This window comes from Neovison vison, chromosome 10 (assembly GCF_020171115.1).
Source record: "Neovison vison isolate M4711 chromosome 10, ASM_NN_V1, whole genome shotgun sequence".
Lineage (NCBI taxonomy): Eukaryota > Metazoa > Chordata > Mammalia > Carnivora > Mustelidae > Neogale > Neogale vison.
The window spans coordinates 2,687,688-2,757,949 of NC_058100.1; the positions used below are offsets into that span (position 1 = coordinate 2,687,688).

General features: G+C 51.9%; 2 protein-coding genes across 3 annotated transcripts in view; one reads left to right on the forward strand and one right to left on the reverse strand.

The window, feature by feature from the left end:
- The first annotated feature begins 4,270 nt into the window (after positions 1–4,270).
- On the forward strand, positions 4,271–37,014 carry LOC122918839. The gene is made up of 11 exons (XM_044267737.1): positions 4,271–4,448; positions 6,325–6,467; positions 7,112–7,175; positions 8,207–8,599; positions 10,145–10,441; positions 25,608–25,967; positions 30,836–31,135; positions 32,687–32,794; positions 33,088–33,233; positions 35,411–35,539; positions 36,447–37,014. Exons 1-10 carry the CDS (start codon positions 4,271–4,273, stop codon positions 35,519–35,521), a joined length of 2,100 nt encoding a protein of 699 aa, XP_044123672.1. The 3' UTR covers positions 35,522–35,539; positions 36,447–37,014.
- A 27,493-nt stretch (positions 37,015–64,507) lies between these two features.
- Positions 64,508–70,262, reverse strand: part of LOC122918321 (SLAM family member 5-like) — a 9,641-nt gene continuing 3,886 nt past the window's right edge. The window contains exons 2-6 of one of the 2 annotated variants that reach the window (XM_044266634.1): positions 68,681–69,073; positions 66,853–67,149; positions 65,353–65,487; positions 65,065–65,156; positions 64,508–64,827 (exon numbers count right to left, since the gene is read on the reverse strand). In XM_044266634.1, the coding sequence (XP_044122569.1) occupies positions 64,735–64,827; positions 65,065–65,156; positions 65,353–65,487; positions 66,853–67,149; positions 68,681–69,073 (1,010 nt within the window). In that variant the 3' untranslated portion in view covers positions 64,508–64,734. The remainder of the gene's footprint in view (positions 64,828–65,064; positions 65,157–65,352; positions 65,488–66,852; positions 67,150–68,680; positions 69,074–70,262) is intronic. The other variant, XM_044266635.1, reaches the window with a different exon arrangement.

Below are 70,262 nucleotides of genomic sequence, written 5' to 3' on the forward strand. Positions count from 1 at the left end.
GCCCAGCACCCAAACTTTGAGGCCCCCGCCGGCCTTCAGCGGGTCCTGGGTCTGGGCCTGCTGGGGCAGGGGTGAGGCAGGTGCTCACTGGGGTAGCCGGTGGGGGTGGGAGCAGCAGCCTTTTCTAGAAGGACCTCTGGGAAGCAGGCGGTGGGAGGCCGAGGAGCAGAGCTCAAGCAGGCGCGGCTCTGGGCCGGGACTGGGTCTAGATCACCTTCCCGGGATGAGACCAGACAGGCCTGAGGCCCTTCGTCTGCGGTGATGCCGTGGGAGGAATCCTAGGTTGCTTCGGGTGCGGTCAGTTACCCACATCGGGGCTTAGTGTCCAGAGGAGAGTTGCCCCAGGTCCACCCCAAAGCTTCTGGAAGCAAAATCATCCTTCCATCCAGCAAACGTCCTTCTGTACCCACTCCCTGAAGGGCCCGTGTGACGCCTGAGGACACAAGAGGGAATGTGTGTGCTTGGTCTCAGGGGCCTGGATTTCCTACGGAGACCCCAGAATGCCCCCCAGCAGGACTGGGACAGACAGTCAGGGAGGAGGAGGTGTTGGTCCTGTGAGTGCTGTCCACGTTCATGATGCCCACGGGTCTGGGACACGTGCTCCGTGAAGACATGAGCCTCAGCGCCCTGCACACAGCAGGTGCTCAATAAATGTGCATGGCCTGAAAGATGCCGGGAGCACCTGCTCGGGGAATCATGGAGACCAGATGTCCCAGGTCCACAGGGTGTGTTCAGACCCACAGAGAGAATTGTTACAACAGCAGAGTGTGGCCTCTGCTTTAGGATACGGGTCCAACTGCTTCAAGGTCCAAATTCAGCAACACCCGGTACAGCCGTCATTATAGATTCTCCCCCAGGTCGGGGTGGGGGCCCTGCTCTGTGGCTCAGACCCTGGGAAGCAGGTCCCCTGAGATCTGTCCACCTTGCAGAGTGGGGACCGGGACCTGCCTCCCCTCCTCACTCCATCCACAGCCAGGGCGCCCAGGAAGAGAAAGGGGGGGCGAGCTGTGGGATCCTTCCCGTGCTGGGGTGGGCCGAGGCCAGCTCTCACGGGGTCCGGAGAATCAGGGGCAGATTCTGACCCCAGGACAGCATCTCAGGGCGGGAGGAGTTCTTCCATCCCTGTGTTGGAGTCTTGGCGACATCTGGTGTGGGGTCCCATGGCTCTCAGTGTCACGGCGGGGGAGGATCCCAGGCCTGAGCCAGGACAGAGCCACTGTGCCAAATGGTGATGGTGGCAAGGGCAGGGTTCTGCTTCCACACCAGCCCCAGGTGGGACGCCTCCTCCCTCTCTGGTTTTTCTCGGCTCGCTGTGTTTGACACCAGGCCAGGGGGATCCCGCGGGAGCTCAGACCCCCAGCTCCGGCTGCAAGGTCGGGACACACATCCCTCAGTCATCCCATATTTGGTCCAGCGCCCACGGAAGTAGTGCATTTCTTGTTCCTCACCTGTCCCTTCCCACCCGATGGCCACAAGGAGATCGCTCATTCCCTAGGGTTCATGGGTTGGTCTCCGGGGGGGTGGGGGGAGAATCCAGTGTCCACGTCGGCAATGACGTGATTCACTCTGACGTGTCCTCCCTGGACGTGGGCTTCAGGCTCCTGTGTGGAAAGCCTGACTGCGCCTGGGTGAGGGAGGGCATTTCTCCCTCAGGGGCTGCCTGTCCCCAAGATCACTTCTGCTTCTCTGAGAGCAAATGAGGGGAAGGGAGAGGCAGGAGGGGTGCCCCTGGGAACTTGCTCTAGTAGGAAATCGAGCACATTTCTGATGCACGACATCTCTCCCCCAGGGGCGTTCTGGAGTCTCCAGGAGCACGGGTGAGCTCACCGGCCCCACTCAGGCCCAGAGACTTGCCCAGTGACTCCTTCAAGTTCCCCGTCCCCACTGTGCTGAGAGCTGAGGGCTTGGGGCCATCCAGCCCTGTGTCCTGGGACAGGCAGGAAGGCGTGAGGAAGAGAGATCAAGCCTCACCGTGTCTGGTCCGAGAGCCCGAGTTCCCTCGGGCACAGACGGAGCCCCTGTATCTCCAGGAGGCTGTCCAGCCTGAAGCCCAAGGTCAGCACAGAAGCCGCACTGCCCAGCACGTGTCCTCGGGCTCAAGGTCACCAGTGCTCTGCCCACCAGGGAGCTGTGTCCAGGCAGGTTGGGAGTTTCCAGAACAGTTCGAGTATGGGAGAACAACCTCCCCCTCCCTGCACAGGGCTGGAGGTCTGTCCTCTGTGTGACTCAGCCAGTGCAGGGGGTGGATGTGGTCAGCAAATAGCCGCCGTGGACCCCAGGGGCTACAGAGTTATAACCATAGGCCGCGTGTCCTCTGCCTGCGGGTGTGAGACAGGAGAGAGGCTGCCCTGGGTCAGGCTGGCCTCCCTCCCCCTCAGTGTGGCTTCTCAAGGTCCGGGAGGGACTCGGGGCTAGAAAGACCAGAGGCCTAGGAGGCCTGAGACCTGGGCCTGGCTCTGCCCTGTCCTGGGGTCCAGACCGGGGGCTCATCAAATCACCTAAGGGTCCTGACTTTGCCCATCTGTGACATGGACGGTAACCCTGAGCCCCGCTGTCCCCCAAAGAGAACGAGCTTGGGAACCACAGAGACCTGGACACACAGAGGACTGGTGACCTGGGCTGTCTTGCTGCACCGGGCAGCAGGAGGGGACAGAGATCAGTGCCTTCAGGTATAGAAAGTCCGGGGGCTGCCCCAGCACGGAGTGTGTCCAGGCTGACCCTCCGGGGTCCCGGCCTGCAGCTGCTGGGGTCTCCCTCCTAGGCCCTGGGCCCCACCCGAAGGTGGGGTTTGCACAAGCAAAGAGTTCTCCCCCTGAGAGGGCTCACCCAGGCCTGGAGCGATGGGACAGGGGCACAGCTGACTTGGTCCCCGTCACCCTGAAGGGATGAGCTGTCTAGATCTGGACTCTATCTGAGGAGTCTCTGCCCACAAGGCTCAGGGACGGCCCGGGGAAGGGATCTCCCAGCACTGGGTGGGAGCGGGGGAACAAGGCAGTGCCGAGGGCTCTGGGCTGAGGGGCGCAGAGCAGCTCCGGGGGAGCCCAGACTGGATGCGGTGATCGCTGGAGGCCACACACTGGGATGGGACAGCGGTGGTGACACGGGATTTCTCAGAGTTCCTTGTTGGGAGTCAAGACCTTGACTCTTGCTCTGCTGGGTGACCTCTGCAGCGAGGACCAAACCCTTAGGACTCGGGTCTCACATCCGTAAAATGGGTTCAACAGCCAACAGGCTGACCACCTAGAGTGTGGGGCCCCGGGCCAGTCCTGGGGATCCAGCCGGAGGATCTGAGGGTCTGAGAAGCTAAGGGAGAGCCCAACGGGCGGGGAGAGGGGCACCGGCCTGGGGTTAGTGATGGAGCTGCTCCCCTAGGGCCCACAGGAGACCAGGGTCTTGACTTTATGGGAACCCATCCGGGAAGAGGAGGCCTGGCCTGACCCTCCGTACGTGGCTGTGAGTCTGAGGCCGCTGAGCCTGTGGCCAGAGGCGCGTGTCCCTCTCTAGCCCTGCCTGTGTGTGAGCCCGGCCCGGGCCTGGCAGAGCCTCACAGGGAAGGGGAGCTGTGGGGCCTCTCCTGTGGGGGTAGGCATGGTCCTGTGGGGGGCAGGGCCTGCCCTAGGCTGCAGACAGAGCCCTGGGGACCAGCAGTGGGACATGCCCTGTGTGCCCTGGGGTGTGGGGGTGACACTTCCCAGGAGGCTTTGTTCTCGGGCTCCTAGCTTCTCACTGCGACACCTGACAGGGAGGTTCCCAGAAAATCAGAAAGGAGATGTGACTCATGAGATGGTGTAAAGACAGAGGACAGGCCCAACAGGAGAGGCCCCGTGTCCTTGGCTCTAGGAGGGGACTCTGTGCCTGGCCGTGGCTGACATTGGCCAGCAGGGAGCTCCAGGCTGAGTGGGAGCCCAGGGACAGAGGTCAGGGGATCTAGGGGTGCAGGCTGGGGACGGGAGACCACCAGGCTGGTTGTGAGCACAGGGACGAAGCCTCTCCGGCACCGGACCTCCTAGAGGGGGGCTGTTCCCACATTTACTCTACAGTTATCCCCTGAAGCCCCTGCAGGTGCTGAGCTAACATGAGAGACGGGGTGGGTTACTCTAGGCTGGACCGTGAGGTCCCAGAACTGACAGTCAGCCCCGCCCCTGGGGTGCGGAGAAGACTAAGGGCTCTTGTGAGTGAAGAAGCTTTCTTCCTCATCTTACATTTGTATTCTGGATGTTTCCTTGAAGCAGAATCGATCCACGCTGAGTCAGCAGGGAGGCAGCTGGCCATGGGCACCTGCTCAGAAGACCCCCACGTGTGCGGGGCCTCCTGGCTCCTGCGATTCACCAGCCTCCTCCTCAGTGAGTGGCCCGGGCCCCCTGGGAGGGAGGCCGCTGGGCGGGCAGGGAGGCAGGAGCTCCTGGGCTGGCTGGGGTCTGGGCTGAAGAACCAGACGGAGCAGCTCCGTGAGGACGGAGCACACGCGGTGCGCTGGGTCAGAGCCCCGGGGTGGACAGAGGGAACAAAGGGAGCTTTGGGCTGAGGCCAGGCTGGGAACCCCGACCCGGCTGCCTGGCAGCATGAAGGGAATCCGTTCCCCCGAACCCAGGGCGATGAGACTGGGAGACCCCGGAGCCTCGTGGGGAGAAGATGGAGGAGACACAAGAGCAGCTCTGGGGGACCCAGGGTGGGGATGGGCACCCCCCTGCCGTGCACAGGGGACCGGTAGCCTTGGCAGCTGCCGTGTGCAGGAGGCGCCAACCCAGAGCCCCTGTCTGAGCCGGAGGGGCCGCGCTAGTCTGGTTCCTTGGGCAAGATGAGGCCCCGAATCCTGTGACATTCTGTTTGCAAGGGAAGGAAAGAGCCCCCAGAATTGAAGGGTCTGCGCCCACTGCCGTGTGTAGGGGTGAGCCTGGAACAGGAGACTCCTGACCTGGGCTCTGGGTGGGGGTGACTCGAGGCGGGGGTGGGGGCAGGAGAGAAACAGCGAAGGCTCCGGAAAGGCTCCTCTATCCCTGTGTTAGCCAGGCTCCACTTTCTCGTTCTTACTTCATCGGAGACCAGGTGCTTCTGTGGAACAGGTTAAGTAAGAACGAAGGAGAAAACACGGAGATCCTCGGAACTGAATTCTGAGGAGGGTAGGGGAGGCTGTTCCTGCCTGCAATGTTTGCTTCGAGTGAAACACCCCTCCCTGGGCCGCAGGGATTCTAGGTCGTTTCTGGAATCAGAGGACATTTGCAAACAGGGTCTTTCCTCATCGGACAATGAGGCGGGCGCGGCGCGGGGACCACGTTAACAAGGTCCCGTCCCGTGTGCGTGCGGCTGTCTCCACTTTCCCCGTTTTGCTGAGCTGGAGACCCACGGGGAGTTCCGTATGTCGTCCGCACACATCGGGGTCGGAAGACTGAGAAAGAAAGCAAAGAAGGAAGGGAGGGACGTAGGGAACGAAGGAAGGAAAACAGAGCAATTGACAAAATTTTACGTTGAAGGTGGCAAGTTAAGTTTCACCTAATTTAAATAAACTCCGACTCTCTTGCTCACAGCCACCCGCCCCTGACCTTCTGCCCCTCCTTGGGGTCAGCAGCTTCTGCAGATCTGAGCACTGTCGTGTCTTCCTCCCGTCCTGAGTGGGCTTCCAGCTTCTGGGCCGCTCCTTCCCCGCAGCCTGAGGGCTGGGCCTCCTCTGTCCCGGGTTCCCCCCTTCCCAGCAGGGGCCGGTTAACCCTCAGGTAGCCCCACGTCCCCGCCCTGCCAAAGCCTGCCGAGTACTTGAGTCCCCTCTCCTGGGACAGTAGCTGGGGGGTGAGACTCCAGATCTGCTCAGATACCACAGACCAGCCCACAGTGCTGGGAGGGAGGAGCCCTGGGCAGGGTAAGGGAGGCCAGGGGTGGGGCTGCAGAGGATGGGGCGGGCAGGATGGGTGGTGTAGCTTCCCACTGGGGAGGTAATGGGCGGGAGGAGAGGGAGGCGGGCTCCAGGTCTGGCTCTGCCTTGTGTGACCTAGACCAGTCCCCCTCCTGCCCTTGAGAGAGCAACTCCTCTGTGAAAGGTCCCCTTGAAGCCCCTTCAGCTGTGACATCCTGGATTGGGGGGGTCTCCCCCTTGACAGGTCTGTCCTGTGGCTTCTCCGAGGCCTCTCCCCCATGTCTCCCTCCTGTCTTGCCCTCATCCTGTGTCCTGACGGGGGCGGGCAGCCGGGGAGTCTGCTTGGGCCCCGTCAGAACCCAGAGACCAGGACCACCCGTGGTCACCTCCTCCGCCCTCCAAGGGGGGAGGGATGCATCTTCGAGGCTCCCTGCAGTCCTCAGGCCTCCGCTGTCTCTGTCTCTGCTCCTGAGCAGGTGTGGACCCCGGTGTGCCCGGCCCGCTCTGGACAGTGAGCTGCCTCGGCCGAGGTTGTGGGGGTGGGGGGACGGAGCAGCCGCTCAGGAAGAGCCTGACCGGAGCCACGCGGCAGCTGCCCGTGATCGGCAGAAACACCAGCGTCCGTGTCCCTGTCCCCTTGGGTGGACTCCTCTGACCCACGCTGGAGGCACTGAGAGGGACAGTGTGGGCTCAGAATTCCTGGGGAGCAGCCCGTGGGCAGGTGCCGCCCTGGGGATGGATCTGCTGTCCCTCAGGGAGCCCCAGGCACCATCCCCCTGTTGGACAAGGGCGGCTTCTCTGACTCGGGGTTGGCGTCCTGTGTGCACCACACTCTGCGTATTTGCACACGAGATGGGCCGTGGCCGTGGACTGGGTGGGGACGCGGGTGTGACGGGTCACCGTCGTCCTGTGCATTAATTCATGAGGAGCCGCCAGGCTCATTCACAGGAGGAATGTTCCTTAGATATAATGGGACATAATGTTCTCATCAGTCTGGCGAAGGGCAGAAAGCTTGATCACCGTGTGCCGGTGGAACCTCAGCATTATTGGGGGGAGAGCCGCCGGGGTCGCTCTCAGGGGGCGATGAGCAGGGTCTGTCCAAGGCTGAGATGGAGCTGCCTTTGGCCAATTAGACCCCCCATGTGTCGTCCCAGTGTCTGCACAGCCATGTGTGCGGTCCACACAGGAGCCCTGTCTTGCTGACCGGTGCAGCGAGCTCTCCAGACGATCATCGTCTCCCCCACATTTTCTCGTCCCTGGCAGTGGGCCAGGCCGGGTGGCGAGTGCGGCCAACAAGCACGAGCAGAGATCCCGCTATTTCTAGACGGTGAGAGACACCTCCAGGGGCGATTCCACGGTCTGTGTCCCTGCTGTGGCCCCTGTGGCAGGTATCAGGGCAGGGAGCCTTGCCCACAGACCCTCCCTCAGTTCGGGGAGCTCCCCTGTCCTCAGACCCAGGGCTCCTGGACGTGTGAGGGACAGCGGCCCCCTGACTGCGGGCCTGCTCTGGAAGGGGACAGGGCGCCACCTCCGTCAGCACCGTGGTCACCTGTGGGGGGTCACCTGCCGCCCCTCGGTGCCTGGACACACACCAGGTGTGGCTCGCAGCTCGTGCAGGTCAGGACCCAGGGGACTACGGCTGGATCCTCAGGCCCACTGGGCTGGACATTAGGTCTGGGCTGGGGCTGCAGGGAGCTCAAGGGTCACCCAGGAGGCTGGGCGTCCAGGCGCCCGCAGGCGTACTTCCTGTGGATGCGGGACAGAGGCCTCACCCGCCCTGGGTGTTGGCCAGAGGCTGTCCTCCTTCCCTCCCTGTGGGGGTCTCTCCACGGGGCTGCCCACAATACGGTGGCGGGCTTCGGCACAGCGAGCAGGAGACAGGGTCACAGTAAGATGGGGTCACACTCCTGTCGGACCCGCTGTCCCTGAGGGCCGTCCATCACGTTACTGGCACTCTGATCCTTAGAGGCGAGTCCCCGTAAGTGGCCCCCTCCAGGGACAGCTTGCACGGCCTGTGGGCACGAGGGGTCTCTGCAGCCCCTTGAGAACCTGCCTCCTGCGGAAATGCACTCACTGTGGCCCCCGAAATGTGTTCGTGCTTCAGAATCTAGATCTCCTGACATTCGTCCTCTTGCTGTCAGGGGTCAGGACACTGCAGGTGAGGAAGTCCCATGACCTGTTCAAGGGGACACTCCCGTGGGACAAGAAAGGATTCCAACCTCGCCCCAAATTCATGGCATCTCCTGCCTTCCCAGACTCAAGTGCGCACATGGGATGAATTTCAGGAAGATGGGTTCTAGGGTTTCCTCCTTTATTCCTAATGAAAACCACCCATGTTTTCTGTGTCCTATGCCCTAGGTGTCTGCAGCGCTGTGACCCAGCGTCCTGGAGCCCGTGGGTCTGCCATGGACGATTCTGGAAACCCTGTTACTCTGAAGGGGACTCAAGGAGCTTCTGTGCTGTTTCTAGTGATCAGAAATCCAGAATTACCTCCAGAATTTGAGTTGGAGAAGATGTCTTGGGGCGTCGCATCCAGATCCAATTACATAGTCATGCTGTATGTGTTTCCTGGGAGAGATGTTCCACAATGGGTCAACTTCCAGGACAAGTTCGAGAAGAGGGTCCACGTGCTCAACGCAACGACGCTGAGGATTGACAACCTGACCCTTGAGGACAGTGGGCGGTACCGGGCTCAAGCGTCCTATACGAGAGGAAGACAGTATGACCAGGATTTCTACCTGATGGTCTACGGTACGTGGCGGCCCCTCCCCCAGTCCCAGAGTTGACCCTCTTCCTCCGTCCCTCACAGTGTCCGTGCGCCCCGCTTGCAGGATTCCTTCCAGACCGCAGCCTTCGGACTCGATTTTCTCCCCAGAAATCCGATGCTGTGAGGTCAGCACAAGTGCAGGCAGAGCTGAGACTCACACCAGGGACGAATCACCTCTGTGCTTCAGGAGGGAACACGGAATGGGGGGAAACGGGGATTTTGCCGTAACACTCATTGTCCCCGTAGGACTCAGGGTCCTTGGTGGGACTCTTACTGTCTTGTGCTGCTGTAACAGGTGACAGCACCTCAGTGGCTGACCACACCACCCCCTGGGGGTCCTCCTGGGCTGTAGGGCGGGAGTCAGACCCCAGGGCCTCTGCCATGAGGTCCAGGAGTCCGCAGGGAGGCTCCAGGGAGAATCCACTTCTGTTCCTGTCCCCCCTTCTAGGGGCATCTGCACCCCCTGGATCGTGGTCCCTTCTTCCCCCTTCACAGGTGGCACTGGTGGGTGAGTCCCTCTGACATCGCGTTCCCCCCACCTCCTCTCCTGCCTCCTCCCACTTGTGAGGACCCGGTGATCACATGGGTCTTGTCTGGGGAATCCAGACCAATTCTAGTTTAGGATCAGCTGGTTTTCAGCCTCAGTTCCCCTTTGCCCTGGAACCTATGACATCTGCGGGCTCTGAGGGTCAGCACATGGTCATGGTTGGGGGACACTCATCACCTAGCAGGAATCCTGTGTGTGGTTTTCCCCACCCTGTCCCCTCATCCTTCTCAGCCCACCCTGAGTCACCTCACTCACAGACTGCAGAGTCTAGCTCTGAACCTCCACGATGGAGGAGAATTCACAGGGTAACCCTTCCTCAGACCCTCAGGGAGCAGCTGTCTCTGTGTGCACCCCTCCCCCCCCGCACAGGGAGACGTCCTGCCCCAGAGAGATTGGCCTTCGCAGACTCAGGTCCCTGAGATCCCCAAGACTGACTGTCAGTCTGTCCATTGTCTTCCCGTGTGGACTCCAAGTTCAGGGCATCTTGCAACCACACTTAGGAAGGCCATTCCTAGTGACTCCCACCACAGTCTCTCCTGGTGAGAGCCCGGGCTGATCTCTGGGCTCCCAGAGCTGGCCAAGAGCCGTCTGTACCATGGGCTCTGCCGTCCCGGGAACCATCTGAACAGGAGAAGTAGGGCTGGGTTCTGGACCTGGAAAATCCTTTTCCAACTTCTCTTCCTTCTACGTGACACCTCAATCTCTTAGAATTGATTGGCTATGGGTAGGCGACTACAGTATCTTTTTGTCCTGGGAGAATTTTAAGACTTGCTCAGTCTAGTGAAATCACATAGAGCTGAGCTCAGTGGCTCCTTCCTTAATGATCCTGCTGTATATTTCCGTCAATTTCCTGTGATCTGTAAAATGCAATCAGTGTCCTAATGGGAGGAAGCCAGAGCATCAGGGAGAATCCACAGGAGAAAGCAGGAGCTGCGATGTTCTACACTCACCTCAGACTGTCCTCTTGTCCCTCCCGCCCCAGAGCCTGTGCCCCGTCCCCAGATCCAGGCCATGGATCTGTCCCTCACACCAGGCGGGTGCAACGTCACAGTGGAGTGTAACACCACGGAAACCAGGGAGGACCTGACCGTGTCCTGGGAGAGCGAGGGCCTCCCCAGGGAGCTGGAGCAGAGACCGGCCCCAGGACCAGCCCCCAACCCCTGGACACTGACTGTGAACCTGCCCCTGAGCCGGCCCAGCCCCAGCCTCATCTGTGTGGTCAGCAACCAGGCGGACCAGAAAACTGCCACCCTGGACCTTGGGGACGTCTGTGGCCGCGGTGAGTGCACCTGCTGGAGGGGAGGGACTCTCCCGCAGCTCAGGGAACCCAGGGTGAGGGTTCTCAACTTCTGTCTCCCATGTTTCTGTCACCCCCTGCCACATGGTCGCCCCATCCAGGACTCTGGCAGGAACATCCAACCTGCTTCTGTCCTTCGGTGTCGCTCCCGTGCTGCTTTCCAGCCCTCACCCCTGCTGGTCCAGGCGGCGGCCAGCAGGTACCTCTCCCCGCCCTCATCCATCATCCTGAGTGTGTCTAGGGCGGCTTTCAGGAAAAGCGAGTTGGGGGTGTCTGTGGTCTGTGCCATCTGAGGGGTCTGGGCCAGTGACTCCCTGTAGAATTCAGGGCTTGCAGATCCTCTGCCCATTTCTGGTCATGTCACACCCACCTGCTTGCCTGCATGCCTGATGTGTCCCGCTCTCCTCGGCTGCCAGCCTCCGCTCAGGCCCCTCCCTCTGCCCTCAGCCCTTCCAAGTCAGGAGTCCTCCACTCCCCACTTATCCCCATCCAGGGACCCCCTCCCTGCAGCGGCTCTGGGCGCCTGTGACCCGGGCAGTCCCACAGGGCCACGTGCTGGGGGCAGCCCCAGCATGAACAGAGTTTGCACAGGGCTCCGCAGACTCGATGGCTCAGGGCCCTGGAGGAGCTGCTGATGTTCTGCCCTCACACCTCATCTCCTCTAAGGAGCAGTTAATGGCCCCACCGTGGAAGCTGATGCTCTGGCCTATGATTAGTGTCCTGTGCAGGCTGAATCCCTGGAGGGCAGGGGCCATGTCTGCTGCTCCTTTGAATGCCTGTCCCAGCCTCGGCCTCAGGCCCTTTGCTCACAGTTAGTGGGTCCCTGAATGAATGAATGACTCAGTTCCTCTCGAGCCACCTCTCTCTCCACCCCCTCCTCCACCAGCTGGTGGACCTGCTGCCTCAGTATCCCTCATCCCAGAGGAAGCTCATGGCTCAGGGACCCACTGTACCCTCTGGAATCAGGCTCCTGCCTCCCTCTCATCCTCCCACCCAGGTCCTCCTGCCTGGTCCCTCGCTGGCCGGCCCCAGTGGGTGCCAGTAGCTCCCAGGGCTGGGCAGTTGTCACAGCTATACTTGGTCATGGCTCTCCGTTCTGGGATGCCTCACCCACCCTGAATATCCAGCAATCTCCTACTCCTCCCTCAAAACCAGGTTTGCCCATCACCTCCTCCAGGAGGCCCTCCCTGATGACCTGGGTACAAGCTGTAGCTCTAGTGCCCTGGGATGGCTCTGGCTGGCTGCCTCTGGCATGTGTCAGCCCTCCCCCCGCTGAGGGGCTCCTCAAGGGCAGGCACCATGTCCTGCTCCTCTCAGCACCCCGACCCCAAGCAGGAGCTCAGGAACGGCTGAGTGAGAGCCCCTGCCATGCTCCTCCCTCTTGAGCTCCTGACCAGGTCCCTTAAGAGTCTCCATGTGTCTGACAATGGGCATCCTCAGTTCTTTGTTGCCTTAACCTTCTTCACTCTCTGTGCGATGGAAACAGATCTACATGGACCATCTCTTGTTGTTCTCCTGCGTGACATCCTGGGGACTATTGTGGTCATACTGATGATCCTTGAAGGTGGACTATACCTTTGGATGAGACGTGGGAAGAAGAAGCTGGAGTCTGGGAGAGGCAGGTTGCACTTTCCTCCCTGTACCCAGACACCACCTTCCCCTGCTGGACTCTGGGCTTCTTTCTTTCTTTGTCAGAGAGAGAGAGAGAAAGCACAAGCAGGCAGAGTGGGAGGCAGGCTCGCTGCTGAGCAAGGAGCCTAATGTGGGACTCGATCTCAGGACTCTGGAATCATGACCTGAGCCGGAGGCAGAGGATTAACCGACTGAGTCACCCAGGCATCCCTGGGCTTCTTTTCTCCTGCATTTTGCTCCTCAGGGAATGTCCCTGCAGGCGGCTGGCTGGTGTGGCCGTGGCCATGGGGTCATGGAGGGGGAAGGTACAGGCTTCCAGGCTGAGACTCAACCTCCATCTGTGTGTGACTCAGGGGCAGGATCGCAGGAGGAGCCCAGGGGCCCGGATGGCAGCATCCACTATGCAGATCAGACCTATCAGGAGTCTGGAGACCGCAGGGACAAGGTGAGGCCGGGGGAGGAGGCAGCCCTCCCAAGTCCCTCTGTGCCTGTCGACCCCAGTCACCTGCAGGTTCTGTCCTCGATTGCTCTGTGCGCTTTCCCATAATGCAGGGTCAACTAAGAAAACTCTTCTGGGATCCCGTGAAGCGCTGGGCACTGGGGGAGGCCGTGTCAGCAGCTCTGGGTCTGTGTGAGTCTCTTTGGGTTCTCTGCGCCCCTTATGCTACCCTCCGTGTGCACTGCAGGGTAGGGGAGAACCTCATCTAGAAGAGGAGAACTCTCTCACTGCGGTCTACGGTGAGGTCCGCAGGCCAGGCCACGCCATGACTGCGTTTTAATGGGAAGAAGCAGGAGAATCCCACCCCAGGTACACCTGTCTTGTGAGCATGACGCCCGCAGCTCTGGCCCTGCCTCTTTCCCCCTCCGACGGCTCTGAGCAGGGACTGGATGGATCCGGCACTTATTTCTGTGCTAAATCCTTGTGCACAAGCTCCCTGTGAGACACACACAGTGGTAGATCAGGGAAACTGAGTAAATAAATAAAACTGAGTAAATAAACTCTCCAAGACTGTAGAGTTCCTGCTTTCCTGATTTCTTTTGCCAAAGGGAGCAGATAGAGTCTGTGTGAGGACCGGCCTCTCCTCTCCCTCTTCCTTTTCTCAGCTGCTCCCTGTGCTGCTCACAAATGCAGCTCATGCTCATGGGGGTCCTTCGTTTCAGTGTAATTTCTCCCTCAGGAGACTGTAGGCAGTTTGGGGGCAGAATCGTCCCCTTGTTCTCTGTCCCATCACCTGTGACGTGGACAGAGCCGCTTCCTGGTACCTGTTCAATACTTGTTGGTGGGTAATGAGAAACATTTGCCCCCAAATCATTTGTCCCTTATCTGGACTGCTAGGGGAGCCCACCCAAGCCTCCACGTCAACCATGTGAAGTTGAATGTCATTGTCCCTGCAGATGACCTACCCTGAGCTGCCCACGTGGTTCTGCCAAGACAAGCTCCAGGGTCTCCGATGATCGGACCCGCTCAGTGTGCATCCAGCCACGGGAGCTCAGCTGTGCTGGGATCATAGCTGTTAGTGATGTTAGGGAAAAAAGGCAGAAGAAAAAATATTAAAATTCCTTATTTCCTACAACCCAGTGACAAGTCCTTGAAACAAGCAGAGTGACATTCCATTAGGGATCCAACTGCCTTGATGTTAATACTTTTCTAAGGGCAAGAGGCAATCCTAGCCTGAGCCCCCCACATCCCCTCCCCAGGATCCTGTAAGTCTACTTTAACATATAAAATTTCCTTTATCTTTATTTCCCCGAGATATGTGTTGGCAGTCATCCCCCAAGCATACGGGCCACCAAGGTACAGCTGAAGGGTCTCATGACTCAGGTTTTATTTTACGGTAATAAATGACCTTTTTGAATAATATCTCGCCCCCTCAAGGCCCTGGAAACCGTGCTTCCAAACTCCTTAGAAACTTACACTCTCCCTAATCCCCTCCCAACTTGAAAGGATCTCATGGGAAATGACCCCAGTGTAGCTCGTTCTGCCCACGGGTCCTGTCCCTGCGCTTTCACAAAACATTTTGCACCAAAGAGGTCTTAGGAATTCCTTCTTGGCCATCGGCTTCGAACCCGACCATCTCTCCTACGTGACTAGGATCGTGTCTCAGCCCATCTGCCCTCACGCTGACCTCCCATGGGGTTCCATCATGTTGATGTGGCCAATGAGAAGAAAGTAGCAAATACCCTAGATGTCCCTGCACACAGAGAAGCACCAGAAAATGGACTATAAATCCCATGGAAATCAAGGTACTGACATCATAGTAAAGTTTCTAGGGGGTCCAATCATTTGGGGAAACATCAGCATATCCCTTCAAGATTATTTCAAGTTCTAATGATCTTTATTCTTCTGTATCATTGTCCATGTTTTCCAAATTTTATATAATCAGCATGGATTATTTTCATCAGAAAAAGCCCTTATTTTTCAAATCTTCATCCTATTGCTCATCAGGCAGCCTCAGTCCGAGCTGGTGAATCATTAAAAGGGAGGAGGGGCCTGAGTGTTAGGCGGGCAGGGGGGGTTTGCGGAAGGAGGGCAGGAACAGGAAAGAAAAGGGAGGAGCTGATGTGTTCTGGGTCCCACAGTTATGAAGTCCCTGTGGGGCAGCCAGTCCCCCTCCCAGACCCTGATGCTCCAGGTCGGCCTCCTCCTGGGTAAGTGGCAGATCAGTGAGGGGGGTGGGGTGTCTCCGGGATGGGTGTGGCTGGGGGAACAGGGCGGGAGCAGGAAACAACTGGGAGGGAGGCAGGTAAGCAGTGGGGGCTTGCTGGTTCCACACCCTGATTTCTCCAGACTCTTGAGGGTTGAGGGAGGGAAGGGGGTACTAGGGCCTGTCTGGGATGCCCTCACATCCCCAGGACGGGGAAACCACCCTCAAACCTCTCTTAGGGACGGCAGGTCTTTGCCCTGCTCTGGGGGCCGAGGCTGAGATCACCAGTAGCTCAGAGTCTCACTTTCCAGAGTCCTGCTTTGTCGGCGGAGCTCTGACTACAGTCTCAGGCCCTTGTGTGCACCCCTCCCCACCCCCCAGGCTGCTTGTGTCCCAGCTCCCAGCTGAGGAGGGGGTGTGTGCGAGTGACGGCCCCAGACAGCCTCCCAAGGCCCCTGCATTAGGGACAGCTGGGCTGTGACACTGTCTGCAGGGGGTTGGGGGTAGGGTAAGGGAACTTTCCTTTCTTATCTGTCTGTGGCCGCTCCATGTGGTTACAGCTGTTTCCAGGCTCTTGTGGGGGAGGGGGTCCCTTGTGAACCAGGCTCTGACGTGGGGGCCTGGACCGGCCCTTGTCCCCACCGCTCCTCACGGTGCAGAGACGGACTGAGCTCCGCAGTCAGACCTGCTGGGTCGCTCATTCTGCCTCTGCCGCGTACTGGCAGGAAGATTTTGGACAAACTGTGCGGATGCTGGAGAACTGGCTTTACCTTTCTTGCTTTTAATTTTTTTTAAGTTTTTATTTATTTATTTGATAGACAGAGATCACAAGTAGGCTAGAGGCAGGCAAAGAGAGGGGGAAGCAGGCTCCCTACTGAGCAGAGAGCCTGATGCGGGGCTCGATCCCAGGACCCTGAGATCATGACCTGAGCCAAAGGCAGAGGCTTAACCCACTGAGTCACCCAGGCACCCCTGGCTTTACCTTTCTGAGCTCTGTTGCCCCCTCCCGTCGACTAGAAAAATCCCTAAGGCGAGGTGTTCCTTGGAGAGGGAATGGAACAGCGCCCCTTCCAGCCAGAGCCTGACACGGGACACAGGTCACTCCTGTGTGCGGTGCTACGCGTTTCTCACTTGAGCAGAAACTGGCCAATAGTCCCAGGAAAAGAGGAAAAAGGTCATTGTGTCCTTGTTCCCTAATGGCCAGTTTTCCCTGATGCAACGGTTGAAATCTAGAACAGGGTTCCCTTTGGGGCGGGCGGGGGTCGCGTCAGCATAGGGCTCGCTCACTCTCCTGCGCTCCCACCCCGCGCCCTCCACACAGACACGGACCCTGAGGGAACCTTTATAAAAGCCCAGGTCCCCTTTGCGCATCAGTGAGAGAAATCACACCACCGCGGTCGCTACCCAAGCCAAGGGCGGGAGCACAGGGCGCGCAGAGACGAGACGGATCGGGGGCAGGAGCCCGGGAGATGGTCGTCCTCACAGGTCAACGCACAAATGCAAATCGAACATTCTGGCCACCGTTTGCCAGTCAAATGAGTGCCTTTGTGTCTGTGGTGTTGAGTCCAGAGTGCAGTGACAGGGCGGGGACAGGCTCTCTCCTGTCTCCCTGGCAGCTGTTTAAGGAGGAAAAGCTCCTGGCGGTCCCTGTGATGTGTCAGAGACCCTGAACCATTTCATGCATCGTCCCCCTGAGTTCTGCCGAATCTGCATCTCTTTCCTCTTCTGCCCACAAATGCTGGGGCTTCCTGATTCGGTCCTGCAGCCTGTGGGGTGGCTGAGCCGGCAGGGAGCCCTGCGGGGGTTCTTGGAGACGGGGGGTTCCAGGCTGCTCCTCTGCGTCCCCAGAGCTCTGCCACTGTTGAACCCACACACCGTCTGTCCCTGATCTCAGAGAGCTGTGAGTGTGGCAGCGTGAGGACGGCTCTGTGAGTTAGACCCGTGTGTGTGCTCTGGGCTGCCCAGCAACCACAAGGGCCGGACGTGCCCCAGAGAAGGGGGGCAGGTGTTCCTGCCTTGGCCACGTGGGGGTCACCTTACCTGCTGCCATCGCTGGGAGAGGATGGGGAGCAGCTTGGCCAGATGGCTCTCCCAGGGATGTCCTTTCTGTCCTTCAACACTGACTAAACAAGACTCTTTCCTGGAAACACAACTTGGAGTCAAGCAGATGGTGGCAGGGATGGCTTCATGATGAACTCACTCTTTTTTTGGTCCAAGCTAAATGAACAAATTTGCTACTGTATGTTATCTCAAAGGATAACTTTTAGGGCTTCTGGTGGAACATCTGACCCTTTATATCAGATGTTGGTCTCAGGGTTGTGAGTTCAAGGCCTTCGTGAGTGTGTAGCCTATTTAAAAAAATATAAAAGGATAGGGGCATGTGGGTTTCTCAACTGGCTAAGTGTCTAACTTTGGTTCAGGTCATGGTCTCGGGATCCTGGGATTAACCCCCACCATGGGCTCCACACTCATTGGGGACTTTGCTTCTCCTTCTCCCTCTGTACCTCCACCTCCTTTAGCACTATCTCTCAAATAAATTAATAAAATATTTAAAAAACCCAAAGGATACTTTTTAAATCAAAGAATACCATCACGTTTAAGTGTAGGTCTCTAAGTCTGGGAGGCAAATTGTGGACGGATGTCTGCACGTGTCCTCGAGGCAGGACACAGGACCGTGGGCAGAAGCCACCAGAGTGCAGAGCTCTTCCCAGACTCGCATGGGATTGGATTCGGGCATTTTCCTGTGTGTTTTGTGTCTTCCAGAAGGGCATTGGGCGCATGAACGCCGGGAACCTGGAGCCTATAAGGACTGTGGCACCAGCGTCTTTCTAGTGGTTTTTCCCAGGCTTCCCGTAATCGGAACTCCATCTCCTTGTTCCTAGTAAAGAGTCTGTCCTGCAGTCTGGGAGAAATCCCTCCGCAACTTGCTTCAATATGAGTCAGAAAGACAGACAGACAGACAGTCAGGAGTGGGGCGGCTCGCAGACCCTCAGGTGCACAGGTCACCTGTCCTGCTGGGTCAGCTCCTGCCTCCGTCTTCGCTGCACAGTTGGTCTCTGGAAACTCCCTCAGTCCCAGCTTTTCCAGAGGCCTGGCCACTTGCCGTCTCTTTGATCATGTGGTTCCTGTTCACAACCCAACACAGCTGCCTCATGTTGACACTTTGCTACGGGCAAAAGGCAACCTTAACCCACCCCCCAGGGTCCTGTGAGTCTGTTTTGACACATAAAAATTCCTTTGGTAACTTCCTTTATCTCTCCCCTCAAGATACATGTGGGCAATCATCCCCCAAGCATATGACCCACCAATACACATCTAAGGGTCTCATGTCTAAGGTTTTATGAAATAGTGATAAATGACCCTTTCCCAACAACAGCTCGCCCCCTCAAGACCCTGGGAAACTTGCTTCCAAATTCCTTAGAGACTTAGGCTCTCCCTTACCCCCTCCTGACTTGAAAGTATATAATGGGCCCCTCCTCAGGAGCCCAGTGCCGCTCTTCCCGCCCACGGGTCCTGTCCCTGTGCTTGGATAAAACCACCTTTTTGCACCAAAGACATCTTAGGAATTCTTTCTTGGCCATTGGCTTTGAACCCTAATGACTTTCCTAGGTCATGACCATATACAACGGCACTGAAACAGAAACTGACTCTGCTGAACGTTATACAAATACACCGAACCCTCAGGTGAGAGGGCGATTCTCTGGGAAGCTCATCTGTCACGAGGACCCCAGAGGGGAGAGAGCATCCGAGCAGGAAAGTGTCTGGGAGCAACTCCTGCAGTATGCCTTTCTCAGCCCAGCACCCCCCCCACCTCAACTGACCCTGGATGGGGGATCATTCCCCACACCAGGCACCTTTGTGGTTCTTGCATCCCTACTTGGTGTCCTAGAGTCTCAGGCAGTCCTGATGCTGTGTCCCTGCTGCTCAGGTGAGACCCCACGGGTCAGGGTTCAAGGTCACCGCACCTGTGCCTCCGCTCAGATGCCAGACAAGCTGTGGTCTGTGCCTCTGAGCACCTGCAGTGACTTGCAGGTTCCCACTGGAATGTCGGTGAGGTTGGAGTCAATGGCCAAGAAAGAATTCTTGAGAGATCTTTGGTGCAAAAAGGTTGTTTTCTTAAAGCATGGGGACAGGGCCCAGGACCAGGAAGAGCTGCTGCCGTGGGATTTTCAGGAGCAACTATTTATTTACTTCGGGGGTTGGAGGAAGTAAAGATGGGGAGGTTCGAAAAAGACTTCACCTGCTAAACGAGACTCACAGGGTCCAAGCAGTCTTGCTGTTGTCAAACCCGGTGTTTTCCCCCTAGCAAGGCATTGATATTAAAGTGGTTGGGAGCTTCCTGCCTCTAGCACTGTCGGTGGGCAGCAGGTTATAAGGACACTTGCTTTTAGCTCCATTTCCTTCTGCCTTCATTCTCCACATCATCCCCTGCCTGACCAGTTTTGACCCTTACATCTTTTAAGGTTGCTGAGGGAGGGAGATGGGATCTTCCGTGACTTTGTCCTGTTGATTGGGGGCATAGAGATGCCTCTACCTGTGGGTCCACAGTGGTCAGCTGGGGGCATTTATATATGAGTCACCAAAGGCAGAGGCAGCCAGTGCATGTACGTGGACCTCCCTGAGTAGAAAGGCTGGTCTGTGGGCTGGAAGCTGTGGTAGTGAAGGAGTCTGGGCACCGGGCAAGGAGAAACCGGAAAAGACAAAAATAAGGTTAATGCTATAATGAGAGCGAGAACCCTGACTAAAAAGACCTTTGATACTTAACTAAAATTTTCCTCCAGTCCTTTATTGTCATTTGAAGAGAAATTTGAGGGCGTCCACAGGTTCATGGCAATAATAAATTGGCATGTTAGTTTGCTCGTTGGTTTTCCATGAAGGAGATCCAGGTTTTATTCTGACGTGTGGGCCCACAAGGAGCCTCTGTCTACATTTACTGCTGCAGGAGTACGTAATACAGCCCCTTCGTTTTGGAGCTAAATCCCCCGTTGTTTCAGACGTCCGCTCCTTTCCATACACCAGCTGTCTGGGGTTCGCATGGGGCAGGTTGCTGGTAACTGCCAGCTTGGGTTTAGGGAGGATACGGTTTGCCTGTTCATTCAGAGATTTATGAGTCAACCTGGTCTCGAGTGAATAATTTAACAGGGTGTTATAGTCTCCATCTTTTGATCGGTCTACAGTGAGGAAAGCTTTCTCAGATAGTCACACAAAGAGACGTAACTCTATTGTTGTTCTGGGGACAGTCCTCATTCGGAGAAGCCCAGCTGTACAACAGTCTTCCGGTTTTCCGGAGTCTCTAGTCTTAAAATCTAGTAACTACAACGATGTTACTGAAACATTTTATCTCTATAATAGCCCCCATTTTCATTTTATTTTTAAAAGATTTACTTATTAGAGAGAGAGAGAGAGAGAGAGCACAAGTAGGGGGAAGGGGCAGAGGGAGAGGGAAAAGCAGGTGCCCCACTGAGCAGAGTGCCCAGCGTGGGGACTCGACCTCAGGACCCTGAGCTGAAGGGAGCTGCTCAAATGACAGAGACGCCCAGGTGCTCCAACAACCCTCATTTTAAATCAGAGATCACCAAATCTGGACTAATTCATTTGTGAAACAAGTCCAATTTGAACAAACTTGGCCAAACTATTTATATACGCTCAGCAAGAATAGTGATTGATCATATAGGTCTTCTGGAGGCTGCTTTGCTGGAACTTTTTATAAGAAATCACTAGGTTGAATTTCTAGCAGCCTCTCCAGGCCAAAAGCTAAACCAGGTCTTTGCAGTCAGACATGCCTACAATACCTGTGGATGTGCACAGATTCCTCTTCAAGAGGTCCCCAGCATATCTGGCAGGTGAGGGTCCTGCCACAGTGACATTCTTTACTCACCTGGCGAGGATGCTGGTAGCTCTGTAAGCAAGGTATTGATGGGGGAAACAAAGGGAAAGGAAATGTAACTTAAATCACAATCCCCTTAGAGCTTGCAGCTCACTGATAGATCCCTGAAATATACAAAGTGCGACCTTCCTCGAGGACCTCGTGGCTGCCTCGTGTCTTCATGTTTAAAGGAACCTTGTCTTGGAAGCAGCTGGCCCCTTCAAGGTTCTGAAAACCTTGCTTCCAGATTCCCTGGAGACTTGTGCTATCCCTAACCTCCACTAATTAAAAAGCATGCAGTCAGTCACTGCTCAGAATCCCAGTACAGCTCTTTCTGCCCAGAGGTCCTGTCCCGGGAGCAGGGAAGTGGTGAAGGTACGGACAGGAGAGATAAGAGACCCCTGGTTCCCCCACTGAGGCTCACATAGCGGACGACATGGCCAGGCTCACAGAAATCCCAGATGTGAAGAAATGCGGAGGCGTGTAAAACCAGAGCTAAGGGAACATAACGAGACCACCTTGTTATGTCTTAAATGTCAGAGACGTGGTGTCCCTAGGACAGTTACAGCTGGACCACGGGAAATGACCACACTTCAAAGAACAAGTAAACACGGTTTCATCTGTGCCAGAGACATCAAGATTTCAGTTTCCCGGTCAGTGCTCAACAAAAGGCTGCCGTTGACAGGCCACAGTGAAACCCATCTGGGACCCTCTCACTCTAGAGAGCTCCTTCTTTCCTTTCTTCTCTCACCTTCTTGACCAACTCCCACTTCACTCACCCTTTTGTGTCCACAAGGTTCATTCTTTGACCTCGTGAGACAGGAACCCTGCCATCCTGCGACAGTGTCAAGCCGGCATTTCCAAGGGGCTCTGTTGGCTTCATGCTTCCTAACATCGACCTTAGTTCCTTCAAGCTGTTTGGTCATATCTGAGTCTGTGAATGTCTCTCTCAAACACAAGATTGAAGTCAAAGCCTTGGTAAAATAACTAATATTATAACTAATATTTCCAAGGGTGGACAGATTCTTATTGAATTTATGCAAATGACCATAATTGCCATGGAAGAAAGAACACTTACTGAGACCTTTTGAATGTCAGAGAGTTCAGGTAGAGAGAAAGGTTAAAGGCATTCATTTGTTCACAGAGAATACTTCAGAATTATTGCTGTATATCACTGATGACTAAGAGAAAGCTTCCTTAATCTAGAAGAGCAAATATTAGAGAACCAGCAATGTTTTAAACAAGAGTCACACATTGTAATCTTCCCCAGTTTACTTAGTCCCATGTCACTAATTTTTGTTCTGTTGGAATGCAACTTTTTAAAGTTAATTCCAGAAATTCTTACTCATTTTAAATTTATGATTTTGAAGATATCAAAACCCCATATTTGTCAAAAGCCTTTTCTGTTAATTTTAGCTATTCTGACTAGTGTAAGGTGGGGTCTTATTGTGGTTTTGATTTGTATTTTCTCGATGCTGAGTGATGTTGAACACTTTTTTTGTGTCTGTTGGCCATTTGTATGTCTTCTTTGGAGAAATGTCTGTTCATGTCCTTATCTACTCCTTGACTGGACTGCTTGTTTTTTGGTGTTGAGTTTTATAATTTCTTTACAGATTTTGGATACTAGCCCTTTATCTGATAAGACATTTGCAAATATCTTCTCCCATTCTGTAGGTTGTATTTTGGTTTTGTTGACTGTTTCCTTTGCTGTGCAGAAGCTGTTTATCTTGATGAAGTCCCAATAGTTCATTTTCACTTCTGTTTCCTTTGCCTTTGAAGACGAGTCCAGCAGGAAATTGCTGCAGCCAGAGTCGAAGAGGTTGCTGCCTATGTTCTCCTCTAGGATTTTGAAGGACTCCTGTCTCACATTTGAATCTATCATCCATTTTGAATTTATCTTTGTATATGGTGTAAGAAGATGGTCCGGTTTCTACATGTGGTTCCAACAATTCACCATTTGTTGAAGAGACTGTCACCCCCTCCCCCCACCCGCCCCCAACTGGATATTCCTTCTCGCTTTGTCAAAGATTAGTTGGCCATACAGTTGAAGGTCAATTTCTGGGCTCTCCATTCTATCCCATTGATCCATGTGACTCTGTTCCAGTACCATACTGTCTAGATGATCACAGCTTTGTACTATAGCTTGAAGTCTGGCATTCTGATGCCACCAGTTTTGGTTTTCTTTTTCAATATTCCTCTGGCTATTGGGGGTCTTTTCCACCCATACAAATTTTAGGATTATATTTTCCAGTTCTCTGAAAAATGTTGATGATGTTTTGATAGGGATCGCCTTCAATGTGTAGATTGCTCTAGGTAACACAGACATTTTAATAATATTTATTCTTCCAATCCCTGAGAATGGAATGTTTTTCCATTTCTTTGTGTCTTCCTCAATTTCTTTCATAAGTGTTCTGTAGTTTTTGGAGTATAGATCCTTTACCTCTTTGGTTAGGTTTATTCCTATGTACCCTTTGATTTTTGGTACAATTATGAACAGGATCAATTCCTTAGTTTCCCTTTCTTCTATCTCACTGTTGGTGTATAGAAATGCAACTGATTTCTGTGTATTGGTTTTATATCCTCCCACTTTGCTGACTTCCTGTATGAGAACTGGCAATTTTGGGGTTGAGTCTTTTGGGTTTTCCACATAGAGTATCATGTCATCTGCAGAGTGGGAGTGTGACTTCTTCTCTGCCAATTTGGGTGCCTTTTATTTCTTTCTGTTGTCTGATTGCTGAGGCTAGGGCTTCCAGTACTATGTTGAACAACAGTGGTAGGAGTGGGTATCCCTGTCAGGTTCCTGACTTTAGGGGAAAAGCTCTTAGTTTTTCCTCATTAAGAATGATATTCACTGTGGGCTTTTCATATATGGCTTTTATGATACTGAGGTATGTTCCCTCTATCCCTATATTGTGAAGACTTTCAATCAAGAAAGGATACCGTATTTTGTCAAATGCTTTTTCTGCATCCATTGAGAAGATCATATGGTTCTTGTCCTTTCTTTCATTAATATCCTTTCACTTATTAATGTGGTGTATCACATTGATTGATTTGTGGATATTGAACCACCCATGCATCCCAGGAATAAATCCCACTGAATTTTTTCAGTGGTGAATAAATTTATTCAGCAATGAATTATCTTTTTTTTTTTAAAAAGATTTTATTTATTTGACAGACAGAGATCACAAGTAGGCAGAAAGGCAGGCAGAGAGAGAGAGAGAGAGAGAGAGAGAGAGAGAGAGAGAGAGGAGGAAGTAGGCTCCCTGCTGAGCAGAGAGCCCGATGCGGGACTTGATCCCAGGACCCTGAGATTATGACCTGAGCCGAAGGCAGAGGCTTTAACCCACTGAGCCACCCAGGCGCCCCGTGAATAATCTTTTTAATGTACTGTTGGTTCCTATTGGGTAGTATCATGGTGAGAGTTTTGGCATCCATGCTTACCAGGGATATTGGTGTGTAATTCTCCTTTTTGATGGGGGTCTTTTTCTATTTTTGGGATCAGTGTAATGCTGGCCTCATAAAATGAGCTTGGAAGTTTTTCTTCCATTTCTATTTTTTGAACAGCTTCAAAAGAATAGGTATTAGTTCTTTAAATGTTTCGTAGAATTCCCCTGGGAAGCTATTTGGCTCTGGATTCTTGTTTTTTGGGAGATTTTTGATGACTGCTTCAATCTCCTTACTGGTTATGTGTCTGTTCAGGTTTTCTATTTCTTCCTGGTTCAGTTGTGGTAGTTTCTATGTCTCTAGGAATGCATCCTTTTCTTCCAGATTGTCAAATATGCTGGTGTTTAGTTGCTCATAATATGTTCTTATAGTTGTTTGTATTTCCTTGGTGTTGGTTGTGTTCTCTCCTCTTTCATTCATGATTTTATTTATTTGGGTCCTTTCTCTTTTCTTTTTGGTAAGCCTGGCCAGGGGTTTATCGATCTTATTAATTCTTTCAAAGAACCAGCTTCGAGTTTCATTGATCTGTTCTACTGTTATTTTTTTTTTAATTTTTAAAATTTATTTTCATTATAACAGTATTCATTATTTTTGCACCACACACAGTGCTCCATGCAATCCGTGCCCTCTGTAATACCCACCACCTGGTACCCCGACCTCCCACCCCCCCGCCCCTTCAAAACCCTCAGATTGTTTTTCAGAGTCCATAGTCTCTCATGGTTCACCCCCCCTTCCAATTTCCCCCAAGTCCCTTCTCCTCTCTATCTCCCCATGTCCTCCATGCTATTTGTTATGCTCCACAAATAAGTGAAACCATATGATAATTGACTCTCTCTGCTTGACTTATTTCACTCAGCATAATCTACTGTTACTTTTGTTTCTATTTCATTGGTTACTGCTCTGATCTTTATATTTCTCTTCTCTTGCTGGGTTTAGGCTTTCTTTGCTGTTCTTTCTCCAGCTCCTTTAGGGGTAAGGTTAGGTTGTATACTCAAGACCTTTCTTGTTTCTCGAGAAAGGCTTGTATCACTATATATTTCCCTTCTAGGACCACCTTTGCTGCATCCCAGAGGTTTTGAACTGTCATGTTTCCATTTTCATTTATTTCCATGAATTTTTAAAATTCTTCTTTAATTTTCTGGTTGACACATTCATTTTTTAGTAGGATGCTCTTTAACCTCCATTATTTGTGTTCCTTCCAATTTTTCTCTTGGGATTGAGTTCAAGTTTTATTTTTATTTATTTATTTATTTATTTATTTATTTATTTTTTAGATTTTTGTTTATTTATTTGACAGAGATCACAAGTAGGCATGACCTGAGCTGAAGACAGAGACTTTAACCCACTGAGCCACCCAGGCGCCCCTGAGTTCAAAACACTGTGCTGGACCCAGCGCTGTGCGCTCTAGACAAGGACAGCATCTAAGCAAGCTGCTTGCAGCTTTGCCCCCTCATCTGTGAAATTGGAGAGACTCCTTTTCTTGTAAACGTGCCCATGATATGATGGGACCACAGGTCCTACAGCAGCATAATTCTTGTCCACTTTTTTTTCCCCATCTCAGCTATCTCCTCACCAAGCTTCCAGACTGTGGACAACCCCAGCATCTCGCACACCCTGGAAAGGACTGTGGGGACATCTGTCCAGCTGCAGCTGACCTCCTCCTTGTACCCGAATGTCCGAGAGATTGAGTGGAGTTGGCATTCTGAGACTGAGAAAGAAGGGATCCTGGTGTCCTGGAAACTTAATGCCACTCCTGACTGGTATGAACTGGAGGAAAAATACAGGAGCAGCTTCTCTCTGCTAGAGCCAGCAGTTTTGAGCATCAGGAATCTCACCACGGAAATGAGTGGATGGTATACAGCAAGGCTCAAATTCCGCACAGGAAAATCCCAGAAGGAAGTCTTTAAACTCTGTGTATATGGTAAGGTGAGCCCCAGTCAGTATTTCCAACAAGCACTTTATCTCAAGTAAGTTGGCCTAAACAGGTTTAAAAAAAAAAAAATCAAATCTTCTTTAGGAGTATTTGCATCTCTTTTGATGCCCTAACCCTAAAAGCTAAATTCTAAAGATGTCACCTTAGGAAAAAGTAGCTAATATGCCTTAAAAAGTATTAAACAACACAGGAAATGGGGGAGGGGCAGGAAGCCATCCAAAAGGGTGACATAAAACTATCTTCTATTGCAAAGCATTGCACAGCTGACGATCAGAATACAAACTTGTATCAGAAACGCTCTTAACCAGTTATTTCAAAAACTAATTTAAAAACTCTTAATTGACCCAAGAAGTTGGCAGAAATAAAACAAGAAACCAGGACATCAGACCAGTGAGGAGCAACTCCAGCATCAGACCAAGAGCAACTTGGTCTAACCCTAGACCAAGGGTTAGAACTCCACATTGGGTAAAACCCTTCCCACTGCCTGCCCTGCACTCGTACCAGGAGGACCATGGGACGCAGCCCCGTCCTAGACAAAATGGAGGTGCGGAAGGAGACACAGGCCTGGCACCCGAAGCTCCCAGGCCAGTGACAATGCCCTCCCCCCAGGAGCAGAGACCTGGGTAGAGAGGGCAGGGGGAGCAAGACAAAAGGAGGAGAAGAGCAGAGCCCAGGGTGTCTACCCAACCCAACTCTCTCGCGTCTGTCCCCTGCTCTGGGAACCACAGCAGCCTCCTCACAGTCTCCCCTGCCCCTGGTCTTCCCCTCAAAAATCCCCCTTCACCTGACTGCTCTGTTGAGCTTTCAGAAATGCAGGACCCTCCTTTCATTTCCCTGCCTACAGCCAACCTACTCCTGCCCTTACTCCCCACAGGATCAATGGCCCTCAGGAGAGGGAGTCTAACCCGCCCAGGATCTGCTCCCTGGATGTCCCGCTGTGTTTCCAACACTTCTCCTTGTGCCCCGCTCCCATGTGCTGCCCTCCACCCTACCTGGCTCCCCAGTCTTTCCTCTTTCCTGGATGCTGGGGACTCTCAGTACACTACACATCTCTCACCCTCTCTAGGCAAATGCTCCTGTTTCCAGCCTCTCCTGGACCATCTTTCTCTCTGCCTTGCACTGGAGCAACAGCGTGTGGTCTGCTGTCCCCTGACAGCCCCATTGCTGGCCCTGCCCTCTGTGGCCCCTGCCCACAGCTCCACACAGTTCCCAGCAGGCATTCAGCAGGTGTCCTGCAGCTGGGTAAAAGTCAGCAATAAGTAAAGGAACCCTACAGAGACACACCTAATTTTCCTGGGAGTTTTGATTCTCCAAGCTTGATTTACAGTCCCTCACCTGTTGAAAAGATGCTATAACAAACATTCATACAAACCAGCTGATGAACAAATTCATTCCCAGAGGCAGAAGCTTTCTAAATACCTGTGTGTGCTTCCTAACACTTTGTATATTCTGTTTGGTTTTATATTTAAATTATTACCTGTTAATCAGTTCAGGTATTTTAAAGAAGCTACTTTAAAGTATTATTTTCCCTAGTCACATGTGCTATGAGTTTTGGGAAGGTTGAAAGTTTGTATTTTTACTTATTCCCTGATCAGGGGTTGGCAGATCATAGCCATCAGTCAAATCTACTGGATGTCTGTTTTTTTTTTTTTTTAAAGATTTTATTTATTTATTTGACAGAGAGAGATCATAAGCAGGCAGAGAGGCAGGCAGAGAGAGAGGAGGAAGCAGGCTCCCCGCTGAGCAGAGAGCCCGACGCGGGGCTCAATGCCAGGACCCTGAGATCATGACCTGAGCCGAAGGCAGAGGCTTAACCCACTGAGCCACCCAGGTGCCCCTGCATGTCTGTTTTCATAGGTAAAGTTTAATTGGAACACAACCACATCAATACATTTGTATGTTGTATTTGGCTGCCTTCTCCCTATAGTGGCCAAGTTATGTAGTTGTGACCAAGACCATATGGCCAGTGAAACCTTACATATGTACTATCTGACCTTTAGCACTAAAGTCTGCCTCCCCCACCTGGATCCCGCTGTTGACACAGCAGATGCGTGTAGCTTTGTAGGTTATTATGGGAATTATAGAAGGTAATGGAAAGTGCTTGGAGCTGTGCCTGAGAATACCCACCTGCTCCCAAAATGCTAATTACTTTTTTCTTTTCATTTGTTAATGGAGTAAATTCCACTAATAAATTTTGTAATTATACTGTCCTTCTATTCCTGCAACAAACCCAACATGATCATGATGTGTCATGTAATATTATTAGCCAACATTTAATTTAAGAATATTAAGTTCTCTGTGTATGATTGACTGTAACCCACGGGTTAGCAGGTGTGTTTGTCCTGTGTTGGGTTAGGGCTTCTCCTCGTCTGACCCGAGTGGTAAAGCTGACCTATACTTTACACCCTGACAACCTTCTGACTTTTCTAAGCTGGAACACTGTCTCTAACACAGGAATGTTCTTTTCCTTGGCCATTGGGCAGTGCTCCCGCCCAAAACTGTGTGCCCTTCACACCCATGATGAGGACAGACTGTTAACACCTTCCAATATCTTCTAAGTGGGGGTTCTTGCATCTTCTTACTAGAATTTTGATCACTTCACTTTCCTAGGAAGGCATTACCTCACCTACATCTTAAAATTTATTAATGTGTTTCTTAAATGGTGTTTCCCTTTAATTTTCAATGTTGTTTCTTATCTGTATTTATGCCTTGATCTTCATTCCTAATGACAATTATGTAGAACTTCAACTTTTTATTCAGACCTCAGTGTTTTGCTTTTGATTGGTCTATTTTTATTTAAATCAACTTTTGATTTTGCTGGTTAATCTTCTTTATCATCGTCCGTGCACAGAAGTCAGGACTACGTCTGACCGCAGTGAGCCTGCAGCTTGGCTGCCACAGGCTGAAGCAGGTGGGGTCTTGCTCTGGAACAGGAAGTCAGGTGACGGCCGAGGCTGGGGTCCGCCGTCTGCTCAGCGGGGTGCCGGGCTCCCGGGCTGCCCCATCTTTCAGCTCCACCCGTCCTGGGCACCGGATCTTGTCCTCCTGCTTCGTCCTCATGGTCCCGGATGGCTCTGTCCGCAGACACCAGCCCACACGGAAGATGGCCAATGAGAGAAGGACGAAGGCCAAAGTCTCTGTTGTCGTGAGGCTCTGTCTCTGCAGGACTGAAGACCCTTCCTCCGGTCCAGCACAGGCCCCTACCTCGGGGTCAGCCCCGGGGCAGCTCTAGGAAGATTGGACGACATCCCTGAGCTCTCTAGAGTGTGGGCAGGCGAGGCCAGGACGGACAGGGCTGCGGGGCTGAGTGTGCAGGGAGCCGTGTGCCAGGCTGGCCAGGGGCTGTCCGTGTCAGGGTGACTCGGGCTCCTGCCTTCCCTCTCGTCTGTGGGGGCCTGTCGCCCACAGGGAAGAACTTCTCTGCAGGAAGCGTGCATTGGGTCATTGGCCCCGGGATTTCCAGCTGTGTTTTGGTTTGGATTTTCTGGTCTGCTTTCTGATGTTTCTCCATCTCCAGGCTCTATGGTGAGGACCACAGGAATTTACACTCTGTGTGGGGCCGTTTAGTGTTTTCTTTCTGAACCTGGATTCGGTCTGTGTGACTGTTGTCACACCTGCCATCACGTTGTTGACGTGTCCCCTGTGGGTGATTTTCTGTCTCTGTCTCTTCAATCTCTCTGTCACAGGTGATAGGACGAGCACACAGCGGCAGGAGCAGAGTGGGAGTCTGGGGTGTGTAGTGGGGGGCGTCACGCCCACAGATGGAGCTCAGGGTTACCCAGATGCAGCTTCTCCTGTCCTCTCCTAATCTTGATTCACCATCGTTTATCTCTTCTTCTTGCCTTTTGTTGAATTGGTAGAGTTTTCATCCATCCAAACATCTCTAGTATTTTGGTAGTTATAACCCCTTGTACTCTCATCCTAGTGGATACTTAACTTAAATATTTACTTCGACATTCAACGTTCATCGGTATTTCTCTTTAAATAAAAAAAGAACTTCTTTTTTTTTAAAATTAAATTTATTTATTTTCAGCATAACAGTATTCATTGTTTTTGCACCACACCCAATGCTGCATGCAATCCGTGCCCTCTGTAATACCCACCACCTGGTCCCCCCAACCTCCCACCCCCCCGCCCCTTCAAAACCCTCAGGTTGTTTTTCAGAGTCCATAGTCTCTCATGGTTCACCTCCCCTTCCAATTTCCCCCAACTCCCTTCTCCTGTCTAACTCCGTATGTCCTCCATGCTATTTGTTATGCTCCACAAATAAGTGAAAAACAAGAACTTCTAACATGTTTCCCCTTGTGTTCTCAACTCCTTTCATGTTGTGTTTATTGTATCCTTGAGAATAGATACAATTATTATCATAAGTATAATCATCATGTGTAAATATAATTATAGAGTTATTGGGGCATCTGGGTGGCTCAGTCGGTTAAGCTTCTGATCCTTGATTTCTGCTCGGGTTATGATCTCATGGTAATGCGACCGAGACCTGCCTCGGCCTCCGCACTCAGCATGGGGTCTGTCCGAGACCCTTCTCCTCGCTTGTGCTCACCCACTTTCTCTCCCAAATAAATAAATAAATAAATAAATATTTTTTAAAAAAAAGAATTATATCCATCATGATTACTGGATTACATAGAAATAGAAGAGCTCAGGGCTCATCTGAGAGATGAGGGCCTCAGCTCTCTGCCCTGGGCTGGGAGTCAGAACCCCCGGGCTGGGGGCAGTAGGTCCCTTCCCCTGGCCCATAGTTAGGAAGTCCCCGGAGCTGGGTCAGCTGGTGACTGTGCTGGTTCCCTTGTGTGTCCTCCAATGCTGACTCTCAGTTTCTCTTTTGCCTCCTTCTATGCCAGAGCCCATCCCCCACCCCCAGATCGTGATTCATTCATCATCCAACCAGGCAGGCTGGTGCAATGTCAGTCTGGAGTGTGGGACCCCAGGAGCCACAGAGATCTGGACAGTGACCTGGCTGAGTGAGGGGCTTCCCAGGGAGCTGGAGGAGAGAGAGGCTCTGGGGCCAGCCCCCAGCTCCAGGAATCTAAGCCTGAGCCTGCCCCTGAGCCAGCTCAATGGCCCCCTCACCTGCAGGGTCAGCAACCCCGTGGACGAAAAGAATGCAACCTTACTCCTGCAGAACATCTGTCTGTGGAAGGGTGAGTGGGGTCTGCTGGGAAGCGCTGGCAGAGAGCAGGGCAGGGGCAGGACTGCGGGGACGCAGGGAAATCGATGGGACAGAGGAGCACTGGGAGGGGGTCTCTGTGAAGCAACTAGAGACAGATACATGACCACACCTTCATTCTAGAACTTAAACCAGTACCTAGAGACTGCTGAGTCTCCCAGGATGTACCTGTGGGGCTCATGTGGGCACCCCTTTCCAGCATCAGGGAGCCTGGGATGCTGGCCTAGTTAGCAGAATGCAGGCAGGGGAAGGAAGAACTTGCAGAGGACAGACCGAGGACCTGAGGGCACCCCGCCCCCAGCCCTGAAATCTCAAGTTCCAGGTCTGGACGCTCATAGCCCTTTCGTGGTTATAAATGCTGTGTTTTCGCTGTGTGGTATACGTGACCTTTCTGAGGATGGTTGCCACCTCTGAGTTCATAAACCACAGTTCAACCATCCTCTGAGCCGTGTGAGCCCCTGTGGCCATCACACTTCCACGTCAGCTTCAAGGGACCCCTCGGCCATGCAGAAAGGGAGTATATACAGTAGTGCATGGTAGGTGAGGGGGAGCCCTGATGCCATGAAATACCAAATCCCCTACTTTCCCAGAGCTACGGAGCAGGAACAGAGGATGTGAAGAAGGCGGTTAATAAATGCTGTGGCTGTCCTGTCCCACCAGCATCCTCCTGAGCTCCGGTGCCCCCGCGGCGCCTCCCGGCCATGTCCTTACTCAGCCACCCAGCGTGGGACCTTACACCGGGGCCGAGCGCTCACCGTGTACGGGGAGGAGGGAAGATGCAGGGGACAGGGAGACAAAACCCCGCCCAGCGAACTTCCAGCGCCGTGGGGGGGGGGCCCCGCCACTTCCTGGCTGTGTGATTCCGGACAAGTCACTTAATTTCGGGAGCCTTCCTTTGAGACAGGTATTAATTATGTCCACTTCATGGGGTCGTTGAAGCTATCAGCGCAGCGTGTGGCACGGAGCTCACCAGTAAGTATCAGGTAACAGTTCACGGACGAGGAGCCGTCTGTTGGCCGACACGAAGCCGCGTGACGGTCGCAGAAGTTGAGGCAAATATAAGCTCTATGGTTCCCGGATGAAAAGAAGAAAACCCCTGAGTAGTTGCCGCAGGACTCGGGAAAGGCGTCGCAGAGAAGGGAACACCTGAGCTGGACCTTGAAGCGGGAGCCGTTTTCGTGTGGCGGACAGACCACAAGGCAGAACATGGGCTGACGTCAGGCGGCCCCGGAACCTCTCATCCCCTTCCCTTCCTAGGCTGGGCCTCACCTGGGAGTCCGCCCGGGGAGGATGGGGCCAGGCTGCAGGCACGGGCGGCACCTGCGGCTGGGGGAGCCTCTGAGGTCTCTGGGCAGAAGGGGCAGACAGCCTGGTACGAGGCCCCCGGCCGGCGGGCAGGAACCTGTCGGGGCTGCAGCAAGGACGTGCACTTAGGACACGGGCCCCGAGTCATGGGGTCCGCCTCCCCTGTCACCTGCCTCATGGGCCCCATAGGGATGCACCTGACACTGGTCTTTGCTGGCAGGTTCTCAGAGCAAGTGGCTTTGGAGAGGCGTCTTGTTCACAGTTCTGATGCTGAGCGTGGCCTGCGGAGTGTGCATCTGGGTGAGGAAGAAGATACAGTCCAGGAGGGGTAGGTGCTAGCGAGAGCCTGAGGGGAGCTCTGGGGGAGGGCAGTGGATGGAGGGGATCCCCGGGAGGGGCCGGGCTGGCAGACAGGGCTTACTGACCTCGCCTCGCCTTGCCTGTGAATCATCTGGGTAGAAGGCTGGGGCAGCGCGGGCACCGAGGGTAGGGGCTGTGTGCACGCCCAGACGGGAGGGGGATGGACGGCAGGGATGGGCAGGGAGCTGTGGCCGCCCCACCCTGGGGCTGGCGAGAGGTCACCTCAATCCCACACACCCTCACTGTGCGTGCTGTGTACAGGCAGGTCCGCTCTGCTACCCACAGAGCTGGGCTCAGCAACGATGCCCCAGGCCCCGCCCACAGAGGAACCTGCTGGCCTGCGGACTGCAGGGGCCCACAGCCACAGTCCTCCTGACGTGGAGATCAGCCTCCTGAGACACCCCAAGGTGGGTCCAAGGGAACTGAACCCGGTCCACCGACTGGTGCCCAGAGGCTGTGAGTGCTGGCCGGTCCAGGGTACCCGGCGGCTCTTCTGGCTCTGGTCCGGTCCTTGCTGTGGATGCTGCGATTGCTGTGTCTGGAATGGCGAGTGAAGGGTGGAGGCCACGGACAGGGGCGATGCCTCGCTCCTATGCACACAATCTCATCGGGTCCTCGCCACCACCCGGGGAGGAGGGATGGCGGAGCAGGAGTGGGAAGGAGGCAGGCCCGGTTAGGTGTGTGACTGACCCGAGCGCACGCAGCTTGGCAGGGGAAGCAGCAGGAGAGAACCCAGGCTTCTCTGGAGGGGCTCACCACGTACAAGCTCAGACTCCAGCTCTGGGGAGAGGCAGGGGTGTAAGTGGTTGCCCGTCAGGTGGGACCTGTCATCCGTAGAAGACCCAAAGCAAGCAGGAGTGGGGTCCACGAGCAGGGCCTGGAGGTAGGGGAGACCCAAGGTTCTGAGGAGCATCAAGAAAGCCCCTTGCTCTCCCCCACACGGTATCCATCCCCCTCCCTGCCCGAGATCCCGTCATTAATGTCTCCTTTTGGGATAAAGGCTTTGTTGCCCTGCTGTGAGTCGCCCCTGGGACAACATCTCACGTGTTACCAGCCCCCAGGTAGAAATGGTCACAGATGGCCTGATTCCACGACGGGAAGGCCGGGAGGCAGGAGTCGCCCGAGGGAGGAGGCGCCTAGAGCCGCACCCCCGAAGCAGCGGGTTCTCATACTGAGCTCGCATCAGAAACACAAGGAGGGCTTGCCAACCACTGCCCCCACCCCCGCCCAGGTTGCTTCAGTGGGTCCAGGGCAGACCGGAGACCTCGCATTTTGAACACGTTCCCAAGGGATGGCCCCACCCTTTGGGAGCCACTGGACTAAAACTGAACAGAAGGAAAGCAAAGAGAGGCACTGTCTGGACTCCTTGGAGCCGCCAGTGGCCGGGTCCTCTCCTCTCCCATCCTTTGATTTTGCTAAAGGGAGACACGCTGGATCGTTGACCCACATTGACCACCAGGACCTTAGAATCCCCTGGTCCTGTCCCAGCAGTTCACGGCGGGGGGGGGAAAGTGGGATCCAGAAGGAACACTAAGAAGGACATGGACAGGAAACCATGGAGGTACCAGGTAGAAAGGGGCCTCTTTGTTTCCAGCGGAGTGTGCTTTGCCCTGTCCCCAACTGTCTCGGGACTGCTACACTGTGGCTTTCCGTCTCATCCCCTCTGAGTTATGTTCCATCTGACACGGGCCACCGGGGGCTCAGGGAGTCGTTCCTTGACACCCAAATCCCAGTATTCCCACCGGAGAAGCACGGGAAGGGAGCAATGTGTGGTTTGGGATAAAGAAACAAATCAGCTGACCTCTGACCCAGACCCCCAGCTTTGCCCCCTCAGTCTCTCTGCCCCTGGGGAGCTTTCCAGCCTGAAGAAGACTCTTTTCCTCCCAGGACGCAGGGAGGAAAGCAGGGAGGGGCATGAAGGATCAGGGTCGGGGGAAGGGGCGTGAGGCTGCCATGCTGACTCTTCTCCTTCAGCCTTACAGAACTACTGCCTGGGCTGTTTCTTCTTTTATAAAATGCAGACTGCGGGAATACCACCTTTATCTGCCACTTTGCAGTTTTTCAAAGCACTTTTGCGATGAGAGTTGCCACAGTGAGCTGCAAATTTGTCCAACTAATATTTAATGAGTGTCTACTCTATCCCAGAACTGTTCTGATCTGGAACACAGAGGTCAACAAAACAACAAAAAATCCTCGGCCTCAGAGAACACACATTCTAGGTTGGGTGAGGGGAGCATGGCAAATAAAATAAATAAGCAAAATGTGAAGTCTTAGGTGATGATGCGTGTTCAGGGAAAATGTGGCAGGAAGAGGGTGGGGTGTGCTATTAACTAAGGCTGTCAGGGAAGGGAGACCAGAAAGTGAGCAAAATACGGGTCTGATGGGGGATGGGGAAGAGAGGGGTAGCACCAAAGGGAGAGGACAGAGACGCTGCAGTGTTCAAGAGGGAGGTCTGCATGAAGCTATGTTTTAGGGTTACAGGGGTTGAGTCAAGAAGCACATGAAGCAGAGTGAGTTGACTGACCTCTGCGCCTGGTTCTTTGACGTTGACCACGAGCACCCTTAAACTCTGCTTGAATCACAGAATGACATGGAGAGGGACAGCTGCCATCCCCCTAAGCCCAAGTGCAGCCCAACCGTCTACACTGTCTACGAGAAGGTCCGGATGAGCCGAATGACCCAGAAGGACACCTAGGTTAACGAAGACGTTGAGGTATGAGGGGCCTTGGCAAGACCTGCCCCACCTTACACTCCACCCAGGGTCCCAGAAATCCCTCCTTAGGTAGAGCTAGGACAAGACCCCAGATCTTCCTGATGTGCTCCCCCACCCCAAGATGGCAGAGCAGCACCACGTGTCCCAGGGCTCCTCACCAAGGTCGTCTCACCTCACGGGCGGGGAGCTTTGACCACGTCGCTTGAGCCTCCAGCAGGTTGGGCTGATCCCTGGGCGGGCGGTCAGGTTTCTGACCTGTGACCCACTGACCCCCGTGAGGGAACGCCCGTAGTCAGCCAGGACCCGAGGACGCACGTCTGGGAACAGAGATGCTTTCCCAGAATTGGGCGGGCCTTGGATGGAGGATTTCCGGGATGTCACTGCCCAGCCCATCCCCCAAGAACAGAAGAGGGATGGGCTGGACTGTAGAAAAGCAAGAGCTGCTGAGATAAAGTTCAGGGTCAGCTTCAGCACGGAGGGAGGGGCAGAAAGGAAGGAAATAATTCTTGAGCCCCATCACCTGGCTTATTGTAAGCACCAGACACGCACTAGCTCCAGATCTCTCAAAATTCAAGCAGTTTATCAACCCTGTTAAAAAAAATTACCTAATGTACATAAATTGGAAGAAAGTCAAAGGCACGTCTCCTTGAATTTATCTTTCATCAGTTGCAAATGGGATCCTGTTCCTGTTGTATCTCCTAATTAGTTGTTACCATAACGCACCCACAACACGTACTGCCGCATCGCTAAGTTTCTCTACTGTTTGAAATAGTTTTTCGTTCGATCCCTTCGAATTTCTGGGCAAAGAACCATATTAATGACAAATAATTAGACTTTTTCCTTCTTTCTTTCCGATTTTTACACTTCATTCCTCTCCTGTGTCTTGATGCTGGTGAACACCCCCCAGTGTTTAATAAGAGTGACTCCGAAGCTCATCCTTGTGTTCCGAACTTATTGCAAGTGGTCCAAGCGTGTCCCTGTTAAGCATGATGTTTATTGTAAGGTTTTTAAGGCATATCTAAAAAGTATGTCCTTAGTATTACTTTATCAAGAATTTTGCCATGAAGAAAATGTGAGAGTTTCTTCTTTCCCTTTTATCATCCATGATGATGTTATCCGGTTTTCCTGTTTTTCCTCTGTGAATAATACATTAATAGATTTCCTCCTATTGAACTGTTCTTATGCTACTGGAATAAATCCCAGTTGCTGTATTATTTTCTTAATGTGCTACTGTCTGATAATATTTCCATTTGGGATTTTACATCATTATTCATAAACAAAATTGTCCTGTGTTTTCTGTGGTTTACTTTGTTAGTTTGGTATTTGTATTATGCTTATTAGGGGTTCCTTCTATCTCCACTTCTTGTAATAATTCAGTAAAAATTTGCTTTGTAGTCCCAAAAAAGAGTCCTTAAAAAAAAAAAAGAATTCTTGGGGCTCCTGAGTGGCTCAGTTGGTTGAGTGTCTGCTTAGGTCATGATCTCAGGGTCCCAGGATCAAACAACAAGTCAGAATCTAGCTCCCCGCTCAGTGGGGAGTTTGCTTCTTCCTCTACCTCAGCCCCTCTCCCCACTCACGCTCTCTCAAATAAATGAATCTTTTTTTTTCTTTTAAGATTTTATTTATTTATTTGACAGAGGGAGAGAGATCACAAGTAGGCAGAGAGGCAGGCAGAGAGAGAGAGGAGGAAGCAGGCTCCCTGTCAAGCAGAGAGCCTGATGTGGGCTTCGGTCCCAGGACCCTGGGATCATGACCTGAGCTGAAGGCAGAGGCTTAACCCACTGAGCCTCCCAGGCACCCCTCAAATAAATGAATCTTAAAAAAAATAAAAAAAAGAATTCCCATTACCTAGTATCAATTTAAATTACTTTTATTGTAAATTAAAGATCTGTAAGTATGCAACTATGTAAAAATGTCTTGTGCTTATAGTTTTTATATTATAAACTCAAAATATGCATAAAGTAGTTAAAAACAAAGCAACAAAATAACAAGCAATGGTTACGCAAACTAGTACTCAAACCCACAACTTTAATGTTACATGATGGGTGTTTTTGTTTTGTTACAGTGATATCATTAATATTAGGATTATAGGAAAACACTGTAGCTTCACATCAGCCTCTATATTTAATTTTTAACACTTGAATACAAACAATGCTATCTCATATGAGTTTGTTGTATAACACTTGATTAAAGTCTTTGTTTATGAGTTCAAGCTGGTCAGTGTGTCATCCTTTAACCAAAACTCCACCAGGTGGCAATGGATAGATCTGTAAATTGTTTCGTTCACCTTAAAAAAAAAATTAGCACCGCAGCACTGATAAAATCCCCACCCCCTACATACCTCTCTCCTTACTCCTGGAATCATAGAACGAAAAGTTTTTTCACTGAGTGTTTGCTGCCACAGTGGGTGTTCACTACACTCCTGCTAATGACCTTCTGTAAGTGGGTGCTGCAAAGATAGACTTCTGTCCCTGTTTGTACATCAGATTGGCCCTGGGCGGCCACAGAGCAGGAACTTGGAATGACCTGCCTGTTTGAGAGGTGTTGTGGGGCAGAAGTGGGTCAGTCTGCCGGGTGCTGATTCAGTGAATGATCGAGTCACCAAAATGATCAAATCTATGTTTCTACCAGAAACTTCTTTCTTTTAGCTATGTATAAAGCTTAACACCTTTTATAGTGGATAGAAGAGTTTAAACAGCTTTTGAAGGTTTCCGTACTTCTAGTAAACGGGTTTCCATTCTTTCTCCGAGGAGCTCCCTAAGCAAGGGTGGATGTTTCCCTACCTGGCTCCCTGTAGGGGAAGGAGAAGTCAGTGGGCGGACGGCCTGGCTTGGTGTGCCCTGCATTGGGGAGGCTGGGGGACACAGAAGGACCCTGAGGCCAGGGAGGACATCTGAAGACAGAACCCTGGAGTTCTCACTGGCTCTCTTAATCTGTCAATTCAAATCACCATAGACTTTATCAATAATTGATGAAAATGAATATTTGATAAGTTTAGCAAATTCAGCAAATAGCGTGTTCAGTGATTTGCTCATTTAGGAGTAAATTGGTTCTAGATGAATTGACCTTTGGGCAAGTTATTCTGAACCTTACAGCTTAATGGAGAAGACATGAGGTTTGGGGCTGAGCTGCCTGTGTGGAAACCTCACACACTTCCTGGCTGCCTACCCCTGGGCAGGGACCTGGCTTCCGTGGGGCCTGTCTCCTCATGCAGAAAAGCGGATCATCAAAGACCTTCCTGCACAGACCTGTGGTAAGAGTCACCTGTGAACACCTTCCTGGTGCTCAGAGAGTGCCGGCATGGCGAGGGCTCTGTGTGGGCTCCTGGTGCCCCTTCCTGTACCTGGTGATGGCCCTTCCCCCACCCGTCTGTCCTCCTGTGAGATGCTCCAGCATTAAAGCAAACCCGGCCCCTGGGAGCACCTTTGCTATAAGGTGGCCGCCTGCAGGATCCAGGAATGTACAGATTCATGTACAGACTGTCTGAGCAAGAGCACGAGATAAAAATGTTCTCCCAGCCCACGCTAGCCCCTGACCACAGAGCACACCAGTTTGAGATCTACCATTCTAGGAGCTGCAGAGCCACACAGGAAAGGCAGCAGACAGAGGCGCAAGGGTGGTGGAGGGGGAAGGCCAAGCCCCTGAACCACAAGGACGTCAGGCCACGTCATTGGCCCAGGCTGATGGGGTGAAGCGGGGGAGGAGAGAGAAGGAGCAGAAGCCCAGAGGGCCTTCCTCTTGGGACCTCATGGGTGGGAATACCCTCCTCAGTGGCGACGGTTTCTCTGTGGCTTTCCCAGAGCTGGGCAGCTAGAGCACACAGGGTTCTGGCCAGCTCAGGCGCCCCTCCTACCCTTCCAGGCAGCTGTGAGATGGGCACAGAGCACACGCCATCCTGTCTGGTTCTCTAACTCCCGTGCTGAAAGCTCCATGGCCAGAAGACAACATCACAAGGAATCCAGATACACATGTTTGTTAAGCAAAATGAAAAGACACGAAAGCAGAAAAAAGAAAAGGAAAAAACCTAACAGGGACCTACACACAGATGGGGGCTTCCCAAATATAAGAAAGAAACAACCATTCCCCAAAGACTAACTGAAGCCAGAGATGAAAGTTGAACAAAGACATTGGAGTGTGATGGGGAGGGGGAGGGCTAAGAGAATAATTGGGGAAAAAGAGGTTCTTTGGCAGAATTTAAGAATGCAAAGAACAGAATCCGATCTGCACGACAAGAAGGCAGGGCGTGATGTGGAGGGAGGGAAGAGGAAAGCACGTAGAATGGAGAAGAGAAGTATGGGCTGGCAGCGGAGACGAAACAGAGAAAACTTGGTCCCTGCAGAAGAGAGAGGAGGAATGTCTTCCCCACCATCCATCTCCTCCCTCGGAGCCACTGTTCTCACCAACAGAACCTGCCTGGCTCAGCAGCTGCCCTGGCTCCACGGTGCGCATGGGACCCTATTCTGGCTGGCGATGAGGAAGAGAGGCTCACTGGGGGCGTCTGAGGACTTCCATCCTGACAGGAGGAAGAAGGGAGGCGAGACGCCCTTGCTCCTGCTGCCCACTGGCTCTTAACCTCTTAACAGCTGGGTGACAGTGTGAAGCTGGAAACCCACGGAGCCCTCTGAGCAGCGGGGAGGCTGGGAGGGGGCCAGGTTGAGCTGGAGCTCTGGCATCACTGAGCACTGATCCAAACCCAGCCCAGTTTCTCTCTGCCTTAGGACTTACTGGGGAACTGCGAAGGTGGCGAGGGAGGTGTTACAGACCTGGGAAGGAGCAGTGCGTCCACAGGTGGAGCGACAAGGAGCGGTCGCGGAGCTGTTTGCCGAGTTGGTTTCCTGGTTTGGTACTTCTTGCTGAGTAACAGAGTGCAAAGGAGTGGTTGGAAACTAAGTCACATGTGGGCGATGAGATCAGGTTTGGGACTTCTTCAAGATGTTCATGAACCATGTAAATGCAAGTGTCTCCTCCCGTTCCCCAGAATCTTAAAACTATAGTAAGTTAAGTGTCTAAATCACAACATCAAAGAGAGGCAGGGTCGCAACGGCAGCAGAAGGAAAGGGCTGCCCGGGTCTGCAGAGCCCACGTGTGAATCCTCCCCATGAAAATCCTTGGGGTAGTGCCCAGGAAACAGTTAATGACCCATCATGGTAAGTCCATGATGCAGCCGGTTCCAGGACACCAACCTGGAACACACACGCAGGGCCCAGCAGAGGCTGAGGCCGCCTTCAGGACTGGGGAGGACTCGGATCTCAGAGAGGCTACAGACGACGGGGTGGGGTTCTTGGGGTTGACGCAAGGGCGATGCTGGGGGGTCTGAGCATGAAATAACTCCAGCCCACCGCCCTGCTCCAGGAATGGAGCGTCCCAGAGCCAGGCCTTACCTTCTGCGCCATCAACAAAGGAGTGATCTCAAACACCCGAAAATACCCTACGGAGCTCGGGCCGCTGGTGCGCTGGCTGGAGCCTTGGGCAAGCGTCCTCATTCTGACACGGTGGGGGGGAGGGGTTCCCGGATAATGGCCCGCTCCCTGCCCCCACCCCAAGGTGGAGCCTGAGGGCCCACAGGGCTGCTGAGCTCTTTTTGAAATCTAAGAGGAAAACCAAGGATCCCCACACAGGCGGCAAACGCCAGCAGCGCAGGGACCGCTGCAACCACTGGCAGCGGCCGAGGCGTGTTCAAGGGAGTCATGCCCAGCTGTGTCCGCTGTAAAGCGCCATCAGTAACCCCAGAGGCACAGGAGTAACCCGAGACTCCAGCGACTGCCAACCGGGGCCTGTTGCCTCTGGGAGGGGAGCCGGGCGGGCAGGAGACGGAGGGCGACCACGTGCACCGTGTCATGTGTAGGACTCGATGTAGGGCATTAGCGCTGGACTCAGCATGTGGTGTTGTTTTTAAGATTTTATTTATTTGACAGAGATCACGAGGGGGGGGGCGGGGACAGGATCCTGCTGAGTAGGGAGCCTGATGGGGGGCTCGATCCCAGGACCCTGAGATCATGACCTTGGCCGAAGGCAGAGGCTTAACCTAGGGAGCCACCCAGGCGCCCAGTAGCACAAATATTTGAGTATATGCATGTGCTTGTGCTCTAAGCCCGGATACTGGGTTGTGCGCGTGCATCTGCTCTGACGCCATACGTGTTCTGCGTTGTGCGCCTGCGCCTGTGCTCTGACGCGGGACGCGTCCTGGGTTGTGCGCGTGCGCCTGCGCTCTGACGCGGCACGTGTTCTGGGTTGTGCGCATGCGTCTGCTCTGACGCGGTCCGCGTCCGAGCTTGTGCGCATGCGTCTGTCTGACGCGGTCCGCGTCCGGGGTTGTGCGCATGCTACAAAGAAGTCCGGCCGTGCTGGGCAGCTGCCTGGGCCGGCGACTCACCGGTCAGTCTTAGCAGAAGCCGATTCCGGTTCCGGAGTTGTGGAGGCCGGGGTCAGAGGCCGGGGTCAGAGGCCGTGGGAAGGACAGGCGGGGCCGCCGCAGGGCTCCGGGCCGTGGGCTGTGCAGCGGAGGGGGCTGGCGTTGGGGGCCCGCGCGGCAAGGGGAGCCCCGTGCCTGGCCGCCCCGGGACACTGTCTGTACGGTCTCCGCCCGGGCTCCGAAGACAGAGCCCCGACCTCGCGTGCACTCGCCTGGGCAGGAGGGCGCTTTGTTGTAGCGAGGCGACCCGGTGGGGCCCGGGCGGGGCCGGTCCCGGAAAGTGGAGCCTGGCGAGAAGCTGGGAATGTCGCCCAAGCCCGTTGCCCCGGGGACGGGCGGGTCGGGAGTGGAGCCCGAGAGCCGTCAGGCCCGGGCGCGGGAGCGCCGCGAACTCGCGAAGTCTGCGGCCCCGGAGCGGCCGGGCACAGCGGAGGGGCGGGCGCCCCTGCCCTCGGACCTCGCCGGCGCCTCCGTGCCGTTTGCCACGACCTTTAGTGAGCCGGCCAGGAGCGGCGCTGCCCGGCGTGGGAGCTGCTCTCGCGGGCTAACGGACCCTTCCGCGGTGCCCCGGCGCACAGGCCGCCAGTCAGAAGCACAGGGGACGCTCGAGACTTCGTGGCCCGAGGCGGGGACGCGGGGCGGCCTGGCGGGCCGAGCCCCTGCCTGCGGGATCTGACGGGCTCTCCAGGCCGCCGGGGCAGCACGGATGCGAGCAGTTGCGGGAGTTTGGGGCCGTCGAGAGCGCCCCACACCCGGGCCAGAGCCGAGCGGGGCGGCAGGGACGCGAGGGTCCGGTGGGACACGAGGGGAGGAGACGGACTTGGCTCCACCGTCGTGCGGGGCATCGGCTCCGAGCAGCAGAAGCGGATGACGTGGCACAGAGGCACGAGCCTGCCATCGCTCCCAGACACCCCAGGACGTCCTGTGCCGGGGCGCGCCCTGGGCCTGCCTCCAACTGGCCTTCTGGCGGCTGGAATCACGGTGCAGCCACCCCGGGGGCCTCTGGCCTGCAGCCCTCGCGTGCTCTGCCTCCGTTCTGTGGGCCCAGCAGCGCCCCTGGGAGCTCAGGGCCGGAGGCTGAGCAGAAAGGCCCCGGGACCCTGGGACACACCTTCTCAGGAGACGTGCTCTCCTTCTGGGGCCCAGGCTCAGAGCTGGTCTTCCCATGTGCCTGGGGCTCAGGAAGCAGCACGGCAGGAGGCCAGGGACGGACCGAGGTGGCTGCCATCCTTGCCCCCCACAGGTGGTCACCGAGCTTGCAAAGAGTGCTGACCTCGTGCCCGGTCCCAGGACGGTCAGGGCAGGCCCTCCTACGAGGCACTTCTGTGCAGCTCCTCATGTCTCCTTATAGGGAACTTTGGAAAAAATCCGTAACGTACTTTGACGTGGGTTTACAGGGAAAACAGCTGCACATCTCTGTGAGACAGTCGAGAACTGCCTCCTTCCGGCAGGCTGAGGGCCCCGACGGAGGCAAAGACGCACACTCTCTTGGGCTGAGTTCCGAGCAGTGAAGGACAGGAGAAGTCTGACCTAGCGACAAACAGGCCATTGCTCCATTAGTTCCTGCTGCTGTCCCGTCACAGATGCCTGCCGGGGCGTCTGGGCTGCCAAGGCCACCAGGGAGCTCAGTCAACACCAGCCCCCACCCCTGATCCAGTATTCTCCAGTTCACAGGCTCGTTCCCTGTGAGGGGCAGCGGGGCGCAGGGTTACCGTCCATGTCACAGATGAGCAAAGTCGGGACCTGTAGGTGATCTGATGAGCCCCCGGTCTGGACGCCGGGATGGGACAGAGCCAGGCCCAGGTCTCAGACCTCCTTGGCCACTGGTGTGTCCAGAATCAAGTTCGTGGCAGACCTTGAGAAGCCACATTGAGGGGAAGGGAGGCCAGGCCTGACCCAGGGCCTCTCTCCTTGTCTCACACCCGCAGGCAGAGGACATAAGCCTGTGGTGGCATCTCTGCAGCCTCTGGGCTCCACAGCGGCCCTTTGCCGACCACAGCTGCCCCCTGCACTGGCTGAGTCACTCCCGGGCCAGCACCACCCACGAGGCTTAGACCCACAAGGCTGCTGACCTGAGAAGTCCAGGCTGGTCTCCTAGGAGGGATCAGGACCCTCAGAGACTGTGAGCCTGGAGAGGCTGGTGAAAACCACCCTCCTTGCTGGGGCATGAATGTTGTCCTTCTGTGGTCTGGGGGTCTAGCTTCCCAGAGACCTTCCTTTGCTCTTAACGTCCCCATCAGTCATTCCAATGCCATCTCCTCAGAACCTGGGGAGGCCCGTGGGTGCAGAGAACGCTCCTGCACTGTCTGGGCCTGGCGCCCCTGCAGGGCTCCCACCAGCCTAGCTTCCTGGGGACCCCCGCCCAACTGACCAGTCTGTCCCTCCTGCTGGGCTTCCTTTATCCCTGGTCTCCCTGGGGGGTCTGGGCTGGACAGTCCTCAGCATCTGTCCTCTCGCTCCCCACAGGGCAGCTCCTCGGCCACAGGCTCCTTTCCCTGAACCCATATATGGTCACAGAAGCACAAGGAAATCAGGGAGATGGCTCTTGTCCCAGGCCTGGCAGACTTCTTTGTCTACATGCTATGAGGCTGCCCAGATCATTCGATTAAATCAGACCAGAAGCTGGCCACAGATTCTTGCATGTTTAGGTCACTAGGATGAGATCTTTCTGACTAGCCTCCAATTGTGTTTCTAACAGACACGGATGTTTGCTGTAACGTGGCTTTGAAACAGAGCAATAATGTAAACCGTCGAAATTTCCCTAGCTTCTAGAGGTCCCTGCCTTGAATTTTTTAATTCAGATGTTCACACTTGCAAAAAGAGTCAAGAAGACCGTAGGAACTCTGGCTTGGCCTCTACGGCTGTGAGCGCTCTTAATCTAAATGCGTTTGGAGCCTCGAGGGTCGAGCTGATGTCTAAAGTCATCATCAGTGGCAAGATATTAACATATGGTTTGTTTCGAAGACATGGATAGCTTGTATTTTGATAGGTTTTAGTTTTTGGCATCTTCTTTAAAAAGTGTGATTCACAAATTAATAAATACTTTGTTGTGAGATTGCCTGCTTAAAATCTTTTAACTTATTTTTTTGCATCCGGCCATCTAATTGATGGACCACTACTAGCATAGACTTTCTTTGCCTCTCTACCTCCCAGTGATTCTGAAGGTAAACATCCTATTTTCAATTTTATTAGCACTTTCCTGTAAATGACAAGGAGGAGTTTAAACTGACCTTGTCTCTAGTCAACGCCGGGAGCAGACGGCAGTTTCCGCTCCTAGTTCGGTGAGAATGGGCCACATTAGCTCTTTCTGTTTACATAATCTGGGGGTTTATACACAGCTTGTAGTTCTTGACTCTGGTTGACTCCATGTCTTCTTTTCTAGGAATTTAGAATATTTGAATTGCATGCTGGTTCTCTGGCAGTGTGGGAGGATGTGTTCAAGCAGAGCCCTGCTCAAGTTTCGCTTTGAGAAAGAGGTTGAGTGTCAGGGTCTTGCCTACTGAGACTGGGGTCGGATCTGGAAAACCTCAGGGAAGGGGAAGTGAGGGAGGTTTAGAATGCTTATATTATTCCTCTATTTTAAAGCTGTGTTACAGCCAATATCTCCCCAGGAGACATGTTCCTAGACCCTCCGTGATGCCAGAAACACAGAGAGAACCTTATATATACTATGTGTTTTCCTATATACATAGACTGTGATAATGATTAATTTACAAATTAGGCACAGTCAGAGATTAACAACAGTAACTAATAAAAATGGAACAGTCATAACAATGTGCTGTGTAAAAGCTATGTGACTGTTGTCTCTTTCTCAAAATATCTTCCTGTCCTGCACCCACCCTCCTCCATCACATGAGGATGTGAGATGATAGAACGCCCATGTGATGAGAGGAAGAGAGGGGAGTGCTGTTGGCTCTGTGACAGCGTGTGAGGCTACTACTGGCCTCCTGAGCATGCATCAGAAGGAGGCTCATCTACTTCCTGACTGCGGTTGACCGCAGAACATGAAATCACAAATAACGGGGGCTCCTGTGCACTGGCTGTGTGTGACAGAGAGCTAATCATGGTGACCTAAACAGATGATGGACTTGCTTTTCTCTTGTGTTCAGAAAAAACCTGAAGGCAGGCAGTTCGGGGCAGAGATGGTAACAGTATGAAGTGTTGAGGTTCCAGGCTTCCTCTGTTTTTCTGTGGGTTACTGTGTGGTTTCCATCCTCAAGGTCACAAAATGGCTGCTGTGACTCTAGCCATCATGTACCAGGTCCTGATACCACAAGGAGGAAAAGAGGGGAAGGGTGAGAGGGCTTTACTCAAATTCCACCTGGTGAATTCTTACCTGTATTTCAATAGTGCTCCTTTTTTTTTTTTCCCAATTTATTTATTTTCAGAAAATCATTATTCATTATTTTTTCACCACACCCAGTGCTCCATGCAAGCCATGCCCTCTACAATACCCACCACCTGGTACCCCAACCTCCCACCCCCCCCCGCCTCTTCAAACCCCTCAGATTGTTTTTCAGAGTCCATAGTCTCTCATGATTCACCTCCCCTTCCAATTTCCCCCAACTCCCTTCTCCTCACTAACTCCTCATGTCCTCCATGCTATTTGTTATGCTCCACAAATAAGTGAAACCATATGATAATTGACTCTCTCTGCTTGACTTATTTCACTTAGCATAATCTCTTCCAGTCCCGTCCATGTTGCTACAAAAGTTGGGTATTCATCCTTTCTGATGGAGGCATAATACTCCATAGTGTATATGGACCACGTCTTCCTTATCCATTTATCCATTGAAGGGCATCTTGGTTCTTTCCATAGTTTGGCGACCGTGGCCATTGCTGCTATAAACAGTGGGGTACAGATGGCCCTTCTTTTCACGACATCTGTGTCTTTGGGGTAAATACCCAGGAGTGCAATTGCAGGGTCATAGGGAAGCTCTATTTTTAATTTCTTGAGGAATCTCCACACTGTTCTCCAAAGAGGCTGCACCAACTTGCATTCCCACCAACAGTGTAAGAGGGTTCCCCTTTCTCCACATCCTCTCCAACACATGTTTCCTGTTTTGTTAATTTTGGCCATTCTAACTGGTGTAAGATGATATCTCAATGTGGTTTTAATTTGAATCTCCCTGAGGGCTAATGATGATGAACATTTTTTCATGTGTCTGATAGCCATTTGTATGTCTTGATTGGAGAAGTGTCTGTTCATATCTTCTGCCCATTTTTTGATGTGTTTGCCTGTTTCGTGTGTGTTGAGTTTGAGGAGTTCATTATAGATCCTGGATATCAACCTTTTGTCTGTACTGTCATTTGCAAATATCTTCTCCCATTCCGTGGGTTGCCTCTTTGTTTTGTTGACTGTTTCCTTTGCTGTGCAGAAGCTTTTGATTTTGATGAAGTCCCAAAAGTTTATTTTAATAGTGCTCCTTTTCTTACAAAGGTCTGGGAAATGTCAGTTTCGTAACTGACTTTATTACACCAAATATATGGTTAGAGATGGAAAGAACAGAGAGCAGGTCATGAACTCGAGCATCTTCTTACAACTTGTTGTCTTTGAGGAAAAGGTATTTGTCCAGGGGAAAGACTCTTCCCTTCTCTCCCATCCCAACCATCCACATGAGACTGGGCTTGTGGAGAGTACCCTGAATCAGAGACGTGTGAAACATTGAGCGAGCCGACCCAGACGGCTCCAGTGACATGGGAGAAAATGAGTTTCTTGCAAACAGAGTACAATCCAAACTAAGAAGAGAAGCCCAAGGAGGATGCTTGTTAGTCCCGAGGGCTGCGTGAGGGGAGAGACAGAGAAGTGGTTGTTCAGAATGTTCTGGGAATTTGCTGGCTCAATTCCCATATAGGGGTCACAGTGAGGGGCTCTGTCTGGGTTCGTGTCCTTGGGGAAGGAGTGGCTCAGGGGAGGAGCACCATCAGTTCAAGCTGACCTCAGGCTTCAATAGCGTTTGAAGTCTGCCTCCTCCTGGTTCCCTCCCTGCCTTGTCTGTTAGGAACCCCAACGGTTTCAGATCTGGCCTGTTGGCAACCTGCCAAAATCCTCTCCTTGAGCGAATCGCCTGGCCAGCTGGTTACTCTCTCCAGCATCTAGAGGCTTCCCTAAGGGGGCTGCCTGTGAGGCCTGACCACCTGGTCGGCACCCCTCACTGTGCACTTCCTACAAGACAGCCTGTCCTACAAGTGACCTCCCTCTAAGGACAGTCCAGCCTCTTCACTCCAAATGCTTGTCCCACATCTTCTTTGGACTGGTCTGGTCCTCAACCTTGGAATCTTGGGAACAAAATTTTCTGTGTCTCATCACATCTTCTTGGAGGAGTCCTTGTAGCTCCCTGCACATTCTGTCTCCCGAGGTGGGAAAGGAGAAGATAAGCCATAACTGCTGGGATTCAGGGCTTCCCTGTCCTGTGGGATCTCATGCTCTGTCCTTTTTCTAATGTGGGGGTGGAACTCTTCTCTGGGACACTTGCAACAGTCCTGTCCCTGTAACTTTGTGGTCCCTTATGGCTCTAGCCCTCTTCTGGTACCAGTTCACCAAACACAGCTTTACCTGTCCCGCCGAGCTAGGCAGGGTCCCCTTGTCCCAGCCAGATGTACTGGGGGTATGAGAGGGGTTGTGTGCTGCTGTTCTTGGATCAAATCTGGCCATATTAGGGCGTTTGAGCTGGTCTGCTCACATGGCCTGCCTGCTGCGGGGCAGGGACAGCCCTGTTCTCACTCCCTGCCCACTGGAAGACAGCATCCTGTCCTAGGTCTCACCCTCTTTCAAGGGGAGCAGAAAAGTTCATCTACTGGGTTTTTTACCTCTCCCTCTAAATCTATCCATCACCCTGACACCCCCCCATGACCTGCCTTTAATTCCTGTACTCCCAGGATGGGTTTTGCTTCTGGTGCTGGTGCTAATAACATCCTTTCTTGCCTGAACTTGAAACAAACCAGCAGGAGGATCCGGGCAGCCCTTTAATATGCCTGAATCTACACCACAAATTCCCAGGACTGCTAGCCGCTGGTAGCTGTGACGCTCCTTGCCCCATCCCACGTGCACGAGGGTGAACTAGTGGCCAGTGCATCTGACAGTGTTCCCTACACAGCTGGGCTGAGCCCCTCCCATGGCTGGGATAGTCTTTGTCCCCCACCTGGAAGGCTGCTTTGCACAATTCTAGCCTAAGAGGCTCAGCGTCCCTGCATTCCTCGCAATCCCTGATCCTGACGGGTGTCCCTTACCCACCCCAGTTGCTGGTGAATTGCCACCAGCTCTGCTTCCTCCTCAAATCTGCTGCACCAAGAACAGTAATTTGGAGCCCCATCTGGTGACGTCTCGGCCTCCCCATAAGAATTCCTTGAAGACTCCCACAATGGTCTGCAACTTTCTGTCACGCTCTGGTAAATACATCTCTCTAAACCCAACAACTGCGGAGGCCCCTCCCTCCCGGTGGCTGATGTGTGCTCAGAAGCCTTACGTGCAGGTCTTGCCGTACCAAACAGCCGTGGGAATCCTGCCAGGCATTGACTTCACGGAGAAAGAAGCATCGGCAGCTTTAAACCCAGACATGGTTTCTGACAGTGGACCTTGTTGACCTTCTCTTCCTGTCCCTTGTCTGCCTCCAAACCACACTGTGGCCTGCCTTCGGGTGTTGGCCCTGTGCTTCTGCAAATGCCTGCTGCTCCCAGGATCTGGTGTCCTCCAGCAGAGGTGCCAGAGCCAGCCTGGTTGGGGGGGGGTCCCCCAGCAGCATCACGCAGGCTTCAGGAGACTCTGTGCTTCGGGTTGGGCAGGGAGGAAGTCCCCCTCAGCCTAGGTTGGATACAGGCCTCCTTGCTCCCCCAGGAAAGTTTCTGATTTCATAAGGACTTGTGACTCCATCAGATTAACACCAATGTCCAGCTTACTTCTTCATGAGTGACTTTTTGGAATGTACTCGTTCATTCCTGTATGCTACAGGAGATTTCAGGGTAGGAGAGTTGGACATGTTTTATTTAGCATTTAACCATGCATAGACATATGTGGTGTGGATCTCCATTTGTCCACTCGGCCTGTCTCCACCAGTGTTAGAAGTGGTCTTGGTAGCAGGAGCAGGTGCACCGGGATGGTAAGTGTGTCCCCAGGTCCTGCTGGAACCTATGCTTGTATATAACTTCCATGTGATAATGGAAGGGAAGTAGACATGACTAATGGTGTGATTTCAGGGGTCAGAAAAAGCATGGCTGAGGACAGTCGGCAGGGGGAATATGGTCATTTGGTGTGTCCCTTGCTCAGCTACTAAGTGCCCTCTAGAGTCCAATGTCAAGTCTAAAACCTTATGAAATAACAGTAACTTTCCAAAGAAGATGGGGTTCTGCTCAGTGTCAGAGGATCTATCAGGCCCCAGTGAGCAGTTAAATAGCTCAGTTACCCCTTTAAACACCTGTGGGGCTCCAGGACCATGAGAATCAAGAGCAGAGCTACTTACATTGTAGCTGGCACCAGCTAGGAATCTTCTCCTGTTCTTCCAACCCTTTGTTGAGTGGTTTACTGGTAAATATGGTGATAGAGCACACCCAGTTGTGGTAAGTTTGGCTCCAGATACACAAACATGCTTATGAAGTGTGGTGTGTCTTTACTCATAACAGGGCATACAGGGGAGACAAATTTGTTTTTAAATTTAAAAAGGTATGTGGTATTTCCCCAAATGATTGGACCCCCTAGAAACTATACTATGATGTCAAGACCCTTGATTTTCTTGGGATGTATAGTCCATTTCTGGTGTTTCTCTGTGTGTGGGGACATTGAGTGTATCTGCCATTTCCTTCTCACTGGTCACATGAAGGTGACAGAATCCCCATGGAGGTCAGCATGAGGGCAGATGGAGTGAGATGTGGTCCTAGTAGCTATGATCCCAGAACAACTGAAGTCCCAGGGCTGGATGCACACTGAGAGGTTCCAAACATAGGAGACCCTGGAGCTTGTCTTGGCAGAACCATGTGGGCAGCTCTGAATAGGTCTTTTTTAGGGACAATGACATTCAACTTTACGAGATCTGATGTGGAGGCTTAGGTGGGCTCCCCTAGCAATCTGGATAGGGACAATGATTTCTGAGCAAATGTTTCTCATCTCCCACCAACAAGTATTGAACAGGTACCAGGAAGCAGCTCTGTCCACGTCACAGGAGATGGGACAGAGAACAAGGGGAAGATTCTGCCCTCAAGCTGCCTGCAGGCTCGTGAGGGAGAAATTACATGGAAACGAAGGACCCCCATGAGCATGGGCTGCATTTGTGAGCAGCACAGGGAGCAGCTGAGAAAGGGAAGAGGGAGAGGAAAGACCGTTCCTCACACAGACTCTATCTGCTCTCTTTGGCCAAAGAAATCAGGAAAGCAGAGACTCTACAGTGTTGGAGAGTCTCCCCTGGAGGAGAGTCGACCAGGACCCAGGATCTGGTCTATCCCTCTAATGCCCATGATTGTGGAGGTTTGGAAGGGAGTGAGATGACAGGAAGTAGAGGGGCTAGAGACACCTGGGTCCTTCTCCACTCCACCTGGATGGGGATGAGGTAGAAGGAACAAGATGCACTGAGAGATTTATGGACATCTCAGTTCCTATCCACTGGATTTTGTCTTCTGTATCATGGAGCCATTCAGTTTCCCTTCCTGCAACCCTCTAACATGGACGGTCAGGACTTGAACCACTCAGAGACCATGTGTCCAGTGCCTTCTCTGGGACTTGTCATCTCCAGTGTCCTCAAGCCTTTCTCCCCTGCCTCTGGCTGTACGGCCAATGAAGAATCATGTAGTAGCTGGACCACGGCCACTGAGTACATGTGTTTCAGTGTCTGTCAACATTTCTCTCCTTCCCGGCTGGCCCTCTACTGTTATAAATAGCATTTTACTAAAAAAAACTTCTACAAGGAAAATCTGTTCTGATGAGCAGCACTGATATCCTGAGTTACCTTCTTCTTGTCCCGAGAAGCTCAGAGGAGCTGGAAGGACAGGCCTGTCCAGGCATCATTGCTCGGCTCCTCCCCACACCTGTCCTCCCTCTGCATCCTGGTCTGGGTGTGGTGTTCATGCACCTGCTGAGGTCCTCTAGGGACAGAAGGCTCCTTGGGGGTCCCCTCAGGCTGGGTGTATCCCTCTGATGAGAAGGGAAAAGTGACACTCATTGGGACAGTCACTGAGAGTGTGGAAAAAAGTTAGAAGAAGTGGGGGTGAGAGAAAGGATCTCAGGAAAATCAGCCAATGGGAAAACCAGAGCCTGGTGTGGAGAGCAGGATAATGCAGTTTCTGCAGGATAATTCAGTGTGGGTGCTGGGATGGGGTAGGAACAGGAACAGGCAGAGGAAGGTCAAGGAGCACTCAGATGGGTGCTGCTCAGACAGGAGACTGGACGCAGGACTGAAGGCCCAGGTCACTCTGGAACTCTATCCTAGTCTGTGCTGATGGAGCTGGGTTAGCAGGAAGGAGATAGGAAGAGACATGCTATGGGTAGTAGTCAGGATTCTGCAGGAACCAGCAGTATAGGGTGCTTATAGATCCAGAGAGATGTGCTGTAAGGAATGGCTCACACTATTATAGAGGCTGGTGAGATAGGTCTGCAGGGAGGGTGAGCCAGGCCTGCAGGGAGGGTGAGCCAGGCTGAGATGCAGGGAAGATCTGCTGCTGGGGTTCAAGTCCAAGGTCGTCAGGAGGAGACACAAGGACGAGACAATACCCCAGTTCTAGTCCAATGGCCGTGTGCGGTCGAATTCTTCCTTGCTCAGGGAGGTCAGTCTTTGCTCTCACTCAGGTTTCAACTGATGGGGCGAGGCCCACCTGCAGTGTGGAGGGCAGTCTGCTCTACTCAAATTCATCCATTTAAGTGTATCTCATCCCAAATCGCCTCCTAGAAAACTCTGGAGTAATACTTGACCACAAGTCTTGGCACTGGGGACAAACCACTTTGACACATGAGATGAATGATGACAACACACGAACACAAATCCAAAGACACCTCGATGGGCAGGTAAACGTCAGAGAGAGTAGATGTCAGAGCAAGGATTGTTTCCAGGGTGAAGAGTGGCGCAGAATGACGGAAGGCCAACTCCGCAGGAAGTGAGGAGAACCCCAGGTGCGTGAGCTCCTAACAGCAGAGCACTGGACCCATGACGCAGGAATGGACAGAACTGAAAGGAGAAGCACGTGAGTCCACTGTCAGGGTCAGAGAGACGAGCACCCGCTCTCCGCATGGAAAATCAGCAAGAAGACAGCCAGCGAACATGACGCTGAGCCCACGCGACCTCAATGACATTTAGAGAATGTTCAACCCCACCAGCAGACCTCACATTCCTTTCAAGTGCACTAGGGAGCATCCCCAGACAATGTCCTGTCCTGGGTCATAACAGTAACCTGACAGTATTTAAAGATTTGAAATAACATATTTCTTTGACCACAATAGAATTAGAGTCGAATTTTTAAAAAGATTTTACTTACTATTAGAGAAAGGGAGCTTGAGCACTGGAGAAGGAGAAGCCAACTCCCTGCTGGGCAGGCAGCGTGACCCAAGGCTCAATCACAAGACTCTGGGCTCACAACCTGAGCCAAAGGCAAATGTTTAACACACTGAGCCACCCAGGTGCCCCTGGGGTCGAATTTGTAAACAGAAAAATAACAGGAAAATTTGAAAACATGCAGAAATTAAACATCTACTCCCTAATAACCTGTGACTGAAAGAGGAATTCTTGAGGGAAATTTTAAGTATTTGAAATAAATGGAAATGAAAAATACAAGATATCAAAGTGTGTGAAAAGTCGCTAACCCAGTGTCTATAGGGAAGTATATGTATAATGATGGACAGATATTACAGAAGAAGAAATGCTCAGGTTAATAATATAAGTATTTATCTTGTGAATCTAGAAAAGTAAGAACAAAATAAACCCAGAGCAAGTGGAAAAAGGAATAAGAAAGATAAGAGCAGAGATAATGAACCTGATGAATGTAAAAAGCATATTTACAAAAATCCCTGCAGTTAATACCATCCTTAGTGGTGGAAATGGAAAGTTCTTCCCTGAATACTGGGAAGGAGGCAAGGCTTTTTGTTCTCAGAACTGCTATGCATCATTCTTCTGGAATTCTCATCAGTGTGATAAGACAGGAAAAGGAAATAAAGTAATATATAGATCAGAATGGGGAAAGAGCAAACCTGTGTTTATTATGGACATTGTTTATATGTGTGTCTGACAGAAAATCCCAGAGTTTCTACAGAAAATTCCCAAGACTAATAGGTGAGTTCACCAAGACTGCATGATACAAGGCCATAGGGAGGGAAGGGACCAGTCATGACATTCATCAGGATCTAACACAGATTTAGAAGTCCATGCTCTGGGTCATGGGGAGCGCACTGAGGCTTCTGAGTGGTCTGCAGACATGGAGAGTCATCTAGTCCATCTCCATTGATCTCTTCTCTAATCAATGCAATGAAATCAGTTGCTTTCCTATGCACTAACAATGTAACTCTAGAAAGACAAATTAGGGAATCAATTGCATTTGCAGTAGCACCAAAAACCATAAGATACCTTGGAATAAACCTAATGAAAGAGGTAAAGGGTCTATACTCTAGAAACTACAAAACATTTAGGAAAGAAATTGAAGAAGATGCAAAAAGATGGAAAAACACACCATGGTCATAGATCAGAAGAACAAACATTGTTAAAATGTCTGTGCTCCCCAGAGCAATCTAAACTTTCGACACCATCCCAATCAAAATACCAATGGCATTTTCCAGAGTGCTGGAACAAACAATCCTAAAATTTGTATGGAATCAGAAAAGACCCTGAATAGCCAAGGAAATGTTGAAAAAGAAAAACAAAGCTGGGGGTATTGCATTGCCTGATTTCAAGCTACATTACAAAGCTGTGATCACCAAGACAGCATGGTACAGGCACAAACACAGACACATAGATCAAAAGCACAGAATAGAGAGCCCAGATATGGATTCTCTATTCTATGGTCAACTAATCTTAGACAGAGCAAGAAAAAATATCCAATGGAAAAAAAGACAGTCTCTTTAATAAATGGTGCTGGGAAAATCAGACAGCTATATAGAGAGGAATGAAACTCGACCATTCTGTTGCACCATACACAAAGATAACTCTAAATGGATGAAAAACCTCAACGTGAGACAAGAATCCATCAGAATCCTAGAGGAGATCATAGACAGTAGACTCTTTGACATTAGCCACAGCAACTTCTTTTAAGACACATCTCCAAAGACAAGGGAAACAAAGGCAAAAATGAGCTTTGGGACTTCATCAAGATAAAGAACTTCTGCACAGAGGAATCAGTCAGTTAAACAAAGAAGCAACCCATGGAATGGGAGAAGATAGCTGCAAATGACATTATAGATAAAGGGCTGGTACCCAAGATCTATAAAGAATTCCTCAAACTCAACACCCAAAAAACCCAAATAATCAAGTCAAAAAATGGGCAGAAGACATAAACAGACACTTCTCCAAAGAAGACATGCAAATGGCTAACAGACACATGAGAAAATGGTCAACATCACTAGCCATCAGGGAAATTCAAATCAAAACCCCACTGAGATATCACCTTCCACCAGTTAGAATGACAAAAATTGAAAAAGCAGGAAACAACAAATGTTGGAGAGGCGGTGGAGAATGGGGAACCCTCTTACACTGTTGGTGGGAATGCAAGTTGGTGTTACTTTGGAAAATAGTGAAGTCTCTCCTCAAAATGTTAAAAATAGAGTTACCCTAAGATCCAGCAATTGCACTCCTGGGTATTTACCCCAAAGATACAGGTGTAGTGAAAAGAAGGGCCATATGTACCCTAATATTGATAGCAGCAATGGCCACAGTTGCCAAACTGTGGAAAGAGCTGAGATGCCTTTCAACAGACGCATGGATAAAGAAGATTGGTCCGTATTTACTATGGAGTATTACTCAGCCATCAGAAAGGACGAATAACCCAACTTTCACATCAACATGGATGGGGCTGGAGAAGATTTTGCTGAGTGAAATAGATGAAGCAGAGAGAGTCAACTATCATATGGTTTCACTTGCTTGTGGAGCATAAAGAGTAACACGGAGGACATTGGGAGAAGGAAAGGAAAAATGAAGGGGAGGAAATTGGAGGGGGGAGATGAATCATGAGAGGCTATGGACTTCGGGAAAGAAACTGAGGATTTTAAAGGGGAGGGGGGCAGGGGGTGGGTGAGCCCGGTGGTGGGTATTAAGGAGGGCACGGATTGCATGGAGTACTGGGTGTTATACACAAACAATGAATCATGGAACACTACATCAAAAATTAATGATGGCGGGAAGGAGTCAAGATGGCAGAGAAGTAGCAGACTGAGACTACTTCAGCTAGCAGGAGATCAGCTAGAGAGCTTATCTAAAGATTGCAAACACCTGCAAATCCATCGGCAGATCGAAGAGAAGAAGAACAGCAATTCCAGAAACAGAAAAACAACCACTTTCTGAAAGGTAGGACTGGTGGAGAAGTGAATCCAAAGCGACGGGAAGATAGACCCCGGGGGGAGGGGCCGGCTCCAGGCAAGCGGCGGAGCAACGGAGCACAAAATCAGGACTTTTAAAAGTCTGTTCCGCTGAGGGACATCGCTCCAGAGGCTAAACCGGGGTGAAGCCCACGCGGGTTCAGTGTGGCCTCAGGTCTCGCAGGGTCACAGAAGGATTGGGGGTGTCTGAGTGTCGCAGAGCTTGCGGATATTGGAACGGGAAAGCCGGCTACAGAGACAGAGCCGACAGTAAGCTCACAGCTCGGTGTTGCCTTGAACCGGTTGCAGGCTCGGTGAGCTTGGAGCGCAGCCAGAGGGTAGGCAGACGGGAGTTACTAGGAGCTGTTCGCTGAGGGCGCACTGGGGAGTGGGGACCCGGGCTCTCGGCTCCTCTGGGCCGGAGACCAGGAGGCCGCCATGTGTATTCCTGTCCTCCAGAACTCTATGGAAAGCGCTCAGGGAAAAAAAGCTCCTGAAAGCAAAGCCGAACAGATCACTCAGCCCGGGCCCTGGTAAGGGCGGTGCAATTCCGCCTGGGGCAAAGACACTTGAGAATCACTACAACAGGCCCCTCCCCCAGAAGATCAACAAGAAATCCAGGCAAGACCAAGTTCACCTACTAAGGAGTGCAGTTTCAATACCAAGGAGAGCAGCAGAATTCCAGAGGAGGAGAAAACAAACCACGGAACTCATGGCTTTCTCCCTGTGATTTTTTAGTCTTGCAGTTAATTTAATTTTTTTCATTTTCATTTTTTTTTCTCTTCTTCTGCTAAAATTTTTTTTTAACTTTTACCCTTTTCCTTTTTAATGTTTTTAAACTAGTTTATCTAATATATATATATATATATATTCTTTTTTATACTTTTCTTTATTCGTTTTCTTTTTTTAATTATTTTTTTCTTTCTTTATTTTTGAACCTCTTTTTATCCCCAAATCAGAAGAGATCCCAATCTCTTCAATCTCTTTTTTTAATTCTTGATTGGATTTTTAATTCAATCTCTTTTTTTAATTCTTTTCTTTCTTTCTTTCTTTTTGAACCTCTTTTTATCCCCAAATCAGAAGAGATCCTAATCAGAGGAGATTGGGAGATCCCAATCAGAAGAGATCCCAATCAGGGGAGATCCCTCACCCAATCGTGAGGGGGGAGAAATCCCCCCTCACGATTTGGGATCTCTTCTGATTTGGTTAAAGCATATTTTTCTGGGATTGTTGCCACCCTTTTAGTATTTTACTTGCTCCTTCATATACTCTTAGCTGGACAAAATGACAAGGCGGAAAAATTCACAACAAAAAAAGGAACAAGAGGCAGTACCGAAGGCTAGGGACCTAATCAATACAGACATTGGTAATATGTCAGATCTAGAGTTCAAAATGACAATTCTCAAGGTTCTAGCCGGGCTTGAAAAAGGCATGGAAGATATTAGAGAAACCCTCTCCAGAGATATAAAAGCTCTTTCTGGAGAAATAAAAGAACTAAAATCTAACCAAGTTGAAATCAAAAAAGCTATTAATGAGGTTCAATAAAAAATGGAGGCTCTCACTGCTAGGATAAATGAGGCAGAAGAAAGAATTAGCGATATAGAAGACCAAATGATGGAGAATAAAGAAGCTGAGCAAAAGAGGGACAAACAGCTACTGGACCATGAGGGGAGAATTCGAGAGATAAGTGACACCATAAGACAAAACAACATTAGAATAATTGGGATTCCAGAAGAAGAAGAAAGAGAGAGGGGAGCAGAAGGTATACTGGAGAGAATTATTGGGGAGAATTTCCCCAATATGGCAAAGGGAAGGAGCATCAAAATTCAGGAGGTTCAGAGAATGCCCCTCAAAATCAATAAGAATAGGCCCACACCCCGTCACCCAATAGTAAAATTTACAAGCCTTAGTGACAAAGAGCAAATCCTGAAAGCAGCCCGGGAAAAGAAGTCTGTAACATACAATGGTAAAAGTATTAGATTGGCAGCTGACTTATCCACAGAGACCTGGCAGGCCAGAAAGAGCTGGCATGATATTTTCAGAGCACTAAACGAGAAAAACATGCAGCCAAGAATACTATATCCAGCTAGGCTATCATTGAAAATAGAAGGAGAGATTAAAAGCTTCCAGGACAAACAAAAACTGAAAGAATTTGCAAACACCAAACCAGCTCTACAGGAAATACTGAAAGGGGTCCTCTAAGCAAAGAGAGAGCCTACAAGTGGTAGATCAGAAAGGAACAGAGACAATATACAGTAACAGTCACCTTACAGGCAATACAATGGCACTAAAATCATATCTCTCAATAGTTACCCTGAATGTTAATGGGCTAAATGCCCCAATCAAAAGACACAGGGTATCAGAATGGATAAAAAAACAAAACCCATCTATATGTTGCCTTCAAGAAACTCATTTTAAGCCCAAAGACACCTCCAGATTTAAAGTGAGGGGGTGGAAAAGAATTTACCATGCTAATGGACATCAGAAAAAAGCAGGAGTGGCAATCCTTATATCAGATCAATTAGATTTTAAGCTAAAGACTATAATAAGAGATGAGGAAGGACACTATATCATACTCAAAGGGTCTGTCCAACAAGAAGATCTAACAATTTTAAATATCTATGCCCCCAACGTGGGAGCAGCCAACTATATAAACCAAATAATAACAAAATCAAAGAAACACATCAACAATAATACAATAATAGTAGGGGACTTTAACACTCCCCTCACTGAAATGGGCAGATCATCCAAGCAAAAGATCAACAGGGAAATAAAGGCCTTAAATGATACACTGGATGAGATGGACATCACAGATATATTCAGAACATTTCATCCCAAAGCAATAGAATACACATTCTTCTCTAGTGCACATGGAACATTATCCAGAATAGATCACATCCTCGGTCCTAAGTCAGGACTCAACCGGTATCAAAAGATTGGGATCATTCCCTGCATATTTTCAGACCACAATGCTCTGAAGCTAGAACTCAACCACAAGAGGAAGTTTGGAAAGAACCCAAATACATGGAGACTAAATAGCATCCTTCTAAAGAATGAATGGGTCAACCGGGAAATTAAAGAAGAATTGAAAAAAATCATGGAAACAAATGATAATGAAAATACAACGGTTCAAAATCTGTGGGACACAACAAAGGCAGTCCTGAGAGGAAAATATATAGCGATACAAGCTTTTCTCAAGAAACAAGAAAGGCCTCAGGTACACAACCTAACCCTACACCTAAACGAGCTGGAGAAAGAACAAGAAAGAAACCCTAAGCCCAGCAGGAGAAGAGAAATCATAAAGATCAAGCAGAAATCAATGAAATAGAAACCAAAAAAAAAAACAACAGAACAAATCAACGAAACTAGGAGCTGGTTCTTTGAAAGAATTAATAAAATTGATAAACCCCTGGCCAGACTTATCAAAAAGAAAAGAGAAAGGACCCAAATAAATAAAATCATGAATGAAAGAGGAGAGATCACAACTAACACCAAAGAAATACAAACTATTATAAGAACATACTATGAGCAACTCTACGCCAACAAATTTGACAATCTGGAAGAAATGGATGCATTCCTAGAAACATATAAACTACCACAACTGAACCAGGAAGAAATAGAAAGCCTGAACAGACCCATAACCAGTAAGGAGATTGAAATAGTCATTAAAAATCTCCAAACAAACAAAAGCCCAGGTCCAGACGCCTTCCCGGGGGAAATCTACCAAACATTTAAAGAAGAACTAATTCCTATTCTCCTGAAACTGTTCCAAAAAATAGAAATGGAAGGAAAACTTCCAAACTCATTTTATGAGGCCAGCATCACCTTGATCCCAAAACCAGACAAGGATCCCATCAAAAAAGAGAGCTATAGACCAATATCCTTGATGAACACAGATGCGAAAATTCTCACCAAAATACTAGCCAATAGGATTCAACAGTACCTTAAAAGGATTATTCACCACAACCAAGTGGGATTTATCCCAGGGCTGCAAGGTTGGTTCAACATCCGCAAATCAGTCAATGTGATACAACACATCAATAAAAGAAAGAACAAGAACCATATGATACTCTCAATAGATGCTGAAAAAGCATTTGACAAAGTACAGCATCCCTTCCTGATCAAAACTCTTCAAAGTGTAGGGATAGAGGACACATACCTCAATATCATCAAAGCCATCTATGAAAAACCCACCGCAAATATCATTCTCAATGGAGAAAAACTGAAAGCTTTTCCACTAAGGTCAGGAACACGGCAGGGATGTCCATTATCACCACTGCTATTCAACATAGTACTAGAAGTCCTAGCCTCAGCAATCAGACAACAAAAGGAAATTAAAGGCATCCAAATTGGCAAAGAAGAAGTCAAATTATCACTCTTCGCAGATGATATGGTACTCTATGTGGAAAACCCAAAATACTCCACTCCAAAACTGCTAGAACTTGTACAGGAATTCAGTAAAGTGTCAGGATATAAGCTCAATGCACAGAAATCAGTTGCATTTCTCTACACCAACAACAAGACAGAAGAAAGAGAAATTAAGGAGTCAATCCCATTTACAATTGCACCCCAAACCATAAGATACCTAGGAATAAACCTAACCAAAGAGGCTAAGAATCTATACTCAGAAAACTATAAAGTACTCATGAAAGAAATTGAGGAAGACACAAAGAAATGGAAAAATGTGCCATGCTCCTGGATTGGAAGAATAAATATTGTGAAAATGTCTATGCTACCTAAAGCAATCTACACATTTAATGCAATTCCTATCAAAGTACCATCCATCTTTTTCAAAGAAATGGAACAAATAATTTAAAAATTTATATGGAACCAGAAAAGACCTCGAATAGCCAAAGGGATATTGAAAAAGAAAGCCAAAGTTGGTGGCATCACAATTCCGGACTTCAAGCTCTATCACAAAGCTGTCATCATCAAGACAGCATGGCACTGGCACAAAAACAGACACATAGATCAATGGAACAGAATAGAGAGCCCAGAAATAGACCCTCAACTCTATGGTCAACTAATCTTTGACAAAGCAGGAAAGAATGTCCAATGGAAAAAAGATAGCCTCTTTAGTAAATGGTGTTGGGAAAATTGGACAGCCACATGCAGAAAAATGAAATTGGACCATTTCCTTACCCCACACACAAAAATAGACTCAAAATGGATGAAGGACCTCAATGTGAGAAAGGAATCCATCAAAATCCTTGAGGAGAACACAGGCAGCAACCTCTTCGACCTCAGCTGCAGCAACATCTTCCTAGGAACATCGCCAAAGGCAAGGGAAGCAAGGGCAAAAATGAACTATTGGGATTTCATCAAGATCAAAAGCTTTTGCACAGCAAAGGAAACAGTTAACAAAATCAAAAGACAACTGACAGAATGGGAGAAGATATTTGCAAACCACATATCAGATAAAGGACTAGTGTCCAAAATCTAAAAAGAACTTAACAAACTCAACACCCAAAGAACAAATAATCCAATCAAGCAATGAGATATCACCTCACACCAGTCAGAATGGCTAAAATCAACAAGTCAGGAAATGACAGATGCTGGCGAGGATATGGTGAAAGGGGAACCCTCCTACACTGTTGGTGGGAATGCAAGCTGGTGCAACCACTCTGGAAAACAGCATGGAGGTTCCTCAAAATGTTGAAAATAGAACTGCCCTATGACCCAGCAATTGCACTACTGGGTATTTACCCTAAAGATACAAACGTAGTGATCCAAAGGGGCACGCGCACCCGAATGTTTATAGCAGCAATGTCCACAATAGCCAAACTATGGAAAGAACCTAGATGTCCATCAACAGATGAATGGATCAAGAAGATGTGGTATATATACACAATGGAATACTATGCAGCCATCAAAAGAAACGAAATCTTGCCATTTGCGACAACATGGATGGAACTAGAGTGTATCATGCTTAGCGAAATAAGTCAAGCGGAGAAAGACAACTATCATATGATCTCCCTGATATGAGGGAGTGGTGATGCAACATGGGGGCTTAAGTGGGTAGGAGAAGAATCCATGAAACAAGATGGGATAGGGAGGGAGACAAACCATAAGTGACTCTTAATCTCACAAAACAAACTGTGGGTTGCTGGGGGGAGGGGGGTTGGGAGAAGGGGGGTAGGGTTATGGACATTGGGGAGGGTATGTGCAATTGGGTAAATTGGAAGTCCATGAGAGACCATGGACTCTGAAAAACAATCTGAGGGGTTTGAAGTGGCGGGGGGGGGTGGGAGGTTGGGGTACCGGGTGGTGGGTATTGTAGAGGGCATAACTTGCATGGAGCACTGGGTGTGGTGAAAAAATAATGAATACTGTTTTTCTGAAAATAAATAAATTGGAGAAAAAAATTAATGATGGCAACTAACATAATAAAAAAGTTAAAAAAAAGGTAATGTGTGCATTTGTAGGATAAACCTAGTTCTGAATCACACAACTGAATGGCTGGAGGCTGGTGTGTGTGTATGTGTGTGTGTGTGCATGTGCGTGTGTGTGTGTGTGTGTGTGTGAGCGCTTCTGTGCAGACGCTGAGGTTTTCAGGATGAGAAGTGTCTCTTCTTTCCTCTGATCTGAGGGGATCTACCTGCTCCCAGTGGATCAGCTGCGAGATGGAGAGGAAGGGACATTTGAGACACACTTTGTCTTATTTGAGTTACTGATTCTGGCCAAGAGCAGGCTTCTTTGTCACCTGGGGAAACAGTGGTAGAGCATGGAAGGAGAGAAAGTGTCTCTTCCCAAGAGTAAGAAGGAACTTTACAGTATTTCCCTGGGCTCAGGTGAACAGCTTCCACGCCCCCCCCAACACAAACATGCACTTTTAATGCCTGATTACACACGTGATCACAGCTTCTGCTTTTCTTCCTGTGGGAGAGGAGCTCCTGTTCTTTCTCACCAGGTTCCCGGTATTACAGAAAGGGAAGTGGGGGACGTGACCCTGTGAGGAGAGGGCAGAGGACACAGGGGCAGGGGTGTGGCTGGTGGGGCTGAGGGTCAGTGTTTGGGATCAGCAGAGGGCGTGGGTGGGAAGGCTTCCCTGGGCATCAGCGGTGTGACTCGCCCCTGAACCCCAGGAGCCGGGGCCCCAGAGAGAGGAGGACACGGGGGATGGGAAGGGTCCTGCCCAAACCCTGGGGAGCATCGCCCTGTGAGCGAAGAGCGGCCCTGGGGGGACGGCGGAGAGTCTGGGAGCCCGGCAGGTGGGCCCGGGGCCAGGGGAGTGGCTGTCAGGGGACCCAAGGAGAGGGGGTTGGATCAGGAAAGGGGCATCAACATGTCACATGGGGGTCACCTCCTGGTGCTCTAGGGGTCCCTGTGAGGTGAGGCCAAGGTGCAGGTGCGGGCTCAGATGCGGAGCAGGGGCAGCACGGGGACCGGGTGAGGGCTGCAGGGGAGGAGCCAGCAGGGTCAGGGGGACGAGCCAGAGAGAGGCACGCAGGAGACGACACATCCCCAGAGAAGTGCCCTGAAGTGCAGGGAAAAGTCCTCATGATCCCTGAGGAGCTCAGTGTCCTGTGTGGGGACAGCAGAGAGGGGGACGTAGCTGTCACTCCGTGCAGTCAGTTAAAGCTCACTGTCAGGAACCAGAAACTTCTGTCTGTGCTGAGCAGTAGGAGCCAGACTATTGTCCAGCAGGACAGGACAGAAGGAGGCTGGCCAGGACGTGGGACAGCCAGCCGAGTCCCAGAGAGACGGGTCTGGGGCTCCCTTCCCTGGGCTGAGTCCTGACTCCGGTGCTCCAAGCTGTGCGGCCTGCAGAGTCAGCCTTTCTGGCTCCTTCTACTGATCTGTAAAGTGGGCACAAGCTTCCCCACCGGACAGAGAGTCCAGCAGGACCCAGTGAGTTAGCAGGGAGCAGAATGTCCGAACAGTGCGGGTCACAGAGCCCGCCCTCAGCAAGCAGGGACGACTACGAATTCCCGTTGTCGGTAAAGAGCTCTCAGCGCAGGACTGACGGCTGGGGGTGCTCACGACGGGCCCGGGGGGATGTTGGGATTCTCCACCGTTTGCCCCAGAGGCTGAGGTCTGAAAGCCAGTTTCATGTCGAACAGATGAGGGGGACAGCAGAGGCTGAGTTGTCCTGAACAGGTTAGGACCAATTTATTTACTCAGTTTCCCTGATCTACCAGTGTGTGTCTCACAGGGAGCTTGTGCACACGGATTTAGCACAGAAATAAGTGCTGGATCCATCCAGTCCCTTCTCAGAGCTGTCAGAGGGGTAAGAGGTCGGACCAGAGCTGCGGGCGTCATGCTCACGAGACAGGTGTCCCCGGGGTGGGATTCTCCTGCTTCTTCCCATTAAATCATGGTCATGGTCTGGCCTGGCCTGCGGACCTCACTGTAGACCGCAGTGAGAGAGTTCTCCTCTTCTAGATGTGGTTCTCCCCTACCCTGCAGTGCAGACAGAGGGTTCCAGGAACAGCTGAGGGATGCACAGGACCCAGAGGGACCCCCACAGGCCCAGGGCTGCATGGACCCCAGGAGAATGTTCTTAAGTTCATACTATGTTGTCTGGAAAGGGTTACAGATACATGGAGACAAAAGCCTACTGATGACTGGGATCGACAGGCACACACCCAGGCATAGAGGGACTTGGGACAACCCAGGCTGCCTCCTCCCCGGCCTCACCTTGTCCCTGAGGTCTCCAGACTCCTGCTGGTTCAGCTCTGCATAGTGGATGCCACCATCCGGGTCCCTGGACTCCTCCTGCGATCCTGCCCCTGAGTCACACACAGATGGAGGTTGAGTCTCAGCCTGGAAGCCTATAGCTCCCCCTCCATGACCCTCATGGCCATGACCACACCTGCCAGCCTCCTGCAGGGACATTCCTTGAGCAGCAAAATGCAGGAGAAAAGGAGCCCAGAGTTCAACGGGGGAGGGAGGTGTCTGGAGATGGGAAGGAGAAGTGCAACCTGCCTGTCCCAGGCTCCACGTTCTTCTTCATCCCACGTCCCTTCCAAAGGTACAGCCCAGCTCCGAAGATCAGCAGCAGGACCACAACAGACGCCAGGATACCGAGCAAGTGGGCAGCACTGGTCTGTCCTTGTGGGTCTGTTTCCATCGCACAGAGTGAGGAAGGTTAAGGCGACAGGGAACTGAGGACGCCCATTGCCAGGCACATGGAGACTCTGAAGGGACCTGGTCAGGAGCTCGAGAGGGAGGAGCATGGCAGGGGCTCTCACTCAGCCGATACTGAGCTCCTGCTTGGGGCCGGGGTGCTGAGAGGAGCAGGACATGGTGCCTGCCCTTGAGGAGCCTCTCAGAGCAGGGAGGGCTGACACATGCCAGGGGAAGCCAGCCAGAGCCATCCCAGGGCACTAGAGCTTACACCTTGCACCCAGGTCATCAGGGAGGGCCTCCAGGAAGAGGTGATGGGCAAGGGAGGAGTAGGAGTTTTCCCAATATTCAGGGTGGATGAGGCATCCCAGGACGGAGAGCCTTGACCAGGAATGGCTGTGACAAGTCCCCAGCCCTGGGAGTTGCTGGCACCCACTGGGGCAGGCCAGAGAGGGACCATGTAGGGGCAGCCGGGTGGGAGGATAAGAGGGAGGCAGGAGCCTGTTTCCAGAGGGCCCAGTGGGTCCCTGAGCCATGAGCTTCCTCTGGGATGAGGGATACTAAGGCAGAAGGTCCCCCAGCAGCTGGTGGAGGAGGGGATGGAGGGAGAGGAGCTCACGGGGAACCAAGTCATTCACTCACTCAGGGACACGCTGACTGTGAGCAAAGGGCCTGAGGCCGGGGCTGGGACAGGCATTCCAAGGAGCAGCAGACATGGCGCCTGCCCTCCAGGGGTTCAGCCTGCACAGGACACTAATCCTGGGCCAGAGCATCAGCTCCCAGGGTGGGGCCACTGACCACTCCTTAGAGGAGACGAGGTGTGAGGGCAGGACAGCAGCAGCTCCTGCAGGGCCCTGAGCCATTGAGGCTGAGAAGTCTCTGTGCAAACTCTGTTCATGCTGGGACTGTCCCCAGCACGCGGCCCTGTGGGACTGCCCGGGTCACAGGCCCCCAGAGCCGCTGCAGGGAGGGAGTCCCTGGATGGGAGTAAGTGGGGATTGGAGGACTCCTGACTTGGAAGGGCTGAGGGCAGAGGGAGGGGCCTGAGCGGAGGCTGGCAGCCGAGGAGAGCGGGACACATCGGGAATGCAGGCAAGCGGGTGGGTGTGACGTGTGTCTGTGAGACCAGAATCGGGCAGAGGACCCCGAGCCCTGAATCCTACAGTGAGTTGTTGGCCAGACCCCTCCGATGAGCAGCCTGGGAACAACACTGAACAGCAGACGCAGGTTGGATGTTCCTGCCAGAGTCCTGGACGGGGTGACCAAGCAGCAGGGGGTGACATAAACATGGGGGACAGAAGCCAAGAACCCTCACCCTGAGCTGCGGGAGAGTCCCTCTCCTCTGGCAGGTGCACTCACCACGGCCACAGACGTCCCCAACGTTCCAGGAGGCAGCTTTCTTGTCCGCCTGGTTGCTCACCACACAGGTGAGGTTGAGGCTGGGCCGGCTCAGGGGCAGGTTCACAGCCAGGGTCCAGGGGTTGGGGGCTGGTCCTGGGGCCGGTCTCTGCTCCAGCTCCCTGGGGAGGCTCTCACTCTCCCAGGACACTGTCAGGTCCTCCCTGGTTCCTGTGGTGTTACACTCCACTGTGACGTTGCACCAGCCTGGTGTGAGGGACACAGCCATGGCCTGGATCTGGGGAGGGGGCACAGCCTCTGGTGAGGGAGGGATGAGAGGACAGAACCTCACGTGAGTGGAGAACATCGCAGCTCCTGCTTTCTCCTGCAGATTCTCCCTGAAGCTCTGGCTTCCTCCCCCTAAGGACAATGATTGCATTTTACAGGTCACAGAGAATTGACCCAAATATACAGACGGGCTAAAAAGGAAGGAGCCACTGAGTTCAGCTCTATGTGATTCCACTAGACTGAGCCCGTCTTACTAAGCTCTCATGAGAAAATAGATGCTGGAGGTTCCCCCAATAATCCATGAGTTCTGAGAGAGTGGGGTGTCCCCTAGAAGAAGGAGAAGTTGGGAACAGGATTTGTCCTTCTCTGGGTCCTGGTCTTGATTTTTCTGCTCAGAGGGTTCCCGGGACCGCACAGTCCATGGTATAGACGGCCACTGGCCAACTCTGGAAGCCCGGAGATCAGACTCAGTCTCCACCAGGAGAGACCGCAGTGGGAGTCACTAGGAATGGCCTCCTGCAGTGTGGCTGCACCAGGCACGGAGCTTGGGGTCCTCCCAGGAAAACGTGGGACAGACTGAGAGTCAGTCTTAGGAATCTCCGTGTCCTGAGGCTCAGAAGGCCACTCTGTCTGGAGCAGAAGGACTCCCTGAGCAGGGGGGAGGGGCGCAGGGCGAGCGAACTGCTCCCTGAGGGTCTGAGGAAGGGTCACCCTGTGAATTCTCCTCCATCTGTGGAGGTTCAGAGCTGGACCGTGGAGTCTGTGAGTGAGCTGACTCGGGCAGGGCTGAGAAGGACGGGGGGATGGGGCGGGGAGAACCACACGCAGGATTCTGGATCCTGCTAGGTGACGAGTGTCCCCCATGTGCTGACCCTTAGAGCCTGAAGATGTCTTAGGTTCCAGGGCAAAGGGGAACTGAGGTTGAAAACAAGCTGACTGTAAATTAGAGATGGTTTGGATTCCCCGGACAAGCGCTGTGTGATCACAGGGTCCTCACAAGTGGGAGGAGGCAGCAGAGGAGGTGGGAGGGACACGGTGTCAGGGACTCATCCCACCTGTGCCACCTGAGAAGGGGGAGTAAGGGTCCAGAAGCCAGGGGATACTGGTGCCCCTATCCCAGAACCTCCAGAGAGGAGCACAGCCCTGCCGACATCTGGACCTCATGGCAGAGGCTCTGGGGTCTGACTCCTGCCCTACAGTCCAAGAGGACCCCCAGGGGGTGGTGTGGTCAGCCACCGATGTGCTGTTACCTGTTACAGCAGCACAAGACAGTAAGACTCTCACTAAGGACCCTGAGTCCTATGGGGACAATGAGTGTTATGGCAAAATCCCCATTTCTCCCCATTCTGTGTTCCCTCCTGAAGCACAGACGTGATCCGTCCCTGGTGTGAGTCTCAGCTTTGCCTGCACTTGTGCTGACCTCACAGCATCGGATTTCTGGGGAGAAGATTGAGTCCGAAGGCTGCGGTCTGGACGGAATCCTGCAAGCGGGGCGCACGGACACTCCCGGGGACAGAGGAAGGGGGTCAGCTGTGGGACTGGGGGAGGGGCCGCCACGTACCGTAGACCGTCAGGTGGAAATCCTGGTGATACTGTCTTCCTCTCGAATAGGACTCTTGAGCCCGGTACCGCCCACTGTCCTCAAGGGTCAGGTTGTCAATCCTCAGAGTCATTGTGTTGAGCACATGGACCCGCTTCTCGAACTTGTCCTGGCAGTTGACCCATTCTGGAACATCTCCCCCGGGACTAACTTGGAGTATGGGTGTGTAGATTTTTTTATTTATAATGCCCCATGTAATACTCTCCAGCTTGACTTCTGGAGGTAATTCTGGTTTTCTGATCACTGGAAATAGCACAGAAGCTCCTTGAATCCCCTTCAGAGGAACAGGGTTTCCAGAATCATCCACTGCAGACCCACGGGCTCCAGGACTCTGGGTCACAGCGCTGCAGACACCTAGGGCATAGGTCACAGAAAACATGGGTGGTTTTCATTAGGAATAAAGGAGGAAACCCTAGAACCCATCTTCCCGAATTCATCCCGTGTGCCCCCTTGAGTCTGGGAAGACAGGAGATGCCATGAGTTCGAGGCGAGGCTGGAATCCCTCCTGGTCCCAGGGGAGCGTCCCCTTGAACAGGTCACGGGAACTTGCTCGCCTGCAGTGTCCTGACCCCTGACAGCGATAGGACGAATGTCAGGAGATCTCGGGTCCGAAGCACGAGTATATTTCGGGGGCAGCGCCGAGAGCATTTGTGCATCAGGCAGGTTCTCACGGGGTTGCAGAGACCCCTCATGCCCACAGACCGTGTGAGCCCTACCCTTGGAGGGGGGTCGCTCCCCAGGACTCCCCTCTAAGGAGCAGAGCACCGTTAACATGAAGGACGGCCCTCAGGGACAGCAGGTCTGACAGGAGTGTGACCGTGTCGTGCTGTGACCCTGTCTCCTGCTCGCTGTGACGAAGTCTGCCGCTGTGTTCTGGGCAGCCCCGTGTAGAGACCCTCATGGGCGGGACGGAGGGCAGCCTCTGGCCAACAGTCCGCAGGGTCTACCCTCGTGGAAGTGCGTCATTTAACAGCTGCCACGGCCCAAACGGGCCTTTGCTCCCTCCTCGTGGGGCAGTTCTACTGATGTTGTCCCTGCAAACACCAGCAGCTTGGGATGGTTTCTCTGCACACAGGGACTGAGGGACGTCAGCTGGGGGCGCATGTCCGCGGCCGTGGGTGCGTGGACTCACACCCAGGACATACGTGTCACACGTGAGTGTGTAATTCTGGTTTTGTGATCACTTAAAACAGCACACGCCCAACGTGCATGGATGCGCTTCACACGCGGGTGTGTGGACAGCACGCATGGCTGTGCAGACACTGGGTAACCCATGAGAGGTCTATTAGACCAAAGGCAGCTCCATCTCAGCCTCGGACAGACCCTGCTCATCGCCCCCTGAGAGCGACCCCGGCAGCTGTCTCCTCAATAAAGCTTCGGTTTCCCACCAACATGCAGTGACCAAACTTTCTTTCTTTTTTTTTTTTTTAAGATTTTATTTATTTATTTGACAGACAGAGATCACAAGCAGGCAGAGAGAGAGGAGGAAGCAAGTTCCCTGCCGAGCAGAGAGCCTGATGTGGGGCTCGATCCCAGGACCCCC

Bases quoted from the DNA above. Each gene is read 5' to 3' on its own strand.
- LOC122918839 (XM_044267737.1), top strand. From the start codon at position 4,271: ATGGGCACCTGCTCAGAAGACCCCCACGTGTGCGGGGCCTCCTGGCTC. The intron at 8,600-10,144 runs GTACGTGGCGGC...CTCCCGCCCCAG, and splicing joins TTTCTACCTGATGGTCTACG to AGCCTGTGCCCCGTCCCCAG. The intron at 32,795-33,087 runs GTAGGTGCTAGC...TGCTGTGTACAG, and splicing joins GAAGATACAGTCCAGGAGGG to GCAGGTCCGCTCTGCTACCC.